The sequence below is a fragment of the Phaethon lepturus genome, unplaced genomic scaffold (assembly GCF_000687285.1).
Source record: "Phaethon lepturus isolate BGI_N335 unplaced genomic scaffold, ASM68728v1 scaffold3167, whole genome shotgun sequence".
NCBI lineage: Eukaryota > Metazoa > Chordata > Aves > Phaethontiformes > Phaethontidae > Phaethon > Phaethon lepturus.
This window is the reverse complement of record NW_010553842.1, coordinates 1-60,570: the sequence shown is the minus strand read 5'-3', so window position 1 is coordinate 60,570 and position 60,570 is coordinate 1. Positions and strand designations below refer to the sequence as shown.

Sequence of the window (60,570 nt, the reverse complement as noted above, 5' to 3'; positions counted from 1 at the left end):
AGCTGCCCTTTAAAGGGGGGCGGGGGGGGAAGGATTTTTCACGTTGAGCTGGTTTCCCTGCGGCAGGCTTCCAGCAGGAGAGCGAGCCAAGCCAAACAGACGGGCAAACCTGCCTGAGAAAGGGCAAAAATGCACGCTCGGAAGTGACAGCGAGACCACCCTTCGCCTCCCCGAACTTTTGACAGATGTCGGACGCCTTCGCGAGGTCCACGACATCTTCTCCAAACTTTAGTGAAAGTCAGACGGGGACTTTTTAACTTGTAGTGGCCTTGATTTTGGCGTATTGTCTTTTCATTGTGGTTTAACACGGAAAAAAAGCCTGAAGCGAAACACCTAAGCGTATTCTGCAGCGTTGCTGAGAACGGCTTTCCAGCATTTCCAAGGTGCAGACTCATGGTCTACTTAAAAGTGTGGCTGTGTTGGCAGCGTTAAAAAGCAGCAGATAAACGTAATGTATTACAGAAGTAGGTGAAACAGATTTACTTCAGCTGCCATGAGAATTGACTTTTCAAGCAAGTTGCTTACTGGAGGAGGGTATGTTGGAAGGTGATTGAAATGTATCAGGCCTGATGCAGTCTGAGAGGATGAAACAGAATAAGGATAAAAAAGAATAAGAAAGGCATGGTATGGGAGTTTAGCGAGGAGGCCGTAGTCACGTCTCTGGACCAGACTTGAGGGAAGAAATGCATCCATGAGAATAAATGTAGATCTGCTTTTCATCTTCTGACGAAGAGGTCAATTTGAGTAATTTCCTAGTAACTTGTTTTTTACAAATACAGTGATCTTGATGTTAAGGTGATGATAAAAAAACATCGATTTTGAGTCACAGCCACTTGTTCACTTGACTTTGTCTTCAGAGAATTTAACTTTTAGAAAACAGTGTAAAGAAGATACAATATCCTTAGAGTGATGAGACTTTGTAAGTCTGTCAGTTCAGTCTGTAGTGTCTTGAGGTGCTAGAAAAATGCTTCAGAAATAGCTATTTTTAACTTCGATTTTGATTGTATTCCTTTACCTTTTATTTATTTATTATATTCCATTTACCTTTATTTAAGGTTGTAACTTATATGAGTTTATAAGCTTTATCAGAGATGTCATATACCAATGGCGGAATTGATTCATGCCCTAGAAGTTGTGACAGCTGTGGCTGTGGCCTGGCTTTGTTCATTTGTGAAGGAGATACTTTTTTTTCTCTATGGACTTCCTTGGCATTCCTAGATAAACAAAGGCAGGTTTAGATTCGCAGAGTTTGAACGGATATGATTGAAGTCTTTCAAGAAAATTGAATAGTTTGTACTGATACCATTTCCTTCTATTGATACAGTCCATTACTTAAAACTTATCCCAGCAATACTTGTCTTTTTCAAAAAGTGAATTTGATTCTCATACAGATGTGGATTTTTTTTTTCAGTCTTTTCTGATTTCTGACACTCATTTTTTTTCCCAAGATTTCTGCTGCTCTGTAGTCTGAGTAGTGCATTTAAACTGACTAATAAGTCTTGGTTTGGTGTTTGGGGTGTTTTGTTGTTGTTGTTGTGTTTTTGTTTTAAATTCATCTTTTATGGATCCCTTAGAAGAATTCGTTGATGATCTGCTTTTGTGTATCACACAGTGAAAACTGTTGTCTTGGAGTATTCCTTTTGCTGAGTGCAATGCCTATTTATAGCCCTGGATAAAAGAACAGTGGAGTTTTAAAGCAAGGCAAAGTCAGATAGGGACTTATGAGATCCAGTCACTGATCTTAAACTACAATTTAAGTGCCAGTCTGCAAGGGGCAGTAACTGAGCATAGGCAAGGAAGGACCAGCTTGGAGAGTGGGCTGTTAGACCAAGGTAGGAGCTCAAAATGAAACACTAGTTCAGAAGAAAAGGAGGGAAGGGTGTTTCGGGCCTCATCCTCAGTGCCTTAGCTTCTGCCAGGTTGTGTCAAGTTAAACACAGTAAGACACAGTTTAAAAGAAATAGTCTGGATGTAAGGAAATAGCTAGGAATATCCTTTCCATCCCCCAAATGTGGACATACATGCTTCATTACAGCTGCAGGAAGGAAGCTGTGGAGAGGGATTAGAACTGAGGTTGTGCATTCTTGCTCCTGTACTATTTCTGTACTGCTGAGTTGAAGGTTACTGTAGTAAGACAGTGTAGCGTATACTTAAGAGAAGTTGCTACAGAAAAAAAAAATTAGAGAAGCAGGTGCTCAGGTGAACTATAGGAGTGAGAGAAGAATAGATCAGAATATCACAAAATAAACTGAAAAATTAAGGTGGAGGACACTATTTTCCTCCTACCTTGCATGTACATGAAGAAAAACAGGGGAAAAGATGGAGCTGATGTACAGAAGGGTAATGCTGGCTTCAAGCTTGTGTGGAGAAGGAGCAGCAAGCAGTTCTTTGTGGAGCTGTCATGAGTAGGAAGAAGATTGATGCAGGAGTATACCAGATTGACATGACTACTTCTAGTCCCCAGTCTTAAAGAGTTTGAGGGTAAAAATGTAACATAAACAGCTTTGCCATTTGTCTAACAGCAAAAAGCAAAACTGAAATCCTTTGTGTATACAAGCTGTAAATCAAACTCGTGGGGAACAGTGATATTGCTGTACACTCTCTCTGTGCTAGAGAAACAGAACTTGCGGAAAGTATCGGGTATCTGAACAAACATGAGTGCAAAGAAAACTGTATGTGGACCAGCCAAAAAAATGTAAACATCAAATTCAGACTAAACACTGATATGTGACTTTTTTTTTTCCCCTTGTTGTCTAGTTGGGTCCTGGGTGCCCATGTGTTGCTGAGGAATGAGTAAGACTGAGAAGACTGTAAAATTTTTTTGTACTTTTTTTTTTTTTTCCACTTAGGAAATCTGTGAACCCATAGCAAAAGAATGACATGGCAGGAAAAAAATTCTTCGTTCATTCTCAAAAAGCTTCTTGCCATTTAGGAGGGGCAAAAATAGCGCTTTTTTTTTTTTTTTTTTGCAAAAAAACTTTTTTGCAAAAGTTTCTTTTGCAAATACATATGATTTTCAGGCTTTTTGTAGGCTCATTTTTTCCTAGTATAATTATCACATTCTCTATTGCCATATGGATTGAGGACAACTTTTCAGTTTATATTTGAGCATATTCAGTTTTTGTTTTGGGGTTTGTTTTTTTGTTTGATTTGAGGGAGGAGGGGGCAGAGAACACAACAGCCTTCTGGGTTTCAAGTTGAAGAAAACTATAGTAATGCCGTAAAGCCTTGTGGTCAGTATTATGTTTTGAAGACAAATGCCGAACATCAGCATGCCCTTTTACCTCAGAACTGTTTTGTGTTTGTTCCTTTATTTATACTCATTTATATTTATTTGTATTAAAAAAAATCCTCATTTTATACAACAGCAATTTTTTTAAATCAGTTTTTATTATGACTGGAAACCTGTTGAGACTATTTTGATAGTTCTCTTATCAGCTCACCTGCTCACAAGATTGGTGCAATTAGAGCAAGGTTGGTATTTAGGCTAGCTTCAATCCTTAACTGTAACTTCTGAAGTTACACTTTAGTGCTGGATCTGGGAGAAATTTCTATTTAAACATCTAAGATCTAATACCAGATAGGTCAGTGAAAATGTGGAATGTTCTTTTTTCTAAAGGTTGAAATATTCTCTACTAACATTCTAGAAACTAAGATAGTTACTGAGTATAAATGATAGCCAAAATAATCACAAAAGAGTTGAAGGGAGGTGTTGTCATTAGAACAGTGCACTGGGATGCTGGCATTTTGGTTCCGTTTTTGTCATTTTGTCTAATTTCAGCCAAGTAGCTCTTAGCTTTTTACCAGTATCTAAAATGGCAATCCAGGCTGCTCATATGAGCATCAAAAGCAGACTAGACTAGAAGGTGGTTTGGGAGAAAGCTTATATGTTCACAATAACATTATAAAAAAACTCTTCACATATACTGCTTGTTTGTCATATCCTGCTGTCAGAATTAATATAAAGCATGCTATCCTTTATTTTAATGCTAATGTTTTGACTGACTTAAATCAAAATGGGAGCCAGAAAGAATGACCTCAATCAAACTGAACGCACTCTAGCAGCTGAAGCAGCACATCAAACTCATGAACAGTGTGAGGACAGCACAGTGAATAAAAATTGACCATACCGTCTCACTGGTTTCTGGTTAGGTTTGCGCTATGTCTTTACTCTTGTGAATGATAAATATTAATGATGTGCTTGGATTGAAAGGTCTCATGCTTGCCTGCAGAATCTTTGGGCTAAATTAAATATAGGGAAAACTTGTCATGCATGAACAGGAAGTTGAGACCCCATGTTGTCCATGACCACCAGTGTAATCTCAAAGTGGTTGCTGTTCCCTCCTCTACATCTCTTTCTCCCTCACCAGTGTCCAGTTGTATTGCACGTGTGAGGCAGATGTAGGTACCCGCACCTGTAGAGGTCGATTGAAGGGTAGTGTGCTGCCGTTCAGGGCCTTGGGTTGTAAACTCTTGAAGGAACTTGCTATGTATTTGTATAGTGCCTAGCATGATGAAGCCCCTCCAAAGCTTGCAGAAGTCTATACGCGTTATTTTAAATAATGCTGTCAGTTGTGATTTTTGTGATTGATTGCTAGTATTGCAATATGGGTTACTTTGAGTCATTTGGATATATTTGTGCATGTTAAAATTTCAGCTGTTAGCAGTAAAGCTTGGATATTTGCTCTGTGTCAGTTTATTTAAAACCTACCTGGTTTTGCTCTGCTTAAAGCGATACGTGTTATGATTCCATGGTGTGATTTACTAAGTTTGTAAGTATAAAGGATCTTTCAGACTGTAGACTTGGTAACTGACCTAGGAGTTTGACAGTGAATGCTGAATGTTGTGGTTCATGCATAACCAGCAGTAAAAGTTGTTTGACTGAAGCACAGGCTGGAACCAGTTTGGTTTGTTCTTGTGTTTGTGGGTTCAGCAAGAATAAAAGTCAATAAAGACCTGTTTTATTTCTCTTTCTGGTAACTGCTATCTAGTGTGGTGCCTCTGACTTTGTCAGTCTATGGCATGAATTTACCTGAGTGTAACAGCACCTGTGAGAATGTGTCTTTTTTTCTATAAAAGACAGCATTTGAAGTAAATCTGCACTGTCCATGGTAATTAGCAGGGCTACACAGAACTGGACTGGGTAATACCTTGAGCAGCCTGCTCTAACTGGACCCATTGTGATCAGGCGGATGGGCTGGAGGCCCCTTCAGCCTGCGTTATCCTGTAGTCCCAGAAGGTGAGCGCGCCAGGTGCTTCTTATGGAAGCAACTGATTCAATCCATTCACCTGTGGTAGTCACCAAATTTGAGTTTCAACTACAGTTACTTTTAAAATCCTTTTTGTTTTTTCTAAAAATTTGCATTAATATTTCAGCATTTTTAATTATTACTACCAAGATAGAAGATGCAGAATTTCTTCCTGCATAGGGAGTATATTAGTGCTTTGCTGGAATGGCCTTTATTTTGTGATTGACTTGTTTGGCGTTAGTAATCTAGCTTGTGAATTTGGAAATAGGAACATAGTTCAATTTAGTTTGCTCACTGTGACCCACGTTTCTTATATGGAGGAATTGTTAACGAACAGTCCAGATATGGAGGCAGTAATTCTTGCCGCCACCTTCCCCTTATCCATTTAGTAAGGCTTGTAAACTGAAAATGTAGATGCCTGATTTAGGAAACCAAAGGTACCAATAACCATGAGACTTAAAGGGGAAGTATATCTTTCTAGTTATAAACACAGGCAAAGAATAATCCTGTGTCAGATGTGGGTTTGTTAGAGGCAGCTGGTAACATCTTAACATGGGGTACAGGAATGTTTTCCAAACTGTCTACATGGAATAATGAGTGATTTACTGACTGTAGCAAGGATGTGAAGCAGCATCTTCATGTAACACTTTTTAAAATCTGTTCTTAACATTTTCTGATAAGCAGGCTTGGATAACTTGTGCTCTGGACTATTACAGGGACTAAACCAGCATTGTGCACACTCGTGCATGTGCTCTCTCCCTTTTTTTAAAAACCTTGGATGTAATGGGGAAATGGCAAAGAGCTGAAGGATTGCAATGTAATTCCACTCCCTGAAGAAAAAATTGAGGAGTTTTTTTTTTGAGGTTCTCCTGCTACACTTAGCAAATCTATCTTTGCTAAGACTATCATAGAAGCATTTTTAATATCTTTCCTCCTACTGCCTGGCATGCATAGAAGTAGAGAACCATCTGAGAATAACTGGAGTTTTACTGTAGTTATTGAACTGGTTTTAAGGACACCGGAATGAAATTTAATAGAAGGAGGAGTGCAGGAGGTGAAACTATGTACCTGTCAGCTCCTTCTGTCTATGTACTGCATGAAGTTACAAAATCCTATTTAATAGAACTGTTGAGCTGACTCTAATACAGCATGCTTAGGTTTTTAAAGTTATTTGATCAATGTATCCATTAACTATTCTTCATAAAGCAATCTGTCTTAACAATGATGTCTTAAGGCTTGTCTGGGGGTTTTTTCAGTTGAACACCTAGATCTATGTTGGACCGTACAGATTTGATGTAATAGAATATGCAGACTTTTAGAAGTTACTTAAACCTAAAAAAATCCCAAATAAGCCTCAGTTACAGAGTTTTTTAAAGTTAAGTCAGGAAGTACAGCTAATAGTGGTGTTAAACAGATTATCATCACTCCCTCAAATGGTGATTTAGAATAGGAGACAAAGTTGTAGACAAGCATGGTACTGATTTAAATAATTTGAAACACTTGTTTTCAATAAACCTCTTATGTACCCATTGTTCATCAACTTGAGTTTTTAGATCCATGGATCTGAAGAAGAATGGAGTCCTTGTAGAGGAGGGTGGTAGTGAAGAAAAAAAAATGGCTGAGAAAAGTTCTCAAAGAGGAGGTTTTTAAAGAGGGAATTTTAGCTTTTGAAAACAGAAAGCTTTCTCATTTTCTTACAGGCGTACGCTGTGGGAAACATCTCAAGGTAGTTTCCTCAGTGTGAAAGTGGATGGCTTCAGCATATTTTGATGTGACTGGCTTACGAAATTTCTTTATTTTTGTAATAGATAAGCTGCACACTAAAAGTGTCTGGCTCAGATTGAAGATGATAGAAGATACTGATCTTGAGATCAAGTAAAGAAATCAGCTATTTTTCATGACAGTCTTCATGACGGTTTTGGGGTCCCCCATTTGAGATATTGATATAGTATGTTAACTTAATTTAAAAACTGGTTATCTGAAGCTTGTAAATAAATATGAAACCATCTAGCAATACAGAAAAAGTCTTACAGAATCAGTAATTTACACTAAAATACTGTACAAATATTTGCAAGTGGAATTTGTAGATAATGATAAAAACTATCCAGGCAAGTAGATAAACTGCAGGGTGTTTGGTTTTGGTTTATTCCCAGCAGTGGTTTATGTTCTACCTTGGAGGCTGGTTACAAGTAGTTTCTGCTGGCTCTATTCTGGGACCTGTCCTGCTTAATATCTTTTGTCACCCATCTGGAGTTGGAGTGTACCAAACCTGGGGAGCAGTCAGTACGCTCAAGGGCAGGGCTGCATTTCAGAGGCAGCTAAACAGGACAGAGCAATGGACTGACAGACTGTCATGAAATCCAAAAGGACAAATGGAAAGACCGTCTCATGGAACAGAATAATGACTTGCAGGGGATACAAGCTGGAAATGGCTATATATGAGTCAGCAGTGTACCCTGGCAGCATACAGGAGTGTAGGCACTAAACTGAACAAAGTGATTATTCCTGTTTACTCAGCACTTAATAGACCACACCTAAACCACTGCATCCAGTTTTGCTCTCTACCGTCCCACTGGAAGGCCGCAAAGATGGTCAGTGGGCACATGACCTATGAAGAGAGGCTGAGGGATGCAAGACTGCATGGGCATGAGGCTTTGGAAGGACCTCGTGGCAGCCTGCCAATATCAAAAGTAGAGGTTATGAAGAAAGTGGAGCGAGACTCCTCACAAAGATGTGTGTCAGAAGCCTGAGAGACAGTTGTCATAAAGTGAAAGAGAGAAAGTTTGTTTTGTACCAGGAGGTGCTGGTCTGTGATGATCTGAGTAAGAAAGTCACTCAGACACTGTAAAATATCATTGAAAATGTTGTTAGAGCTAACGGTGTAAAGGGAGAAGAGTATAGATAATCTTGTGTTTGGTTTGATGCTGGGAACACTGAGTTGTGCAGCATCAAACAGGCCTTCAGTCCATGTGCAACATCCTGTGCATACCCCATCCATAGAAAGGGTTACCCCATGTTGGTCCTTCGAGCTATTCTTGGATTTCCTTACAAGAAAACAACTCTATTCATAATTTCTACTGTGAAGCAGAAAGGTTGTGCACATGAGAACTTCTAGCTGCACTTTTAGATAAAAGCAAGGCCACCCAGGTGGCGTAACTGCCGGTACCAAAGCGGGAGCTGCCTGCAGGCTTCTCTGTCGGAGTGAGCTGGCTGAGCTCATCCTGCAGCCAGAGGGTATGTGCAGCACAGCACGGGCCTGAAAGCCAGCCTGTGCATGCAGCACAGCACAGGCATGGGCCTACTCTGGTTAGCGCTTGCGTGGATCACTGACTTCCTGATGTATTATGGTCTTCTGGTCAGAATTGCTGCAATGTCCTGGCTTGACATAGTAAGACCATATTTCACCATGAGGACAGTCAGGCATTGAAACAGGTTCCTTAGGTTGTGGAATCTCTGACCTTGGAAGTTTTTGAGGCTCAGCTAAATGGGAGCCTAAGCAACATCGTGCGAATTCAGCATTCACCATGCTTCAGCAGAAGGTTGAGCTGGATGACATCTTAAGGTCCATTCTGCACTGAATTGCGCTGTCTCTGTTTTGGGTCTCCCTCGTGATCTTAAAAACTTGTTTGGAAGTTGTGATAGCTTTGTCAGAACTGATGGGAATATCCATAAGACAGGAGAATTCTGGGTTTCCATGTAACTCCATAGTAAAATCAGTGCTATGGGAGTAGTAATGTAGTTAGAAGCAGAGTTGTATTGGATCCAGGAAGTTTCACGTGTCGCAGGATCACTAAAGAAATGCAATCATAGAATAAAAAAAGACCCTGTCAGCCATTCCTTGTTTCTGTAGTCATGCATCACATAGGCTTTATCTGTCCCCTCGTTTTCATTTTTTCTCTTGAAACATTTGTTTTAACAGGAGTATCTGTATTGCATCCTTCATGCGAAGGATAATATAGCCATTAGGTTCTATCTTTGCTAGCTGCTGGTAATACGACAATAAATTGCATTGTGGTTGACATTTTAATATACAAGATGTATTAAAGTAATACTTAACAGTCTGTGCAACTCATATCTGAGGAATACTGAGAGATCTAGATACTGAATGTTGCCAAGTTTGTCTGTTCCTTTCTTACAGCAGGGGACATGGAGTACTTGGTTCTTACTGGAATCTGTCTCCTTCTTGTATGTTTGCTTTGGTGTTCTGGACCTGTGTGTAACTTCTGTCTGTGGAGTCAGCAATGGGCAGCCTAGAGGTATCAGAAATGACTGTTATCTAGTGAGACCTTCCATTTAATTGTGGTTTAAAAGTACTTGTATTGTGGGGAAAAAATTTCGCATGCTGAAGGGCCATTTAAATCTGGCAAAGGTGTGCATATTTAATTGAGACTTGGTGCTAGGCATGTCAAAATAGAAATGAGGTATTTTTGAGTGAAGGTAATTAATTGTTTTCTTAGTTAAGGGGCAGCTTAGTGATGTGGGGTAGTTGCAGTCTTTAAAGTAAAATTAGATGTCTCTTCAAAACATGTTCTGTAACTAAGACAAAAGGTTTGAATTTATTGGGTGAAACTGTGATCTGTGTTGCATAGAGTGTCAGCCTAGGACATCATAACAGTTTCTGAAAGAGTCTGACCAGAAGAGATTGTTTATTTACTTCTGAGGGGTAACTGCTTCCAAGGTATTTGGGTAGGTGAATTGAATTTGTGCCATTAAACATACTTAAGTATTTCATTTCCATATGCCTACTTGCACCTTTAATTTATTAGTGTTTCGGACTTTTTTCCCCAAAACTGTAGGTCTCCTGTTCTGTTTCATTCTTCTTGCTCTATATTTTCTCTTCTTTCAAAACTTGCTGCAGTTGTTCTTCTCCACCCATTTCTTTTCTGGCTTTATCAGACACTGTGGCCAGCTTTTTCCTGCTCGCCTGTGTTTCCACATGGCGAGTCAACAGACTGCTTTGCTAAACCATCGACAGGTAGCATTAGTGCCACATCGTTAACACTAGGTCTTTAACATTAGGCTTTTCCTACCTTTTCTTGACCTTCGATTGTTGTATTTATAGGCTTTGTGCGGTAGATGATTAAGCGTTATCTTGCTGCTCTTTTACTTGTCCTCCAGGCTTAATAGCCGTTTCCAGTGGTCATTTGAGTAACAGTTGCCACCGGAGCACAGAGAGGGTGGAGATACTGTGCTCCTCCCTCCCAATGATTCTTCTCTCCAGCTGTAATTAAGTCTTAAACAAATTGCAAGTGTTACACAGCAAAATCTAAATTAACGTGTTGTCCAAGTTCCCTTGTTGTTCTATAAATTTATGCGGTTCCACCCTGATAAGTGACTAAAAAAACAGGGGGAGGATCAGGGCAGAGAGCAGAACTCTGTCCCTCAGTAGGGCACTGTTGCTGTGTCCTAACATGGATTGAGTGATACAAAGCATCCTCTGTAGTAGGTGGCAAGTTAGGAGTAGGGAGTGAAGACTGAGCAGTGTCCACAGAGCGTAAGCTGTAGCTCTTACCTGATTGCATTCATGTTGCCAGCAAGACATTTAGATATTGGGAGGCATCTGTCTGGTGCTGTCTTCTTCCTGTTCTGTGGCGTTTTTTGGAAACTCTGAAAATCCCATCCTCCTTCCTCTTTTCTACAGTGTACAGAACAATTCTTGATCTCTGTGTAGGTTTATTAAGGTCATTAATCAGCCTGGATGTACCTTTTGGTCTTTGTACTGTGTTGGCACAGTCCATTCTTTTGAGTAAGTGGGTTTCGTGGGTCTGTTCAGTGGCTAATTTCATAAGAGTGCAAGTTTGGAAGGCTGATGTTAATGGTAATAGTTACAGTTATCGTCAGTTAATGCATTGTTGTCTTGAGGCTGCAGAACCTATGAACTGACTGTTGTTTCATGTAAACTACATGCTAAATGTTTCTATATATTGAAAAGGTTAGAATTCCAGTAAAATCATGTTACCTGTACACACATCAGTTTGCAGTGCTACATGAGTGGTAAAACTTATTGCCACAATTAGAAGTTTCTAATCTAAAATTTGAGAATTGAAGTATGATGAAGATTTAAGAATAGTTTGGAGGGGCTGCTGCTTTCCCCCTCTCATTGCAGGACAGGTTATCTTGTTTTTGAGGCTAGTTCAAATTAATTTTATGTCTGCACAAACTCACTAACAACAACCTTAGAGGCATAACCTAATTTAGCATGTTGAAATTTAAAAGTATTTAATATCACCATCATTAGAGAGAGTAAACCAGCATAATTTGTATGGCCCAAAGCCAGAAAAAATGATGCTATTTGTAGATGTTAGGTTTCTCTTTAACTTTTAAATTTTTACCTCTCCTTAAATGATTTATGAGAAGTTTCCATGAGTGTCAGAAGTATTGTTCTCTTTGGCTTAAAAATGTGCACTAAAGTCTTTCTCCAGATGAGAATATTGTTTCTCCTGTCTTTTTTTTTTAATTTGTTTAAAAAATATGTCATCTCATTCATAATCCTCTGTAAAATCTTCATGAAAAAAACAGAATTGGATACTATTTCCTGAGAAGCATTTTGGAGCCAGTTAAGTGCCTTTTGGAGGATCAAAATAAATTATTGAAATATTTAAAAGTAAAACACCAACTTAAAGCAAATGTTTTTAATAGGTATTTTAAAGCGTCTAGCAACTTTTAAAGTAGTATTTGATTCATTTTTTTTAAAGTGAACTTCTATGACATTTATTTCTATCCCCTGAAATACACCATTTCGATCTATGGCAGATAACCTTTTTAAACTCCTATTTTAATCTGATTTTTTTATAATAAAAATTGCTCTAGCTGAAGTGGATGAAAATGCAAATTTCTGTAAGGTGGAAATACAGGCTGAGTACAGAATAAGCATCTGAGAATAAAGGTGTTTGAAAAGAATCACACATTATTTTCTGTCCATCTAAAATCATCTAAAGTAATTTTCTTAGAAAAATAACTAAAAGCAGACTGCTAGGTGTAGTACGTGTTACTTTCAGTGAGCTTTTTTGTTTCTATAGTTTTATTGCAAGGATATATCTATTACACAACACATCCAATCAGCGCAAACTCCGTAAAAGAAACCTTCAAGCACTTGCACCATCTTCTGAAGTGAGAAACAAATGTCATGAGTCAGATGTGTGAACTGTGTCTTTAGGACGGAGACCCGCTTTCTTCCTTTCTCAGACTAAGTGGTGGCTTCACTGTCTGACTGGGGCTTGTGTTCTGAATCAGAATTGTGCTGTCACTTTCTGTTTTGTGGCTGGCTTTAAAAACTGAATTATCACTGAATTCCTAAAAATCTTAATTGGCCTTAACTAAGGGAAAAGCGATGAGTGGATGAATGCAATGTGACAGCTCTCCTTACTAGGAAAGGCCCTTAGTGTGTGAAGAAACTTGTCTTGTATCTGACGTGAGAAATGACACGTGAGTAAGTTAGCGAAAGATTATCTGCAGACTTAGTTGGATAGCAATGTATACACGCAAATCTGTGCTGTTGTGAGCAGTAAAATACAAATTATTTGACCTTTTGGGTGCTCAGGTATTCCAGTGCAAGTGATCTACTGTCTCCATTTAGCTTGTAGTAACTTGGCAATAGGTTGGTGCATATGAACTTACTTGAGTATGTGTTGTATAAAGTCATAATTTTTTTAGAATTTGTAGTACAAAATGAGGTTTTTAATGAAAATTCTATCTAGTTATTTAGCTTAATATATTGCTTTTTCGTTTCACATGATGATTAAAGTGCATTAGCTAGGAATGTTTCTATTTCAACTCTAGTATGTAAACAGAAGATAAAGAATTGGCAAGCTGGCTTTTTGAGGCATGGTAATTAGGCATTTTAATAAAGAAAAAAGAATGAATATGTTTCTATGTAAAAAGACTTCAAAGTGAGTTATTTTTGCATGTGATCTTTACTACTTTGTGTGTCTTTACTGTCTTGGCTGTGATGGCTCATCCTGAGGTCGGTTGGAAATACTGTTTGTTTCCCTTTGTTATGGACTACTGGAAAAGAAAAAAAGTGAATTGGCTATGTAAGTGCAAGAAGATTTAGCTGGAAAGGCAGCCTGCTGGCTGGTGGTTCTCTCTTGGAGCCTCTTGCCTGAGATTTACTGTCTCTTAAGGAATGATTTTTTACATTGCCAGTGAACAGTCACCTGTTGGGATGTAGGCAGAATTTCAGTCTGCTAGCTACAACTCTCCTATCTTAGAGAACAGGCCTTTCTTTAAACAGCTTTTATTGTGTTGAACACTGAACTGGGACATGTTTCTTGAGGCTCACCAGACTTTTGTATTCTTGAAGCCAATAAAAAAGGTTGCTTGCATTATAGCATAATACTGTTTTTCTTTTGCTGTGTGGTACTTATTTTTTTACATCGTAATTTTCCTTTCATAATGTTATTTTATCATTCTATATCCACCTACCTGTATGTCACATGCTGCTTAATTTTCCACTGTTCAGGATGACTGAAATTGTGTGGTTGTGCGTAAGCAGTTAATTCATAGGCAAAGCTTTGAAACCAACTTGTCCAGTTTTAGTTGTGCTGCTTAACCGGTAGTGATACAAATGCTGTAATTACAATTACATAGACAGAAGTGAATTACATTTAGCACATTGTAATTGGCTCATGTGGTTATAGTTACCTTAAAGTGAGCTTAGTCATTAAGACAAAGGGTTAGAAGCTGGACTTCTAAAAAAACTTAGTGTAAATTACAAGACATTTAAATAGTCAATCTGGACCTATTTTAGTAAGTTGGGACACTATTTCCAGAATTTGGAGGAAATTCATAGACTAAATGATACTGGATTCTGTAAATACAGCTTATAAGAAAATTGGTTTAGACAAGAGTTAATGGAGAAAACAGTTCTTACAATCATGTAAGAGGGTATATAATGATGATTAACATAAAAATAAATGACAGCACTGTATTATGGAGTAGGTGTTCCAGAACTACATAACATTTCAGAGTAGTGTTTTTATAAGCATATATGTCAGAATATGTGTACCTGAAAGAAGAATGAAGTGAAGAAAGTGACAGTGGCTAAATGAAAGAAAAATTTGCAAAGCCACCTTAAGAATCAGATCTCAGTCAGAGTATGCCTCATAACCTGTAAACCATGGAGAATTTTTTTTTTTTTGCACAGCAAGAATCTTGGTGTATTTAGTGGTCTCGCATTACATGCAAATGTATTCTATTATGTGCAATTCAGGGATATCTGAAGACTACTGTTGGCTAAAGTGATTTTGATATTAAGTTCCAGTTTACTTTGGAGAAGTGTAGGATTTTAAAATTTTCTTCATGTTACTTGTTGCTTCATAGGTCTGTACTTGTCTTATTTTAAGCTAAAGTATAAAAGGCTTGGACCAGAGACAATTAAAATAGGAATGTGTTTGAGCAAAATTTGGCTACTAGCTGTATAAACTTGTGAGAAGATGCTGCTTAAGCTTTGAGGAATTTAAGTGAGTGCAGTATCTTTTTAGGCCATTGTTGTTTCCATTTTTATTACTTAAGTGTTTACCATCAGGCATTGTGAATGCTGTTGATAAGGGCAGGGGAAAGCATTTTGAAATTTACTGGCAATAACGACTAGATAGTGTTTTTGCTGTTCCAGAAAGCTGTGGTTTGGGGGGCAGCAGTTATGGCTCTGGTGGTGGTGGGGTTTTTTTTGCGATTTTTTTTTTTTTTTTTTTTAAAGAGTTTGGAAAAGCTTAGAAAATGCCCTCTGGAGAAAAAGGTGTTTTGAAGCAAGTGGGAAGACCTACATTCATAGGCTTTTTCTGATTATCTTTTATGGGCTTTTCATAGAAAAGGCACCTTAAGCAAAGAGGTTGCATTTTAAATGGTGTAAATTGAAAACAAACAGAAAATGAAACACACTATTTTTAGCATCTGCTGTTGCTTATATCACTTCTTTTAATAGTGACCTACTGTCTGAAAAGAGGAAAGCAGGATATGCAAGCTAGAAGCTGGAAAAATTTCACCCTGAAATCACTTAATGTCCTAGTAGTGAGAGTGGCTGAAATTGTCGTGGATTCTCATGAATCTGATAAATTTGCTTCTTGCAGGTGCTTGAAAGGATAGAGGTTTTCTGCTGAAAGGGATCTGTGTATACCTCTTAGAAGAAAATACTCTATTGAGCATAGGTGAGGAGGAAAGGAGACTGAGTCTTCTGGTCTTGAGATCTGTGGGTATGAATCTTCATCCTTTTCCTTCTTTGGGCTATGAACATGCTAGTAACATTTAAAGTTTGACTAATAACTATTATAATGAGCCTTCAGGGCTTCAATTGCCTGTAAGGTCAGGAAGAAATTATTTTCCTAATGTGTAATTTGGCTTCTTGGCTGCTGATTTGTGCAGTGGCAGATCACGCTGTGACAGCTGAAATGCTTCCTACCCCAAATGTTATGTTGTGCCCCTCTTGTAGCAGTTGCCAGTCATGTGTCAGAGGTGACCGAAATGGCATGGTCAGCAGTTCTTAATTTGTTGCAGTTTACTATTCCAGAGTATTAAAGTATTGGCTACAGCATTAGACTGACAATGGAGCATGATGGTATCAGCCTGGACTTTGGAAAGAAGTTTTTCCAGGAGAAATTGTTAGTGACTTCGCAGAAACAGTCATCTTCCTCTGTAGCATGGGGAATGGTTCACCTAATAAAGCATGTCCAAGTGATCTCATACTTAATTGCTTGCAGAGTCTTTTGGCATTGGTAATAACCTATTCTCTATTGGTGACATACATATTTTGTGTAAAAGGGCAGAAAAGACACTTGTTGGACTTGCACTGGCAAGAAGTTTGTGAACTTGCTTAGCTCAGGTAGTACAAGTGCAAATGGTGAGCCACAGCTGCTAATTCTGGAATGGGCAAGTACTCGGAAGCATTCTGCTCTTCGGGTCACTTTGAAGAAGACTTTTGTCCTCTCTGTGGTCCATATTGGGCAGTGTGAGAGCTGCTCTTACAGGGATTTGGATGATTCTTTATGACTCGTCAGTGGAGCTTTTTTAAAATGTAATTGGCTTTGCCTCATTTGAATGAGGTGACTGGTTGCTTCATCCCAAATTGAGTCTGAGAAGTCAGTTGCAAAAACAAGCTTTTGTCTCACAAAGATGTAGGTATTTACTTGTCATTTCCTTGCTTTGATGAAATAACCGATAAAGTAGAAACAAAGGCTTGAGAGCTAGTCTAAAACAAAGTAAAAGGTATCACCACAGAAGCTTCATCACAGTCTTGAGTTGAGATGCGACTGCTGCGAAATGGCCAGCAGCCAAGCTTTGCAGTGCATCTGACTTCACCTGGCACTAACTGTCATCTGCTCTCTGAAGACATTTCTTAAATGATATAATGATGAATGGCACTTCTATTTAACAGTGTCATCCGCTCAAAATGTCTGTAACATCTGTTGCTTTGTTCGTAAGTTTCCACAAAGATGAAATAACTGAAGAGTGGCTGAGGAAGTGTTTGGGGTTTACAGAAGGGCTGCCTGCATTCAAGCTGCTTGGGTAGAAAGCTTTGGCTAGTTTCTCTGAGCTTCTGTGTGTGTTAACCTTGTGGAAGAATCATTGCTACTTTCTCCTCTTTGTACCTACAGTATATCATATTAAAACAGGGAAAAAAAGCTTCAGGAAAATACTGAGAACTTGTGATTTGCTGAAATACCCTCTTATGATTTACTGGTGGTTGACAGATTGTGAATATATAAAGCTGTTTTCTAATGATTTTTTTTGTTTGTGCGTGATGTCATAGTCAAGTTCTGTGTATTTGTTTCCAAAGCAGAGAGCTAGAAAACGAGAGAATCACAAAAAGCCCAACCTCAGAGGTGCAGTTGCTTGTGACTATTAGGAAAGTATGTTCATATTGATAAATTCTTTTATGAAATTGTGATTGTTAAACTTGCAATAATTTGAATACCTGGGAAAACATAATTTCATTCTGGATTTCTCCCTAAGTTAAAGACTGAGACTTTCCCCTCCATATCAGCTAATCTGTAATTTGGGGGTTTTTGCACAGAGGATGGTCATGACATTTCTATGAAATTGTGACTAGCTGTCATACTTCACTTTTTAACTTAACATGTCAAAGCTTCATTTTCTTACATCTTGTGCTGCAATTCACTTACAGATTTTTTTTTTTGAGTGGTTTTAAAGACAAAATTAAACAGTGACTTGAATGTCTTACATCTGTATTGCCAGTTAAATTGACAAGAATCCACTCGTTCTTTGTTTCTAGAATTAAACTTTAAACTGATTGACCTACTCCAGTAATTTAAGTTTCAAAAGCCTAAATCTTCATAATCTGTAGGACTTGATCTAGTAACAGATGTTTAAATGCTTTTTTTTAATCTCTTGCCCTATGTTCTGTATAATGTGTCAGTATAAATGATTGACCAAGCCCTCAATTCTTGGATTAAGGATGACTTTTGTTTGTTATTACCTTAATGAATTCCAAGATAAATAGACCACTAAGATATTGCTGACATGACTGACTAGTACCGCTCATGTGACTGTTACTATTGCAGGACATGCATATTGTTTATAATCAGAGGTCCTCCATTATAATCTGATACACACAAACCCCCCCGCCCCCCGGTGATTTTCACTCTTCCACATAAAATGGGCTGCTTTCTCAGCCGATGTTGCTAAACGTTAGAACTCTGAGGTATGGTAGCTTGGAAAGTAATTGTATAAAATTTTGCTGTTTGGGGTTTTTGCATACCAAAAGAGACTTTTGGAGGTAACATAAAGCAAAAATTGCTGCTATCAACTTTTACTGTTGGTCATATGAAAGCAAGGTAGTGGAGTTTTTACCTTTTAGGAGAAGGTATCAAAATATGGGGGGAGTTAGGGATGCAGAATGGGATGTGCGAACAGTGACATATTAAGTAGCAGATTGAATTTTGTGTGCTAAGCTGAGGTGTCAACTAAAGCAGACAGTGAGGAAATGTCACTTTTTCTTTTAAAACATCATAGAGACAAGTGGCGATGTTGATGACCTTATAATAATTGTTCTTGTTAGAACACTGACCTTCAGACTGGGAGATGAAGGTTTAAATCTGCTTTTTCAGACTGGGATTCAAGTTCTATCTTCCAGAAGCACACATGAAACTTCTGTGTGCTGGGAAATCTTTACTTCTTCCTGTTGAAGTTGTTCCTCTTTGCGGAAAGAGGGGTGTGTTACCACTCTCTCAACTTTATCTAGCTGACCAGTAAAGGCAGCCATGGAAAAAGGTCTTAATGTAGGGGAGGAGTTAATTATATGTGGGTTTTTTTAATAACAATTTTCTGGTTTGAGGTTGTTACTGTATTTTATCCTGAAGACCTGCTTTTTTGTGTGTATGAATAGTCTTTTGGGGAGTAAAATTTAGACCTCTTTGAACTTTTCTCTCCTCTTTAACTCATGTTCATTCTTGTAGATTATTATATTTTACAGGAAGGGCAATGCCCTTTTTTCTTTGTCTTTAAAAGAAAGTAGCATTCCCTACATTTTGAAAGGAATTGAGTAACAATTGCCTGACCAAACATTTAGAGGAAATGAGTGGAGGAGGAATGCTTAATTTGAGGATCCTATATGTGACTGAGGCATGAACTTTTCATCAAGTTTAGTCATATGGTGCAAACACTTCTAAACTGTTTCAAATTTTATTATGTTACTGTCAAGATGGAGAGAATTGTTGCCATGCTGAGGATTAGGGAACAGTGTGAACAAGGCTTTCCAGATGCACAGTTAAGATTTTATGTTTATAAATGAAACTGAAATTCTGTTTGTAAGTGTTGGAATTCTTTGTCGACTTAGATGTATTAAACTCAGTTGTTTAGGTACCAAATCAGCCGTATTGGTTGAAGTACTGAGTTAGCTTGGTATAGACAGTCTTTTTAGGAAACCTAGAACAAGTTGTTCACTTTGGAGTTAAACATTTTCATGCCGGGAGACTGATCTGTGAAGTGTGGTACTTATTAATATGAACATCTTGGAATTGGAGCTCTCAGAGGAGAATTAGTATCACAGATTTGTGTTTAGTATTTTGTTACTCTTGCATTGTTGTTCTGGTTTGTCATAGCTCTATCTACAAAACGAGGTAGAGCAGATTTTAGATGTTTAAGTTGCTCTTTTTAGTTTAATAACAAAATGTTTTTCTGGTAAGTTACTTAGCTTTTTGGTTTGTTTTTTTTTTTTTCACAGCTTTCATCCAGTCAGATGGCATAATAGAAATGCTGCGTTTCGATGAAGGAGACCTATTGCAGGTATGTAGTCTGAGTAAATCATCTGAACTAGCAGTGTATCTTTTTGATAGCTGCTTTTTGAAACTCATGGGTGAGTTGATTTTTGAAAATAAGCTTTAAGTCCAAAAAACTTTTCGATCTTACACTTTGGTGTGTCCTGAGGTTCTGGTTCCCTGAGCTTTTGTGTTGGGAAACTGGGGAGTTTACCACAGGTTCTGTCTGGCCAGTTTGTCCAGGGTTTTTTTTCCTCAGAAAAAGTGAGGAATGCTTTGTGTTTAAGACTCATCTTGATGTGGAGTTGGGATGCAATTGTATAGCACAACTAGAGGAACTGGGAAGTGTTGTAGGATTCCCAAATGTAAAGGCAGCTCTTGGGACCAATTTGCCACTGGGTTTAAAGAAAGTTCAAATTAGTGCAGTGAGGTAATTGGTGTTGCAAATACAGATGTTTCAGGTAAAATGCTGCCACTCGTCAGCTTTCTTTTGGCATGAGTCAAAAGGATGAAAAGTTAACTTGAAAGAATACGTACTCATATTTTGAGATGATGGTACTAGTCAGGATGAAATACATAGCAACATGGCTTGCTACATTAGAGCTACGTAGTTCTGAAGTTCTATTGACTAGAATTTCATACAGATGTATTTTGTGAATTGTATTTATGTTGAAGATATCTTTTGTTAAAATTCCTTGATGTTAGTCCTCGTAGTTGAGAGGGAGGAGAGGAGAAAGAAAGCAGCAATTAATTATTTAAATTATTAGAACACATGGCATGTGATTGTGTTTAACTTCATTAGTTACCAGTGCAGTGCTTGATTTACAGTTCCTACCTCCCATTTAGATTAGAAGACTCAACAAATGTAAAAGCTGTATAGTTCTGGGCTTGTGATAATATTTGTTTCAGATTTATGAAGGTATGTTTTCTTTTTCCCCCACCTACCTAACTTATTTGAGTTTTTTGCTTGGTTATTTGTTTTTTTTTCTTTCTTCCGCTTGGTCCTTAATGTAAATCAAGAATAACTTATTATAGATTTTAAGATTATAATGTAGAAGGGTAAGATCCTTCAAAATGATCTAAACTGGTGGCAGGAAAGGTTGCACTTAAAAACAAACAACCCAACACCACCACTACCCCAAAAAAACCCCCAAAACACAAACCACCAAACAAGCAAACAAAAAAGCCCCAGATTCCTCATTAACCAGTTGTTTAGATGCAATGTGCTAAACACATGCTCATAATAGATATCTATGTAGGCTTATTTTTGGACATATAGAGTAGAATGGTGGAAGGTTTTCCATATAGTGGTCACAGTCTCAATTATTGCAGTCTTTGACTCACAGTGTTTCTTTAATTTGGATGGAGATACTACATGTAAATATAAATATACGAGAAAAAAATCACTAGGCTTAGTTTCTTTTCTTTTACATGCTCTGTTAGAATATATTTTGTTCAACACTTTTTGTTGAACATACATTTTGTTCAAAGAGTCGTTTAATAAAAATGACAGACAAGTGTTGGCCCAATTTTTAAGATAAAAATGATGTGGTTGAATTCACTTACCTACATTTTGGGTGTTTTTTTCCCCCCAGGATTCTTTTTTTTAAAAAACTAATTAAAATTAATCTCACAAATCTGAAATTATCGTTCTTATTTAATTTAGCACTGTATTAATCGCTATAGTTTTCAGGACAAGAAAGTAATGGTGCTGCTGTGAACCACCTCAATAATTCATAGAAAGATGGAGAAGTAAAACAGATTGTTAATCATTCCAACTTTATTGCAAGATGCAACAGAGAGAGGAAAATTAGTTTAAGTATTGTGGTGGGACAAAGTCAAGCAATTCTGGATGTTGCGCTGTAAACTTTGCAGAGCTTTGGATTGCATTTGTCTGCCACTTATCGTAATACGCTGCTGAATATTTCATTTAAAACAAAGCAAGAGACAAAATTTCTAATAAATGGTTTATATGTTTTTTTTTATTATAGTTGTGGCTTGTAAGCCAAACTTGCCTACGTAAGTGAAACCAGTTCCTTTTAATCAAAGTGATACAGCATGTTTTCTGTAGGTTTTCTGTAGTTTTCTGTAAAAACAATTTATTTGTTTTTTTCCTGTAGATTTTAATATGATGACCTCTTGTGACTACTTAGTGCAATTTAAAAGTAAAACCAAAGCAAATACGTTGTTATAAAAACAGATTTACATCTTGTGAACAGCAGTTACTAAAGTTTTAAAGCTATTGTAATGTCTTTGAATGTTTCTCTTTCAGACTTTCTGTAAGTTTTCACAATTATTTGTTGATTGTAGGTCATCCTTCATTACAGCACAAATACGATGATGTAGTAACTCAGTATCATCTAATTTTTTTTTAAATATAAGAAATAACCAATTCAGTGCATAATGTGACTAATTATCTTAGTCACGCCTGTATCAGGAATAGTGTGGCCAGCAGGAGTAGGGAAGTGATTGTGCCCCTGTACTTGGCACTGGTGAGGCCACACCTTGAATCCTGTGTTCAGTTTTGGGCCCCTCACTGCAAGAAGGACATTGAGGTGCTGGAGCGTGTCCAGAGAAGGGCAACGAAGCTGGTGAGGGGTCTGGAGCACAAGTCTTCTGAGGAGCGGCTGAGGGAACTGGGGTTGTTTAGTCTGGAGAAGAGGAGGCTGAGGGGAGACCTTATCGCTCTCTACAACTACCTGAAAGGGGCTTGTGGCGACGAGGGTGTTGGCCTCTTCTCCCAAGTAACTAGCGATAGGACAAGAGGAAATGGCTTCAAGTTGCGCCAGGGGAGGTTTAGATTGGATATTAGGAAAAATTTCTTCACTGAGAGGGTGGTCAGGCATTGGAACAGGCTGCCCAGGGAGGTGGTGGAGTCGCCATCTCTGGAAGTGTTCAAGAAACGTGTGGATGTGGCGCTTCAGGACATGGTCTAGGGGACATGGTGGCGCTGGATTAATGGTTGGACTTGATGATCTTGAAGGTCCTTTCCAACCTAGTGTTTCTGTGATTCTGTGATTCTGTAATAATCATTGAAGTATCAAAGCTATCTCCAGTCTTGGTTTATTCCCCCCCTCCTCAAGGAATTTGATACCTTTACAGTAGGAAGCAAGCCCTTTTCAGTTGCTTTCCAAGTAAGGCAAATCAAATGCAGACTCTTACATAACTTGATCAGTGTGGATTCCTGCCACCTCCCTCCAGTTAGAGTATATCCTCTTGATACTGTTTTTTGTACTTATTTGGACTACATATTGTTGGTGAAATACTCCTTAAGTGTTTCAATCATAATTTAGGACTTCTGTAGTTAAAAAAAAAAAAAAGTATTGGAAAAATTAATTTGACCAGATTGTCTTAAAACAGTTATTTATGGAAAGAGCATAAATCTCATCATAAAATTTTAGTAAAAAACCCTTGCATTTAGTAAAACTAAACTGGCAATGTAAATTTCATTAGTTCATGCTAGTGGATAACAGTAGTAGAGACTGTACATTTTGGGTGTGGACTTCCAGTATGTGGATTAGAAAGTGCTACACCATGTAGCTTTGCCTGGTGTTTTAACAGAGCAAAAGTGAGAATTTTTTTCTTTAGCATACATATATTTAGATTAGAAGTTTATATCTGAACAAATTTATGCTACTTCTGTCCATGGTTTAAATTACAATGAGAGAATTTCCTAATTCTGTCTATTCTTCATGAGTCCCTTGAGGACTCAACAACTTTTTGAACTCTTAAAACAATTTATTTAGATCCTGCACATAGGGTAAGAATTGTATTAATGTAAACTGTTCATTGCTCAATGCAATGTAGTGTTTGGTTTTTTTTTCTTCAATAGCAGGCAGTTTGCAGATGTCTCTATAATTGGTTGGCACTTGTTGTGGTTTAGCCCCAGCCAGCAACTAAGCCCCATGCAGCCGCTTGCTCACTCCCCCACAGTGGGACAGGGGAGAGAATTAGAAGAGTAAAAGTGAGGAAATTCATGGTTTGAGATAAAGACAGTTTAATAGGTAAAGCAAAAGCCACATATGCAAGCAAAGCAAAACAAGGAATTCATTTACCACTCCCCATGGGCAGGCAGGTGTTCAGCCATCTCCAGGGAAGCAGGGCTCCATCAGGCGTAATGGTTTCTTGGGAAGACACACGTCATCACTCTGAACATCCCTCCACCCCTTTCTTCTTCTTCGTCCCAGCTTTACATACTGAGCATGATGTCATATGGTATGGAATATCTCTTTGGCCAGCCTGGGTCAGCTGTCCCAACTGTGTCCCCTCCCAGCTCCCCGTGCGCCCCCAGCCTTCTTGCTAGCAGGCCAGCACGAGAAGCTGGACTGTCCTTGACTACTTAGCAAGAACTCAAAACATCAGCACATTATCAACATTTTTCTCATCCCAAATCCAAAACGTAGCCTCACAGTAGCTTCTGTGAAGAAAACTAACTCTACCCTGGCTGAAACCAGGACAGCACTTCACAGAGTAATAGATCTGTTTGGTTGGAAGGGACCTCAGGACATCACCCAGTACTTTCTTCAGGTAGTGTTGTGTGTAGATGGATTACTCTTGGCAGAGACTTGACTCTTCTGCTCTTAAAAACCTCTAGAGAAGTAACTTTCACAGGTTTCCTCTAAGTACTTATTTGTTTCATGCCTAAGCTGGTTTTGCTGCATCTTTCCTCTCCAATATATATTCAGGTTTTTGTCTTAGGTTTTTTTTTGATGTCTTTATAATGATAATTTTGTACTAAAAGAGACCTATAGCTTCTTTGTGCAAATTTTTAAAAACACCCTGTAACATTCTTTACTGGATTTTTGTCTGTCTACACACTACTTAAAGCATAGCATTTAATTAGGACATTAGTGCTCTGAGGCTTTGAGAAAGGACAGAGTAGTTGTTTCCCTGTGTAATAACAGTTGTTTTAGTAATTCGAAGAGAGTTGTAAATTTTTGACAGCATTTTGTTTGCTCATATGCTTAGTATTTCACTGTGCTCTCCAGACACATTGTTTTCATTAGTGTACTACTGCCTAGTCAGTTATTCCCAGTTTTTAGATTTGAGCTCTTCTTCAGCTGAACTTCGCTTTGTCAGTATCAGGCCATCTCCTCCATGTGTCCTGATTATTTGAACCCTTGTCCAGACCTGACAGATGCTTCAAGTCCCTGTCGATGATGTCATCTGCAAATATTAGGAGTGCTGAAATAAACTACAACTGTTAATTTTAATAAATTATTCTTTCATGTTAAGCCAACATACTGTCTCACTCTTTGAGGACTGTATCCTGAAAAGTGAACAGTAAAGTAAAATTTATTTTTCACAGCAAAGTTTTCATTTGCTTTTAGTTCATAAAGAACTGTTTCCCAGGTCATTCTCTTTATTGTGAGAGCTCTTGCCTTAGGTATCTAATGTTTTCCTGCACAATGTAGGTGTGGCCACCATTTTCCAGAGTGAGTGATCTTCTATTCAGACTACATGTTTGGAAAGTACTTCTGCTTATCTAGTAGTATTTTTAAAGTAGCATATTCTTACAATGAAAAAGGAAAATGGTAAGACTCTTCAGTCAAATTCTCTTAAGATGAATCACTACACTTACCCTTACTGCAATAATCTTGTGTATGAAATGCTTTTTTACAGTGAACTCCTAGAAATTATTTTACTGATACTTACTGGTTTGTACAATAGCTAAAACAGGGGGAAAAGAAAACCTCTGTGGTTATATATACGTAATACATATTTTTGTTCATAAACTGCTAGTCACAAAAGCTGCTAATGAGAATTACTATGGTCCTGAATGTGAAATAGGCAGAACCTTAACATGCCTTGTGGTGGCTTTGCAACAAGGAAGCTGCAGGACTGAGTTACGTGCATGGGAATCAGCAATGTTGATCTCTTACTGGAGGAATTTTAGTGTTTTCTGCATGATTTATACTTCATTCCATGTGGCATGGTAAAGAAGTATCTTAATAGAAGTGGCAACCATTCGGCTCTGGTGTATCAGCAATAGCATTTTCAGCATGTAAAGTTTAAATGTATTTTTTTATTACCTCAAATTTTCATATTGTATGTTGACTTTTAAAAGGGTGTTGATATGATCTCCATTAATATCCATATAGCCAAACTGCTAAAATACAGACTGCATAAGGCTGTAATAAAGTCTCTAATAAAGTGGCTGGACCATTGACCTCGATGGGTGTACTCTACAGTACAAAGTTCAGCTGGCAGTCAGTTACCCATACTGGAGCTTGATACTGAGGACAAGACTGCTTAATGTTTTCATTAGCAGCCTGGATGATAGTATAGAGAGTACTCTCAGCAAGTTTATGGACACTACCAAATTGGGGAAAGTAGTTGGTACAGTGGAAGGGAAGGCTGCTATTCAGAGGGACTTTGGCAGGCTGACAGGAACCTCATGACATTCAGCTAAGGCAAATGCAAGTCCTGCACCTGGAGGAAGATAACCCTGTGTAACAGGACAGAGTTGGCAGTGACTGGCTAGACAGCAGCACTGTAGAAAAGACCTGGGGGGTCCTGGTAGACAACCAGTTAGCTGTGGGCCCTTGTAGCAAAGAAGGCTGCCAGCCTACTGAACTGTATGAACAAATAAGGAGCCAGAAGATAAGGGGCCCCCACCCCAGCAATTGTCGAACTGCATCTGTGCTGTACTGTGTCCAATCTGGGCTACCCCAGTACAAGGAAGGCACTGACATACTGGAGTAAGCACAGCAGAGGGGTACCAGGATGATCAGGGGGATGGAATACTGCTGAGTAGTGCAGTTGATATGCCTGAGGGACAGGATGTCATCCAGAGGGACCCGGACGAGCTTGAGAAGTGGGCTCCTGTGAACCTCATGAGGTTCAACAAGGCCAAGTGCAGGGTCCTGCACCTGGGTTGGAGCAACCCCCAGTATCAATGCAGGCTGGGGGATGAAGGGGTCGAGAGCAGCCCTACCAAGAAGGACTTGATACTGCTGGATGAAAAGCTGGACATGAGCTGGCTATGTGCGCTTATAGTCCAGAAGGTGAACCGTATCCTGGGCTGCATCCAAAGCAATGCAGTCAGCAGGTCAAGGGAGGTGATTCTGCCCCTCTAATCTGCTCTGGTAAGACCCCACCTGGAGTCCTGCAACCAACTCTGGAGCCCTCAGCACAGGAAAGACATGGACCTGTTGGAGCGGGTCCAGAGGAGGACCACCAAAATGATCAGAGGGCTGGAACACCTCTCCTGTGAGGACAGGCTGAGAGAGTTGGGGTTGTTCAGCCTGGAGAAGAGGAGGCTCCAGGGAGATCTTCTTGTAGCCTTCCAATATTGAAAGGGGCCTATAAGGAAGATGGGGACAAACTTTTTAACAGGGCCTGTTGTGATAGGACAAGAGGTAATGGTTTTAAACTGAAAGAGTGCAGATTCAGACTAGATATAAAAAAGAAATTTTTGACAATGAGGGTGGTGAAACGCTGGTCCAGGTTACCCAGAGAGGTGGTAGATGCCCCATCCCTGGCAGCATTCCAGGTCAGGTTGGATGGGGCTCTGAGCAGCCTGACCTAGTTGAAGTTGTCCCTGCTCACTGCAGGGGAGCTGGACTAGATGACCTTTAAAGGCCCCTTCCAACCCAAAGATTCTGTGATTCTAAGATGTGTTTCTTCAGCCTTTAGAAGAGAAGACCCAGGGGAAAACTAATTGCTGTGGGCAGTGTAGAGTTCACAAGAGCCAGATTTTTCATTGTGTACACTGGAAGGTTGAGAGGCTTTGGAAACAAATTTCAGCATGGGACATTCCAAACACATGTGAGTAACACCCAGTTACTCACAGAAGTTGCAGAATTTCTGTCTTTGGAGATATGCAGAACTCAGTGGCTCAAAGCTGTGAGTGACCTGCACTAACTAGACCTCCCCTGAGCAAGGTTTGACTAGACGGCCTCTAGAGCTTCTTTCCAATGTGTGTGATTTTATGAAAAAATAAAAGTCATCTCATTTCATGGCAGTTGCTTATGAGCAGCTGAAGTCCTGCTGCTGCTAAGAAAAAATTGCAGTGTCTTCTTGTACAGAAAGAATTGCCATCCCCAGGCTTTAGTTTAAAAGTCATTAATTGATGCCCAGGAGTAAGTGTTGCAAAGCCAATGTCAATAGCATGTGTTGCATCAGCTGAAGTCAACTGATGTTTTTGTTTCCTTATGTGAGTTTGAGTCGTGAAAGAGCATGGTAAGAATGAGTCAGTTCAGTCCACCTTCAGCTACCTTCCAGATTACAGCATTCATTTTTTCATTACCTTAAGCAAGATATTCATCATTAATTATGTTTCTTTTAATTATGCTACTTATTATCATAGAGCTCATGGATGCAGCAATGAAGATTTAAGCTGCCACCTACGTATCAGTTTTGTAGCTGTCTCTCAACATTTAGTTGCAAGCAGCACATTGCTTTTCCACAAGAAGGAACCAGCCTTACTATAAAATAACAATATATAAAATGTTCATACAGAATTAAAATAGAAAGAGTCTTTTAAGTTAGTGTGGATACTCCTGTGCAGGAATACAGAAAGCTTAGGTTGTTGAGAATTTTTGTAACATTAGAGAAATGTATTTGGTGTCCAGAAACCTCAGGTCTTGATTAAGAGGGCCTCCCTGCCCCCTGCCGTGCCACCCCCCTGCCTTGTTTAAGACTTTAGGGCTTTAATTCAGTTGCTTAAACATAGGTAACCAGTGCTATTTGAGGTGCCCTGGGATGTCCTGGACACCTACATGAACCTGACAGATATGGCACAAGGCATAGGAGAAGCTGAGTGCCCTTCTGGATGTCAGTCTGAGACCAGGCAGGTTGCCCTAGGACATTAATCTCAAGTGGCAGTAGATGCCTATGTTTAGATGACTGAATGTAGTGCTAGGTAATATGACCTCTTACCAAGAAGTGAAGAATAGCTATTATAACAAACTGGTGAGACATTAAAATTAACCTTGTTGTTGTTGGTTGGTTGGTTGTGGTTTTGGTCGGATTTTTTGTTCTTGTTTTCTGGCTAAAGCTAGCAACCCATGGGTATGTCTTTAGAGACAGCTTTCAGACTGTAAGGTCTGCTTTTTGATTCTTCATGTGCACAAGATTGGTGTCTGGTATCATTCCACAGTTGTACTGAGTCTGTAAGGTGTGCTTTCAGGTACAGATTATCTGTGAAATCTTTCTTGAGGAGATGAGCCTCTGGAGAGAAATTGTTCTAAGTCTTGAAACTGGTATTGGCTGACTGCCTTCAAATTTTCTAACTCACTGCGTGCAAGTTGTCTCAAGGTCTTTATCCTGAAATACCTTTGGTTTATAGTTTAATCCTTCTAGGGTTATAGATAAGATCAATCAATGCATGCAACTGTTAGTAGCAACAGCCTAAATGCATATACGATCTTTAAATTAAAACAAAACAAAACAAAAATGTCATATATCTCCGATACTTGAAAACAGCCTTTTGGATGGAAGGATTATAAACTCCCAGTACTGGTAAAAGGGATGACTTTTCTCTCTCCTGCTTCTCTTTTACACTCAGTTATATATTTCTACTGTTTTCTGTTGTGCTGACCTTAGTTTTTGTTGTTGGGTAGTCAGTTGGATCAGGAAACTAATCCAATTGAATTTTTTTTCCCCTATAACTTAGCTTATTATGTCTCTTAAAATATTAATAGTGTGCACATGCTGCCTTCTTCCTGATCTATATATTGCAAGGTAGTATTTTGTTTTTTGTAATACTTCTCCTGTACAGATAAGACTTAATAATTTTCCTATAAATCATATTTTGCTAATGCTGCTCTATTACAGATGTATCCTTTATAGGAGAAAAGAATAAACTGTATTTATTAAAAGAGCACAATTTTATTTCTCTTTACCTGATAAACTGTCAGTATTCAACAAAACTCACACTTTAAATAGTGGATTGATCTGGTCCATGGTTTTAGTTCTTGGCATTTATGTTTGACATTTTTGTGGTGCAGTCACATAGGGGAAAATAGCATGTCAGACTTCAGTAATTTTACTTGAAGATGAAATAAAAAAAAATTTAGAATATGTAACTGAACACATTTGTATGTTTTTGTTTACTGCACGACTCTAAAGATTGACATGTAATAAAAATGAGTTGTAATTATAGAAACTGCCACATGAGATTTATTTTTGGTTTAGTTCCATGATGAGCTGCTGAAGTTGGTATGCTATTTCTTTGCTCTTGATTGACCCTGATTTAAAGAAAAAGCAAAAAGAAACAAAAACCCTAAAAAAAAAAACCCAATCCAAAACAAAAAAATGCACAACAAAATACCCACAAAAACCCCCAAACAAACCAAAAAGCAAACAGTCCCCTGCTCAAAACACAAAAAGTGTCACTGAAATGAATTTGTCTTTTTGCTTGTATTTAACAGACATCTGAAACCCAAACCCAGGCTTTTCCTTATATGCGTGAATCTTTGATGGATTTTTGCTCTTATGTAGATTACAGATGTATGATGTTCTATCAAAGTGATTTGTGATTTTAAACTTTATGTACAGATATTAGACTGATGTTTTCATAGCAAATTTGTAATTTCAGAACATAGGAGGGAAAACTAGAGTGTACGATCAGCCAGAGAATTTAACTCCCAACAGTTAACTACAACCATGGCTACGCAGTAGTTCAGATATTGTCAGTTAGGTGTATTCCATTTGTTTCTGTATTTTTCTGGAGTTAAATTTGATCTCCACTGCCCTCTTCCTAAAAGTTGGTCTTGGTGGGGTCTTAGGCTAGGACTAATATTAGTCGTATTGACTGCCAGTTACAATGCTTAAGAGAATAGATAACAAACAACTTTCTCTACTGAATAATTTAAAACTTAATAGAACGTGCTCTGTTGTTAGAGCCAAAGCCAGTTGTCAAGGATGGGCAGTGTTGGTAATGACTATTTTGGTTGCCCTGTCATAGGATCTGAATCTGTTAGCTCCATCATCTGACTGCTAGGTAACTGCTGGCAATTTAATTAAGTGCTTTAGTTTTGTTTCTTTAGAAACATCAATTACTGAAAGGAAGGCTGTATTTAATTTTAGTGAATAATGCACTTGCAAGGACTCTGGTAAGTAGTACAGGGTGTTTATACATCAGTTAACTTCATAGAGTAAGTTTGGTTGTTGTTGTGGTTTTAATCCCAGCTGGCAGCTCAGTCCCACCTAGCCACTCGCTCCCCCACTGGGATCAGGGAGAGAACTGGAAGGGTAAAAGTGAGAAAACTCGTGGGTTGAGATAAAGACAGTTCAATAGGTAAAGCAAAAGCTCTGTGCACAAGCAAAGCAAAATAAGGAGTTCATTCGCTACTTCCCATGGGCAGACAGGTGTTGGTTGAGCCATCCCCAGGAAAGCAGGGCTCCACATGCAATGGTTACTTGGGAACACAAATGCCATCACTCCGAAAGTCCCCCTTTTCTCCTTTTTCCCCCAGGTTTTAGTGCTGAGCACGATGTCATATGATATGGGATATCCCTCTGATCAGCTGTCCTGGCTGTGCCCCCTCCCAACTTGTTGGGACGGTGAGGTGATGTGGGAAACAGAAAAGGCCTTGATGCTGTGCGAGGACTGCTCAGCAATAATGAAAACATTCCTGTATATCAGCACAGTTTGCAGCACAAATCCAAAACACAACCCCATACTAGCTACTATGGAGAAAATTAACTCTCTCCCAGCATAAACTAGTACAGTTGTATAACAGTATTTCACAGGAACGCTGTCTCAGCAGTTTTTGGTTGTCTCCCTCCAGCAGGCAGGAAAGTCAGTGGTGTGAATGCACAGCATGGAAGAATGGAACTGGCAAAATCAGGAGAAGAATGGCTTTAAATGACTGTGCTGTAGTAAAAAAGAGCGGGATATATGCAGTTGTTTGGCAGGGAGGAATAGCAGATGATTTCAGTTAGAGAAAACACTTAAAATGGATTTGGGTCATTTTTGGGTACATCTGCATGACTGATTGTATTGCATAGATCTTCAGATCCAAAACTTCTTCATTATCAACACTTGGAGTGTACCACTTGCACGTTTCTGATCTATGTAGCAGAAAGCTCAAATTCTGAGATTTATTGAACAGTTTGTCTGTTAGCCTAGATCAGTGGGAGCTGGCTGTGGTGAACATCAGCATGCCTCTTGGCTGCAGTCAAGTAACTTGGACTCTTTAGTCCTTATAGGCAAGCACTAGTCTGTTATCTACTGAGTATGCTGCGCAGCATCTCTTGCAGAGCCCTCAGCCAGGTGTAGTCTGATGTGCTTTTAAAGAGAACAGGTACATCTGCAAGCTGTAGGCAACAGTTACATAGTTTAAATTAGAAAAAAAAATTGGAAAGGCAGACAGTGACTCATGGTTGTCAGATTTATGATAGAAAAGTAGATAATAATAATAATATGTAATTATAAGTAGCTGTTTGAAGCTTATTAAAACTTTTTAAAATACTCAAGCAATACGTATTTTCTGCAGAGCTTATAAAATCATGCTATTGTGAACTAGAAGAAATCACTGGCTTAATGTTTTGAACAAATGCTTATATGAAGTGTTAAACTAGCTTTTGACAGCACAAGTCCTTTTTGGATGGAGAGAAAATATTTTCAGCTGATTCACTTTGATTCAGTTTCTTATCTATTTTTTAAGTTGAGAAAAAATTAATGGGTAGCAGTTTAAAACTGGAAGGTTTGCTCTCACCTTTCCAGTTTGAGGAAAAAATAAGGTATGGAAGGCAGAGGTCTTTTTCCTGTTTTAAATTCTTTAGATTTTGGAGCTAATTAATTAACTTTTTAGGCAGTACTTCCTAGGAAGTTTTAAATACAAAATGTTTTGTATCTTAAGCATTCATCAATTAACTAAATTGATTTTAGATTTCTGCTTTCTTCTTTTTAATTGAATTTCTCTTGCTATTCTGAAACAATTCACTACAGATTGTAAGTACTTGCTTACATCTTACTGGAAATAGAACATGCAGGGTGACATCAGAAATTAAGAAGCTGAAATAAAAGCTTATCAGTATGTGAGTAGTATACTTCAGCTAGGAAAACTTAATGGAAGGAGTTGCAAGGCAGTGTATTTTAATGAAAAAATAAGAAATGCCCTGTTTTCCTAATTATGTTACAAATATAATACCTAAGTTTAAATGAAAGCTTGTTGAGTTTAAATGAATATTTGCTGATTTTTAAATTATAACAAAATTGGCAATATAAAACAACTTATCTTGTCTCATAGCATTCTGTTCAGTGAGGAAAAACTGCACTGATCATGCTGTACTGCAAAGCGTAATTTCATGTGAACCCCTTCTTCCTGCAGCATCCCTTTAGAAAGGCAGTCTGCCTCTCTATTTCAGAGGTTTTAAAACAAAAAAGCTAATTGATGCTCTGCCTAGACGTCTAAAATTACAAATAAATCCTCAAGTTACAAACAGATTAGCTTTGTTTTACAATGGTAAATAATACATTTCCAGCTTTCTTTAGTTTGCTACAAATTGCAGGGTCATTAAAACAAATAGCTTTGTTTTAAATCTGAAACACTACTTAGATTTGCAGTCCAGCATTGATCCTGGGCATGAATCAAACATTAGTGTTTGTGGACTAAGTGGTTTAATAGCAGTAATTATAAAATTTCAAAGAAGTGTCTCCAAAAAGCAAAATAAAATACAGATTCTTTTGTTAGAGGATTTTTTTCAGTAAATTTTAAAACTATTTTAAGAAAAAAAATACCTTTATCTTAGGAAAAACAAGAAGAGAAAGTTTAATGTGTAGTTTAAATAGAAGTCAGTGAAGTGCCCAGCCAAGGGACTTGATTTTAGTTCTGAAATGTGATATGAAAAATTTGCATTCCCCTTGCAAACAAATCACATCCTTATACTTGACGGGAACTGTGTCAGATGAGCTAAGGTGCACCATAGGCTTTATCAGACCTGTAAGCTCTCTTCCCACTCCCAGAAGATTATTCATCTTGGCCATGAAATGCCTTTAAGAGAAGGACTGAAATCCTCAATTTCATCCCCAAATACTATGAGAAGACAGAAGTTTTCCATGCGCAGCCTTTAAAACCAGTTGGTGTTTCTTAGACAAGGGTAAACTAGTTGGAATTTCCTAGACAACCTAACCTCCTTGTTTTCAGGTAATTAACTGTGGTGTCCAGCAGTGGTAGTAAAGGTATGAATAATAGAGGCTAGATCATTAGCAGGGAAGGAGATGAAGTTTCCTAATCAAATGGAGATTATAGCGTTCTTTGTTTTCTAGTTTCTTAAATTATACCTGTGAGATAATTGCTTGACTGTTATTTTATTTTTATATGCTTTTTTTGGTAATTTGTTTCTTACATGTACGCTAGGTTTTTCTTTTGCTCCCTACATTGTTATAATTTCCTGGACTTTTTTCCTCCTGTTAATAATCTTTAAGTTGCTCCTTATCTTACAGTTCGTAGGAGTTCCTACCACTGACCTGACTTCAGTTCTTGTCCAGAGCCAAACAGGCTTTTGGTAGAGTCTTAATTTCTATAAGTAATTAATTGGAAAAAGCTAATTTGCATTTTCTACTCCAGATCAGTACTTCTCCTTTTTTCTTTCAAGTTCCAATCTACTAACTTGTTACAGTTGCTGGGGTTCTTTTTCCCCCCACAGGAAATATAATGCTGTCAGTGTCTTAAATTTAAAATTATTTGTTTCTTTTACAGACTGAGACAACTATAGGCCTCAGTTCTTACCAACAGAAAAGGTAAGCATGACTTTCTAAAAGTTTAATAAAGCCATCCTATTGTGAGATTTGTGCTATTCTTCATAAGAATAATAAAGTTTTACTGTAAACAAGATTAAATACAAATTGTGTAATTTTTCAATTATTTGTCTCGTACAGAGGAAATTTAAACTCAAACATAAAACAATTTTTAATATTGGACAGCTAAATCACTTCATGTATGAAATAAGAAATGGAATTCTTTAATTCACTTTGTAGTGTATACCACAGAGTAATTCTGTGTAAACAAAGAGGGGGTAAACTGAGACTCTGCTTGTAGATTTTTTTTTTTTTTAATAATTTTACTGAAGTTTTGTTGAGAAAGGAATGGGTTTGTTTACCTGCTTGTGTCCTTTTGAAGAAAAACTTTATCATGTTATTCTCAATAGATTCTTCCCTGTCCATATGTCCCGTCGTCCTGTCCCATCCTGTCCCCAAAGAAGTAATTTATTACCAAAGGACTTTGTATGTGTAGTATCTGAGGAGGAAAAGAAGTGGCCTCTGTTTTTTTTTTTTCCTCTGGTCCCTGTTTTTTCTCTGGAGATTCCTCAAATATTCCTGTGTATTTAATGAGTACATTGAACAGTAATAATTAAGCTTGTTTCTTATACCATAGCATTCAACAAACTGTCATGTAAAGCATAGTTTATGATGGGTAAATACAGATAGATTTTTTTCATGGACTGTTTCCATTTCCTTCTCAGGAAATTTAGTATAAGGATTATTTTTTTATTTCAGATAAACATATGAAAAGTTCTTGTTTTACTATGCATATAATTGCTTCAACTTGGGCTTAAGAGCATTATGTTTGCAACAAGTTTTGAAAAAATCTTTGAAAAAAAGCAGTGTTTTTCGTGTTACACTTAAAAGCCGTGATCCTATTTGTATCACTTGCCATCAGTCTCTGCTGCCTTCTGATTAGATACAGACCTAAATCTTGCAACGTAAATCTCCTGAATTGTATGAAAATACTGTAGACTTTGGCTTAACTACTACTAGGTTTCTAAATACACTTGGAATTCAGGGTTTCAGGGGGAAAGAGTGAACATGAACGTACTGAAGAACCTTGTGAGGATGTGGCAGGTCCTTCACTCCAGGTGAAATTAAAACATAAATTCACATTATCTTTATTGTGATAATGTAAAAGAGAAGAGTTAATACTATGTGTTGAAACAAGGCAGTTGCTTTATATTTTGACCTGAAGCTTGAGGCAATTTGTGTATTATGGTAATGTGAATTTTGTCAAACTTGTATTACACAAACTTCTCATTTGCTTTTTAATTAAAAAAGTTGAGCTTAGTCATTCTGCATAAAACTTGAAACTTTGTGATGCTGTACCTTCCCTGAATCTGTCTTCTTTCCCCTTCCCCAGCAATGGAGGCTTCTCTCTGCCCTTCAGGACTTCTGCCCATTTATTTCTCATCTATGAAGTCTCTCAAATTAAACTTTGCCCCTGATGCTTTTACTAAACTATGTTTTCTACTTGCCTGTTAAGAGTGGATTAAGCAAGTAGAATATGCATTTCACTAAACTGCTCCTATAAATACTCACTTCCAAAGATTTATTCAGTACTGGTTTCTCTGTTAACCACTTACACTACATATACACCTCTGGGTTTGTAACTGTACTGTAATAGGAGAAAGAATTACCACCTGTGAAGTTACCATGCATTAAGACTTACTTGAATTTAACTTTCCTGATTGTTGTAAACATACAAATTGTAACATTTTGGTCATGATAAAATAAAAATAGTTTTTTAAAGATCAAATTAAAATTATGCACTTTAAATAATTTGTTTACTAGGGGGTTTCCTCATTTTGCTATCTTAAACTGCTTGTGTGAAGCCCTGTGCTCGTTGCTATGTAGTGGACTCAGACTTTGCACAACAGTGAAAGAATCTCTTAAAATTTGTTATTGAACTTCTCATGTTCAAAGACAAATAAGACGATCCTTAATGCTTCCGGAAGAACATGATCAATTCAAATAGGTTATGGAGCAGTATAACTAATACTAACTTCCAAAACTTCCATTTCTGTAAGCCAAGTAACTTATGCTAAGTGATCATTGTGTTCTTCCCTGTCATGGTTTGTAATATTAAATCAACTGGACTCTGGTCATTCATAACTCTCAAACAACACGAGTGGTTTAAGAAGCTAGGAAGTACCCCAGTTGTTATTTACCTGTCCTTCCTGCCAGGGCTCTCTCTCTGGTGACAGAGGAAGTGAACATTTGTGCTTGTGGCTCAGCTGCTGCAGTTCATGGTCCAGTGACTTATTTAACCCTGCCAGCAATGATGGGTTTGTACATAGATTGTGAACTGGAGCTGTTGTGCTGTGGGTATTTGTTGCATTCTTCCACGAGCTGTTAGGGGATTGCAAAATGGTGGGGGACACAGCTGCGGACAAGAACTTAAAACAGCTGTAGCTATATGCTGCAGGATGTCAGGCAGATTGCAACTATGAAAACATTAATTTAGGAATCGCAGTTTAACTCTGAGAACCATGATTAGTGTATTTTATATCTTGGGTAGAGTCAGACTTTATGGAGGTAGTTTAAATGGAATAGTATCTTGTTTAAATCATTGACTCTCAATGGCAGAAAGGAGGTGCCTTTATTGGGACCTAGAGATTATGAGCAATTTTTTTTGTCTCCGTCCCCCGTCCCCCCTTACTGGTTTTACATGGATCTTTCTTTCAAGTATTTTTCTCGGTGATTTTTTTTCAGTGGCGTTGCTAAAAACTCTAGGTTTCTGATCCACATGCTTCACTTCTCTAGATGACTTGTCTTTCATTGTACTTACTAGAGATTCTGATATCTCCTGCTTGGTATAGCTTGCAGGTATTTCTGCCCTATCTAGACAGTTTATTCAGTTCTTTGATCTGCTTTTTAACACTAATTGGGAGGAGGGAAATGAACTAGCCATTTAATTTGTTTTGTTCTTGCCCATGGTCAGGTTACAGTTCAAGTTTCTCCCTGTTCTTTCCCCACCCTTTCCCCAGACAACCCCCTCAGGAAATGTTAGCTTTGAAGTTTAACATCTGATATCATGAGTATGTTTTCCTGATACAGGGTTAATGTTGGCATAACTGAGCCAACCACTAGCTGGGTGTAGTTTGTGAAAAACTTTTGTTGCTAGTCTTTTTATTCATCTGCACTTACAGCAGTGGCTACTGCCAGATACCAAAATGGCCAAATGTTCTGTGGGAGTTCACTTTCTCACTGGGGCTGTGTTTAATACCCATATTTCTAAAACAATTTTAACTATAAAAATTGAAATACATTTTCTGATATATGCAGCTCAACCTTATTTTTAGATATTGACAATTCATGGATGCACTCAGGGAAATATGACTAGTTACTTATTTTTTAGCCAAAAATGGTCTGTCTTTGAGGTGGCTCTTTCAAGGACATTCTGGTACAAAAAGTACCCACTGTGAGGTATTTGCCTATTTGTCATTTAAAAAATTCACGTGGTTATTTTTGGACACACGTTCATTTTATTTGTGGTAATAGAAATAACAAAGTAGTGGCTTTCTAAGAGTTTGTGTTGCTAAATAAAATAATGAGATCTCTTGCTATTTGACAGTTTAATGCCGTCGTCTATTTCTTGACAATTTATGGTACAGGAGAGGAAATGAAACTCTTTAAACAACTGGTAAAGTAATGTGGGAAAAATAGATGTAGAGTAATGCTTAGATTTGAATTTTCCACAGTAGCAATTAAAGATGGTACAGATAAGACTCCACAGAGCACATACCTCCTCCAGAAATCCTAGAATCAGCTAGAAAGGTAAAGTGAGGATAAAGAGTAACAGTTACTACCCAACTTTGCAGAAATCTTTAAACACTATATTTGACAAGCATTTTCTTCATCTCCAAATGCAAAGATGTGCATTTATTTATTTATTTAAAATTATGAGTGCCTAGTACTCTGTAATAAATGGCAAAATATTATAGAATTGCTGCAGAGTATCCTCAGAAGAAAATTGTGTCTCAGCACAGATGGATATCCATGTCACCTACAGTCTTTCCAGGCATTGATATTTTGACCATCTTTATAACTGTATCTGGACTAACCTTACTTGAGACATGAAGTTGCACTTCAGTGAATTGCATCTGGTTGTAGGTAGTTTCTGGGTAGTAGCACTACAGTAGTTATTTTAGTAGTTGAGGTAAATGCCCTCTCACTTGGATGACAGAGTAGGTGGTCCGGCGAGGATAATGATTGTATCAGGGAATGTGTGTAGTTCACTCTTGAGTCTCATTTTTAAAATCAAAATTCTTGAAGAACAGGAAGAAGTGTTGGGACCATCTTAAATCATTTTCAGGAACTAGTAATTCCTGAAACTACTTAGGTTCAGATGGCTCCTGGCCAATTCTTGGTCTGCTGGAGCTTGTTGGCAGATGTCCTCTCTCATTCAGCTTCATCTTTTCCTTTTTGTGTTGTTCTTCTTGACTTTGAAGGTTAGGAAACTTGGAGGGGTAGGGAGAGAAAAATGTTTAAATTCTGATATAAGACTAGGAGCCATAGCTCTACACATGTAGAATAGTAATTAAGTTAAATGTCATTATGCTGTAAAGTTGCCCTACCCATGGGTGTATCCAGCCTTCAGTAGGCAAGTGCCCAGCAAAGCAGACATTATAATGATTTTGTAAGTCTGCTGCAAGTTGACTCATGTTGGGCCTTTCAGTAGGCAAAGTTTGGGAATTCCAATATTGCTTGTTCCCATTTGAATCGTATTACAGTTGTTACTTTTATTATAATAGTTGGCATTCATTATGATGTAGCTGCCTGTACCAAACTTTAGCCATTTAAAGACTGTGCTGTGTAAATGGCTATCCAGGATAATATAGCTATATAGTCTGAGAAAATGTTGCTTAAACTTCTCATGTATATGGAGAATCATGTATGTCCTGATTGTTCAAGTTAGGTCAAGTTACTCTTGACTGCATTTTCAATGCATTTGAAATAAAGATCTTCATTATAGCTTCTGTAAATATTTATGAAAACTTTTGTATAAAAGGAATTGATATGTCCTTTTACTAATAATTACCAACAAAAAAGAGGTGCTGGCTGACTGCTCAAAGTTTTAAAGTTGGAAAAAATTGACAGAACTATTTTAAAAATCATTATTGAAGAAGAGCAGTTTCTGTTTAGTGTTATCTTGACAATGGAGGTACATGAGCTTTTTGTCCTTTTCAGGATAAAAATGCACTAAATGTGTTTTGTTTTGTTTTTTTTTAAATTGGACCATCAACTTATTTTATCCTTTCAAAATATCACTGTTAGTATAATTTTCCAACTTTATTCTTTTATGTCTAGTGTCTCTCTAAACTTCATTTTGTTGAGCACTTATTCCACAAGGCTTGATTTTAGCCTGAGAAGGTATACCCAAGCTCTCTCATTTGACAACTGTAATGAGTCAGAGCAGTACTTAATAGTAGCAAGAATTGTAATGTACTGTAGATCTTTATACAGTTCTTCCTATTAGTGTCTTACCTTTACTTCTATTGTTTTGTGATGCATATGTGTGTGTATATATACATGCATTGAGTGCAAACTAAAGCTGACTGTACTATGCCTACTGTTGCCCCAATAATGTTTTACTTTCATTATGTGGATAAAGCTATTTTTAACGACTAGGCTTTAAGTAGTATTGAAGATGCTTTGACATCCAAACTTAGAGAGCTGTAAATCGATCAACATGAATAGATTTCTCTATTAGACATATATTATACTTGAAGTGTGAAGATTCAGTTGTAGAGTACTAGAGTGAGTGATTGAGATGTATTTTTATAAAAAAAGCTGTTGATTTGTTATACTGTTGTCATTGCCTAAATCTGTGCTGTTAGAGAATACAGTTATGATTTCATACCCTATTTGTAAATTATTACTCCTGTAAAGAGCTTCTTTGTTGAAATGGTTCAGGAATGTGGTAAGATACCTGAGTTTGATCAATAATTAGTTTCCCTGGAAGTACTGAGTTCAAGGCCTCAGCTCTCATAAGGTGAGCCACATGGACCTGTCTGAGGACATCTTCCATCTCCTGGGTTCTTCCTCTCTTGAGGCATAACTGGGTGCTTCTGCTGCCCTGGCTGGGTTTGTAGAGCAGCTCTGTGTCTTTGGGCATCTAGGATTGTTTTATGCAAAGTCAGAAAACAAAGATCTAAAACAGGAGTGCTATTTTAATATCAGTAACAAAAGCATTTAAATTAAAACCATTGGTCTTGAGCCATTCTTTAGCCTTTCCTGTTTATTTCTTTTACGTTATTGTTCCCCTGTTTTATGTTTTACTGTATAAATATGATTTTTACTGAGCCCAAAATAAAGTGTTAGTGAATTACAGAGTTACTTCAGTGTGGTCACAATCACATCATTCTGAATAAGAAAATGTTTCAGTCAATGCAACTTTTTTTTTTCTTTGTAACTTATATTGTGGATTGTTGATTGTGCTCTATATAACTGTACTGGTAAAATAAGCAATAGTAGAGAATGTTTCCAGATACTTTGTGATCTTCATTGCTGGATTGGTTGAGTGGTATTTAGGTTTTAGTCTTCATCTACCAGCATTCTCCTGAAGAGTTCCCAGTGGGACGTTAGTATAGGCAAAGCTAAGGAATGTTTCTAGAGCAGAGTCATTGTCTTCTGGAGATTATGAGCCTTTAACAGTATAGACACGGACTGTTTTCTCCCATGTGGCCTCAATACCATCAAATGGGTCTGAGATTGTTTATGTACTAGTGTAGTTGTAGTTAGAGAAACTCATGATGTGTATGTAAATGACTGTTAGACCTTGAGGAAGGTGTTTGGATATTGCTATGAAAGATAATACCTGTTTAGCTCACTATTTCACTTAGCCATCATTATATAGAGGGAAACTAATACTTCAATTATATTCATTTCCAAGATTTATACTCTTGCATAATCTTTCTTGGAGACACCACATAATCATGTAAGCGGCTGGTAAAATTACGGTATTCTGACTGGACTAGTTTGTCAGACTGTTTCTTCTTTGGAATTAGTTGCTCTATTATTAATATTAATGAACATTTTGCTAAGAAAGGGCAATTTGAGATGGGAAGGAAGCAAAAATATATCATTTAACAGTATCTTTTACAGCATTTTAATTTTTCTTGCAGTGTATCCCTATATCGGGGAAATTGCCGACCTCTCCGGTTTGAGCCACCAATGCTGGATTTCCATGAACAGTAAGTTGAAAAGTCTTCTCATCTGTTTAGTTAGACAAATAGAAAAAAACATCTCAAGAGCATTTAAAACTGATGGAGGAGGTTGTATACATAAATTAAATTGATAGATTGCCCATAAGTGTAGCTGACCTATGTGTGGCAGAGAGCTGGTGTACTCAGTCTTAAATACCATGTAGCGACCTGTCAGCAGCCATGGTTTTGGTAGTGTAGGTACTTGACTTACTTTTTAAGTACTTGTACAACTTCTCTGCACAGTGGAAACAGTTCTAAGTCTAGAACTTAATGTACTGAGGTGAGGTTACCTTTCTGCTTGTACATAACCCATGTCAGAGAGCATCTACTCTAGTGTGTCCATTTTACAAATGCTTTGGTGGCAAAAAAACTTTGTCGGTACATCAGTAGATGTAGAGAACAGTAGTTCTCTATTAGAACAGTAGTGTGGAGTTGTGAAAATACAGCTTCAAGGACAACAAACAGCCTCCAGGAACTTAGCTCCATGCTCCACCCTGCAGCTGCTGTTTCGATTCTCAGTGACTGAAGGTAATGGTTTACAGCAGACTTACCTGTGGCTTCTCTAAAAGACAAAAGAAGGGGAGGAGGAAGGACACTTAATTTCAACAATGTACCTGTTTGTAACAGGTTCTTCTGAGAACGACTTCAGTCTTTAGTTTCTCTTACCAGTAACTGGTTACTGTGTATAGGTAGCTACAATCATTCTTCTTATTAACAGTCAAGATCCGTTCTGGAGTTGGTGTACATGGATGCTGCCTCTGTGCATGATTGATGCTTTGACACAGTGTAAACTGCAGTGAGGGCATTTCAAACATTTTGTTAACAGTTCAGCCTGGAAGGAGGAGAACGGCCCAGGTGTGCCTTAGCATGGTATTGCTTCTCCCACCCTCAGGCAGCACTGCTGATCGATGAAAGGCTGCTTTATTTATAGATAAACCACAGATTATTAATAAAAAATATAGTACCCCTGGTCTGTAGGAAAGACCATTGTACAGTGTGGTGACTACAGAGATGTGCAAGGAAGCTTCAGTATATTGGCATGGTGTATACTTCTGTTTCTGAAAGAAGAGAGGATTTAACTGTGTATTGTTTGCACAGAGTAGTTTTCCAGAAATAATCTTTATACAAAAATCCCAAACATAATGCCACTAAATAGCAAAACTATATGAAAACGCCTCATTTTATGAAATTTATTTGTGCTCAGTCTAACAAAATTGTAACTTTTACTTCTGAGTAAAGACATAGTAAATCACTCTGTCCCTTATTCCTTCAAAATTTCAGAATCTCTAGCTTTTGATGTTGTGTGTTTTTGTTGTTTGGTTTTTTTTTTTGTAATAATGAATGTAATAATGTAATGATGAATTTACCTGTTGTAGTTTAGGTCATAATCTCAGGCAGAAATTGTCTTTTGATTTATTAAAACTTCAGTAAAATGTCAAAAACAGTTTTAGAAAAGGTTTAGATATGAACCCCTAAAGTTCAGTTTCAAATCTGTACTTAGGCATTTAAAGAGAATCAACTCCGAGAAATGCTGAGTAACTCAACCTTATGGTGGGAACAAAACTGCATGTGCCAAGCACCTTGGAAGTCAAATAATGCAGATTTAAGCTTTTAGCTTGTTTGCATTTCAAAGAGACAGGGTTTTCACATTCAAATTCTGACCTTTCTTTCTTTGATAATAATGGATTTTAGGAAAGGCATAAAATGCATATTTAGTTTCTGAACAAGTATTGTACCTAAACAGTGTTTTGTTAATAGGTAGCATGTAGCATTTAGTAGAGCAAGCTTGTTCAAAGTTCGTATTTATACTGAGCTATCATCATGTATCATTCCTAGGCTAAAGAAAGTTGCAATATTTAATTTCAGTTGCAAGCTAACCTGTTCTTCCTGTGAAATTTTTGGTCTGCCAAGAGTGTTTGGCTTTAATCAGGTGTTTCAAAAACATTCCAACTTAAGCAGGAATAATATTTATTAAAAGTTATTTTATCTAGGGATCTCACAAAATCAAAATCAGTATTAAGTTGATAAATGGGTGCTGTAGACACACTTCCTGTGTCCTACATGGAGATGAGATTACAATGGCCTTACACTTCTGATTTATAACAGTTCGGGCTTTTTTTTAATGCTGCTTTAATATAAAATAAACAATACCATATCCTACCACTTTGAACGCAGTCCAGGTAATCTCACATTTATCAAAGGACATATATGCTGTATGTTAGCATATGCAAATCTTTAGCTCACTTGAAGAGATCCCAAAAGTTCTCCGTATACATTAAGCCTCTGGGAGTGGGGTGGAACTGAGGCAGGTTCTTCCGTATCACTGCTCCAGGAAACTGCTTGGACTAAGTGGAACACTCATTTGGTTATTTAATGTGAAAGCCGCCTCCTTGTTGTTTCTGAAGCAATACCAGTCTTCCTCTGGAACCAATTCTGCAGCATGTTGGATATTGGAGATTCAGGGTTTTAAAGAAAACAAACAAGAAAAAAAACCTCCACCTGCAACCAACTCCACAACTAGTGACCTTTATTCTTAGCTGCTTTCTGTTCCTTGTACTCTCTCTTAATCTGTTACTCTCCCCTGTTGTAATGGGAATGAAATAATTCAGATGTTCTAAGGTGCAAGCACTAACCATTATGTCGTCTTCCATAGCTTTGGGAGTTGGTTGCTCAGAGGCTATTTTGGCAGAACAGGCATTACCTATATGGCTGGCTTTGAGACGTTTCTTCATATTAAAGCTCTTGCAGGTGGCCCATCTGGGTGAAGACTGAAGAATACTGTTGTGAGGCAGTTTATATTCAGTTCTTGCACCTGGTTTGTGGGGGAACTTGAATCTTCATAGATCTTGATACATTGCCGTCATCTGTGTTAATTCAACTCTGACTATATCAAAAGTAAAGTTTGTAAGTTCTTCACAATTAAATTTTTGGTAGAAGTAACATTTGGTAACAGAGCATTTGCGTACAGAGTATTTTAGGAAAGTAACACAATGTAAGCTAGAACTAGTTACCATCAAAATTTTAAAATGTGGGATTATTTTAAAGATGAAGTTGATATCTTGCCTCTGCCTCATGGAAGTGATTGGTAACGTACGAAATGATACTTTTAGCAAAAGTAGTAGTTTAATCCTTCATCAACATGTGCTTCTGTGGTGAATGGAGGTTCTTGCTTGAGTAGATTTGAGCAAAGTCCCATTCCCTAGACAGAGTTTTCTTGTTGGTAGGACAGTATTCTGAAAATCTATCTTTTGGTTTTCTGTTGATAAACGATCTTGCTTTGCATTTCCCTTGAAATGTTTTCCTTAGGGGTTTTTTTTTTTAGTGTTTTCATGTTTCTTGTTTCTGAGCTCTGGTATTTGGCAGGATATTCTGTGAAAGCTTAAGCTGGCCTTGAAAGCAATTGCTTGGTAATGTTGAAATATTTGAGAGCACCTTGCAGGTCTTGAGACCTTATGTTACTTGCAAGAACAGAAGAGGATGGGAAGTTTACCAAATTGGTCTATTTTCTTCAAGAACTCTAATATTTTAACAGTAAATAATGGAGAATTTTAGCAACTAGAGAGTTTATCCAAATCGCTAGTTTTCTTATATTTTAAACAAGTACAAATGGTGAAAGGACCTATAAGGTACCTATAATGTGCAGCCAAATGTTTACACAGTACATTTGATACACTTTTAATGTGTGAGTGTTTGAGATGGTTGGAATTTTGAAAAAAAGTTGCAAAATGAAATTTTGATTTCCCTTGGAGTTTAAGTATAAGAAAATATTGAGAGTAAATTGACATTTAGTCCAGATCGACCTCTGTTTGTGTATCATACTAGGCTGCAAAATGCTAATAAAGCAAAATAGTTTATTACAGTCTTAGCTTCATTGAAATCGCAGTTGGTGACACGATTGTATAAGACTACGACTGATGTTTTGTATATGGGGTTTTGCTAATTGTTTGGAAAAGGTATGATTTGTTGTATGGGGTCTAAGTTAGATTCCTAACATAAAATGGGGTGTTTGCTCCATTTATGTTACATGTTTTTGTCAAGTGTAATATAAAAGTTCTTGGTTTGTTAAAAGCCAGTGAAATCTGGAAGCTAAGAAACAATTGGTCTATAGGCTAATGCATATAGAAAAAATATTCTTTTGCTTTTCCAAGTTAATGAGACACATTTGCATTCTCAAACTTAGGTGCTTCAGTTACTTCAACTTTGGTTAAATAAGCAACTTGCCTGTGTCGTTCAACCTGTGATACATACAGTTTCATGTGAAGCAGGAAGAATGCTCTAGTCACTAATTCTCTAGTCTTGTACATCATGCAGGCTGCCTTCACATAAGGAACGAGCATGTTCTTCACAATGGGGTAAAAAAGGCATTCCCTTTCAGTCTCTAGAGGTAACCTTGTACAACCAGCTCGCTTCATTTCATTAAAAGTAGCTGGATACATTACAAGTCAACACCCAAGTTCTTATTGTTGGAGCTCACTATCTCTGACCTTCTGACTGGAGAACCATCTGCATTGGTTCAGGAAGTTCCCAGCCTGCATATATTTAGAGGCTAGGAGGGTTTTCTGGGTACCTGGCTTTGTATGCTTTCCACGTTATTACACTTTCGCTTTCTAGGCATCTGCTATTCACTTCTTTCTGACTCAGGATACTGATTTAGCCCACGTGAAACTTCTGATATGCTGTGTGACAACTGGTCTTACAATTGTTTCAGCAGTTGCCAAAGATGCTAAAAGAAAAAAATACTTCAGGGGAAACATACTTGTTAAACTCTCAAATTAATAAGGAATTTACCTGAATTAAATCTTGAGTATATTTACCTATATTCCCAGCATTCCAAAATCTAAGTGGGAAGGTTTTGGTTGACTTCCAGTCTCATTAGAAAGAATAGGAGATGGAAGAGGAAGAATGTATCTGCTGAATTTATATCCTTTGCTTTTCAGTAATGGATTTGTGTCAGTTTTTGTAAATCAAGCAAGCATTTTATAGAGGTGTCTAAACTATATGCAGTAAGAAAAAATGTAGTTACTCTTTTTAAAAGAGCATTTCCTCAATCCATATTTGTTTCACAGGGAGTAGCTAGGTATGTTTGCAAGTTAAGTTTGAGCCAATCACTCAAGGACTCATCTCCCCAATTTTTTGCAGGAGCTGGTTTCGTTTGTTAAGAGAATCTACCTCTTGACCTCTAGAGCAGCAATGAATTCCATTACAAAGATATGTGTACAATACACTGCAGATACTAACTCAGACTTTGGAAAGAACTGAGTTGCAGCAGTAAAGTATGTGAACACAGGCTTCTTTACCCCTTTGAGCAGGCACTCACCCCTGTTAATTGCCATCTACTCAGCTAGGTTGTGGTATCTGTTTTATATCAGTGTAGGTGGACCTAGCATTATGCAGAGACAAAAGATTATGAGCAAAAGTCTTACGTGCTTTGAGAGGTCATGTTTGCCTGAAGGTGTGTGTCTGTACCAGCTTCTTGCAATGAAAAGTGCTTGCTGTGTCTGCTCCAGGAAATTCTGTTGTAAAATTTAGCACCAGGTAAGACTGTACTTGTGCAGATCATTGTGGCTTCATAATTCACAGCCTGGAGAGCACCCCTTCTGTGATTATTGCTTGGCATGTAGGTCCATTAAATGTGTCTGGTGCACGCTGTTTTGCCTGGCTTTTAGATAGCAGAAGAAACAAGTGAGGTTTCTATTTCTGTAGATTGGCTAACATCGAGCTTCAAGAATATAAGGAAAGCTGTGTCTGAGTAAAACATAATATTGGACTCATTGTTTCAAAATCAGAATGGTCAACAAAATAATAAAATAAAACATAGTCCTAGCAACAGAATTCCTTTTTAGTGACTTCTGCCTTTATCACCTATAATTATACCGTGGTGGTTTCATCTGGAATCTGAAGTTAGTGAACTGTGATGTCTGTCATGGCTGCTTCCCTACTAGTTGTTTTTATAGGCTTTAGTCTCTCAAATATACTGTCTTATGTTCCCCTCTTTTCAGAACTGGAAAAGCATGAAGCCTTAAAAGATTGTTAATATGTGAAACATTTCCTGGGATAATGAGTTTTACTTCCAAACTACCTTTCTGACAGGAACAGGCTGGCACTTCAGTCTTACCAGTTCATTCCACAGTTTTCTTGGCTTTGTGGTGTTTCACATGTTGTGCATCATAAAAAGTGTCACTTAAGTCAATGCTGATCTTAGGTTATCAGTACACAGCTGGTTCTCTGTAAAGATCACAGGTGATATGCTAGTCATGTCATTTGCTCACATGTAATACAGTGCTTACATCTACCTCATCTTCTCGTGCTTCCTGCTCTTGTGGTTGGCAGGAACTGTTCTGCTTGATTTTTGGTTTTGGCTCTTAAGCTCCTCTTGTGAAGACCTGTTGGAGTGCATTGTAATGGAGGAGGAGGATGGTTTCCCCTTCTTGGGGAGCTATGAACATGCTCTGGGGAAGAGAAGTATCCAGAAACTGCACTGTGGCAAGCAAGAGATGCATCAAGGTGCTGGCAGTATGTCTTCCACTGAGGAAAATGAGAAATGACAGTGAGAACTAGGGAACAGATAGCTGATCCTCAGGAGAGACTGAAAGAGCTTTCTTCAGTGTTGGAGGAGTTGGACTACTTTATTTCCTTTTTTGTGTGTTGATAGAATCAGAAAGTACTTGTTTAAGGCATGACCACTTTCTCTAAGCAATGAATTCACTGTGAAACTGCTGACTGTTATAAAACCTTGCTTATGCCTTTCACGGTTACCAAGCAGGTAAAATACTCAAGCCCATCTGTACTGATGTCAGTGAAGGAGTGTTTGAAGCAGTAAGTTCAGAACTCAGGGGATGCTGGGTAACTGCGTCAGCAGACATTTTCCTCGCTTGTTGTTTTGTGGGTGTTTTGTTTGGGTTCTTTTTTCTTGCTGTGGTTGGGGTAGAGATGGAGAACATTGGAGGGCTGGCGCTCATTCAGATTCCTCTGGTCTGATAAGCTTTTTCCCTAGCAAATGGAGAACAGGTGTATAGGTTTGATTCCATTGATCAGCAATGTAACAGTTACAGCAGTTAATGCAAACCACCACAGCTGATAAACCATTTCCCTTTCTAATCTCCCCATGTATACTGGCACCAGATAAGAGTACTTTTACATTATGGCTGAACCTGGATGTTAGGTTTTGTATGGCTTTTAAAAGGTGAGGAGAGAAATTGTTGTCTTAATTTCTAATTCAGTTAGAGAAGTCAAAATGAGATTTTTTTTGACAGTGAAAGAAGGATCAAGAAAAGTGTTTGCTGATGGAGACATGAAATTAAGACTTGGTAAGATGAGTGAAGAGATTTACAGTAGTAGAGTGCAGATATATTCCACTGTTGGTGATGATGCAGTTTATTGAAGGTTAATAGTTATATCTTTGAATTGCTATCAGAGTCTTTAGCATCTATCTGTTTAGCCCATGTTTCATAAGTAGGAGGTTCTGTCTGTTACCATAATCACTCTGTACATTGTGGTATAGTTTGATTACTGTCACTAAATCCTTCATTCAGTGCAACGTTTGATTTACAGCAAACTTATGTTGCTTTATCTATTGAGACACACCCACACCCAGGTTGAAATACTCTGCAACTACAATAGTGCTTATTAATTTGGCCTGTTGAAGTTAACTGAAGATGGCAGAACAACTGCCTGTTATTGGTCATCGTAGCTTCAGGTACTACAAATAGTAGTTCTTACCGATAGTTTTGTGGTCCTTGCAATGTTTGGAGCAGGTGATATGGGAGGGAGGGCTATATGGAATTCGTGTAGTGTGAAAGTTAACCATTTTGAATTCCAAAATTTAACTTGGAGCAAATTGTGATATACACGCGTTATTAGTGTTTTGGTGCTGATGCTTAACACCTGTGTGTTAAAAGGCATGAAAATAATTCTGAAAAATAAGTGGTGAAACAAAAGCATTTATTGTTATATCAGCTGTTAAGCAAAATAAAACAAGCCTAAAGCTTGTGTGGAATAATGTGTTAGCATGTCTTGTTACTGAAAAAGTGTGCTGTTTAACTGTTTGACTTCTGTGTTTCAGAATTCTTATATTTTTCCTTAAGGTTTGAATTCAAATGCAATATACAAATAAAATAGTTGTTGCTGCACATGTCTGTGTACTTAATTCTGTAGAGTATATTAGAAAATATAATACCAGAAAAAATCCGGGTTCTGGGTAAGACTACTTACGTTGTACCTGGAAAAAAAATGTGCTTAGACTTTTGTCTAGAGTGTGTTCTGTTTATTTTAAGTTGCTGTGCGCAGCCTCTCTTAAGATAATTATTTAGAGGTTCTAGCACAGGAATAGATAATTTTGCCTCTTCTGAAGTAAAAAACCTGAAAATTAGAATTTCATTTTGGATAGGTGTCATTTTAGAGGATGATACAATATTAAGTAAGCCTTCAGGAAAAGTAATCAAAATAATGGAAAAGATGTCAACTGAGTAATTCTTCAAGGTAGAATTTACAGATGTTACTTGAAAAAAACATTTAATACAACATTCTATCATTGCCAGTGTTCATCAATGCTGTGTTCCTATCTGGTGTAATGGGACAAAGCCCAATGCTCTATTTACTACAAGTCTAATGCTTTAAAAATATTCTCTCTTGACAGGCCAGTCGGAATGCCAAAAATGGAAAAAGTTTACCTACATAACCCTAGCTCAGAAGAAACAATTACATTAGTATCAATATCTGCTACAACATCACATTTTCATGCATCATTCTTTCAGAATAGGGTAAGTTATTCTGCTTTCTCAAAATGAGGTTTTCCATCCCCCTACCCACCCCAAATGGGAGCTTGATTTCCCTCCCTTCTTCAAACGAGCTACTTATTGCAATAAATATACCTAAAAGTATTAAGACACTGCAGTTCTTGATCTCATGTCAGTTACCCAAAAATTTGAACTTATCACAGAAACACACACAAACCCTACTAGAAGAGAAGGAACGAAATACTGCATAGGAGTTCTGACTATGTTGGAAGCGTGTAGTGTAACTGATGGTTTAACAGCAGATCTCCATTGTGGCTGAAGTGACTAAGTGTACATTGCCTCATAGCACTTACAGGAGCAGGCTGTTCTTACATTTTTTTCTGAAAATTGTAAGTCTGGTGAAGTGGTGTTAGTGTGAAGCAGTTGCTCTGATACACTTATAACTACCACGGTCATGTTACAGGAATTTGCAAGTTAAAAAGCACGGTGTCAGCAGGGTTAATTCTTAACCACATTACTGTCAGATACAGTCGTCCGGTTTCAGTTTTGTCTGCAGAGCCTGTGGCTTAGCAGGGGCCATGTAAACACTAAAAACTTCAAAACACCTGTCCATAAGGAACCTTTCTCACGGAGGTCTTGTAGTAATTACCTTTCTCCAATGTTCTGTAAACTGTCAGTCCAAAATATTTCTATGATAAGCTGAACTATAAGTTCAGACTTCAACATAAAAATTTAAATAAAAATGATCCTGCACTAGGTAATAGTTGCAAAATACTGGTATTTTTATTATTTTATTACACATTTTTATTTGTCTAAAAATTCTATTCTTTTTTCCCAAATCTGCAGTAGACTTTCGAACTTCAGTTTTGCATAAGGGACACACAGATATCATAGAATCATAGAACAGTTTGGGTTGGAAGGGTTCTTTTAAAGGTCATCTAGTCCAGCCCCCCTGCAATAAGACATCTTCAACTACATCAGGTTGCTCAGAGCCCCGTCCAACCTGACCTTGAATGTTGCCAGGGATGGGGCATCTACCACCTCTCTGGGCAACCTGGGCCAGCGTTTCACCACCCTCGTTGTCAAAAATGTCTTCCTTATATCTAGTCTGAATCTACCCTCTTTTAGTTTAAAACCATTACCCCTTGTCCTGTTGCAGCAGGCCCTGCTAAAAAGTCTGTCCTCATCTTTCTTAGAAGCCCCCTTTAGGTACTGAAAGGCTGCAAGAAGGGCTCCCTGGAGCCTTCTATTCTCCAGGCTGAACAACCCCAACTCTCTCAGCCTGTCCTCACAGGAGAGGTGTTTCATCCCTCTGATCATTTTTGTGAAGTCAAAAATTTGAGAAGTTAAAAGGCATGGTGTCATAGATCTTCCATAGCATAAAAACTATTGTTCATCTTCTGGGTGGAATGTCTTCAGTAAACAGGTTAGCTTATTCTTCTGATTGCTTGCTTTTATTTTTTCCAGAAAATTCTTCCAGGAGGGAATACGTCCTTTGATGTAGTTTTCCTCGCAAGAGTAGTGGGAAACGTAGAGAATACTTTATTTATTAACACTTCTAATCATGGGATATTCACTTATCAGGTAAGATAACCCTCTCAGAAAAAGTTGTGAAGTGTGCATCAGCCAGAACAGTATCTATTATGGCATGCTTAACCATCCAAGGATATTTGCATCAGAGTTTGGGTTTTTTAATCAGCCCAGTTGAAGAAGTTTCCATCCCTGCTGCTTGTTCTAACACAGAGGTATACCATTGTAAATATCTGTAGGGCAGTACTGTAAGGCAGATCGATTAAATTATGTGGGGTTTAAAATCCTCCCAACAACTTTTTTGGCTGTGTTATTTTAGTGGCTCACTGCTGTGATCTAGCTCATTCTTTAGCTCTGTACTCATCTGATCCAGTGACAAGACAATGTTATTCATTAAACTGGCAAAAAATTACTCACTTGAGATTCAGAAAGAGAAACCAGACACATGAGAGAGTCTGAAAAGTGAGAGAAATCCTCTTGTTGAAAGACTCTTACCATGGCAGTGTTTTGAAAACAAGAAGAAAAATGCTTCCCATATGTTCCATAATGGGTTGATGAAAGGATATTTCACATCTTTTTAACCTTTAGCTGGTTATCTAGCGTTTCAGAGTATCAGAAAAGAAGATGGTACTTTGACTTCCTGTGTTATGTCAGTGTAAGTAAGTAGTAGCTATGAGAAATACCCTTTTAGCTGCAAACTAAACCAGTTTATTTCAGTGATTTAGCATGGTATTGGTTTTAAATGTTGAGTTAGAAGTATACTATAAGATTAATTGAAAAGAGTACTTTGTTGATTACTAAAATTGGCACACACGTTAGGCTCTGCAACAATTGCATACAGCTACTTAAGCTTGTTTTTCTGAACCAGGTGTTTGGCATTGGAGTACCGAACCCCTATCGATTGCGCCCATTTATTGGGGCACGAGTTCCTGTAAATAGCAGTTTTTCTCCTATAATAAATATACATAACCCTCACAGTGAACCTTTGCAGGTAAGCCTAAAAGAAAACCATTAAATGCTCATTTATGTTTATGATATTAAACTGAAGTTTTATTTTGGTACTTCTTAATACTCTGTTTGAACTTGAAAGCTATTTGAAGCCAAGTGTTTCACATTTATATAATTTTTTTCTGTTTAAAAGCAAATCAGTTGTTCTAGAAATTGTAGATCATGCTCACACATCTCCTAATTTGCTAAATTGAGGTTTTACTATGAAATTTCCATTTTTAAAATGGTTATCATTACTGCAAAATAAAGAATTAAACTTAACTGGTAATTAAGAAAAGTACTGAAGAAAACAAAAGTAAAATGGATCTTGTGCTTTTAATCCAGGCGTGCCTCTTAGCTTCCTTCTGCTTGTTCTGCACAGCGTGAGGTGTCCTTAACAATACATAAGGTGTATTCTAGTATGTAACGTTGGCAAGCATTCTTATCTTAAGGCAGGATTGATGTCTGTACCTAACCAAACAAGTAAATTAATATTCCACTGATAAACATGATCTGATTCTGTTAAGTAAATGATCTACAAACTGTGAAATGCTACTGAAAGCACATAAAGTATAGCACTAGCAGATGGCTATATCATCATTAAAAGTGAATTTGTAAGATACTCCAGTGGTCAAATAGTTGCTAACCCATGCCATTGCATGTTAATAATACCTGATAACTAAACCAGCATCCCTTTCAAGTTGAGTGCTAACATTTTCCTGTTATCCACCTCAGGTGGTAGAAATGTATTCCAGTGGAGGTGATCTCCATTTAGAACTTCCAACAGGTCAGCAAGGAGGTACAAGGAAGCTATGGGTGAGTAGTCATGTCTTGCAGCATTCGTTGTACTTGTTTAGGGCGGTTTTATTTTTATATGATTTTAGGTTTTGTTTTGGTTTTTTTACCAACTTTGTTTCTTGTCGTGTAATCATTAAAAATACCCCATAAAAATTGAAACGATAACATGATCTGTTAATTGTATGGTAATAGCAATTGAAGGGAAGGTTTAATTAAAAGAAGCCATCTGTATTGAGCTGTGCTTTTGAAATGAGATGAACAAGATGATTCCCAGCAGAATGAGTTACACCTACCTGAACATTCAGGACAATGTAGTCCTCCTGATGTTGGATCTAACCTACAGGAAAAATATATGTTGGGTTTTTTTTCCTTTTAAAACTGAGAAAGTCCTTCCTGCAAATCGCTATGAGTGTATGCATGGGTTGAAAAAGTGGCTGAATGAAGTTAGGGAAGAAGAATCTGTTAAGAACTACTAGCTAAAACAGTAGTGTGTTTAGCTACAATAAATGCCTAGATCATGAATTGAGAGTGGCTGGAAGCTTCTGGAAAATATTCCTACATGCATGCCCTGCAGGTACTCTTTACTTTTTATGTCTGCTGCTGGAGATGGGGTAGTGGGTTGGATGGACTCGTGGTCTGGCCCATTAAATCTGTTTTGTTTGTGTTCTTCACTTAATGTAGTTTTGAAGTAATACATACCAATATCTTTAAGTGAAATAAATTTTTAGAAGCATCTTGAAGGGAAAGTATTAGATGCATGCTGTATGTTATACTGTTGAAAATGTCCAACTAGATGCAAAACCTATTTTCCTCTTTAATTAGAATCAGTCCTTTTTTTGATGACTGTTTTTTGTCTGGGAGGGACTTTAAAGTCATGGGGCTCCAAAACTTGTCTCTTGCTTAAGTGCATCATTACAGTCACTGACAGTTACATTTGTAATGCGTAAAGCCAGAATATTTCCAAGTGAGCTAAGGAGGAGGATCACAAAACTTAATTCCTGGCTTTTCTGGAGAAAGTCCATGAGAATGGCAGTATCTTAGTTTTAGATAACATAGTTGCAAAGAAGTGAGTGTGATCACAAGCATTTTAAAAAGTGCAGTGGAAGGAGTAAACAGATGCTGAGGGGTTAGATGGAAACATAAAAATGAATTTTAAAAAATGAAGGTAATAATGCTTTGAGACAGTTTTAGTCGAATGGCATTGCTTCTAAAGATAGCCCCTTCCTTGTCAAAAGAACTCAAGGGAAATGTTGAATTCTGTAGCTGTTAGTAGGTATATAACAAACATGTTAGAGCTACAAACAAAAGAATAGAAGATTTTAAAATGTCTGGTTTATTTCTGGTTCTGCTTCTTGAGCATGTAGATTTTCAGAGGTTGCCAGTTAATGATCATATGCATGTGAAAGCTTCCATGTATTGCATGGAAAGGCAGTTAGGTTAATACTAGTCAGCATTAATCCTCTTGTTTTTCATATCAGCCATTGGTATTTCAAAACAATAAGGCAACTAGGAGAAATTAAACCGTGGGAGGAAACACCCAGATATATCATTATATTGGCTATGTCAAGAGCTGTCCTGCAGTTAGAAAAAGCTGCAAAGTAGATGAAATTATAGGAAATATAGTGATGATACTTTGATATATGGGTGTACATCATTGTCTAAAATAGTTTTGGTGCAAAATGTTTGGATGATTGGATGAAGTAGTCTGCATATGCAGGAGTATTTTTGTAATCACTGTTCAAAGTTACTTCAGGTATCTGAGAAACCTTGGTTCCCTGGTTACACATATGGAAGAGTCAAATCACATCCTTTGAAACATTAATGAATGGCTGCATTCTGTTAGGTCTGTGAATAAGTGCAAAAACAGAACTTGAAAGCTGCTTAGTTAGGGACTCACCAAGTAGTAGCAGTTGAAACTAGTTACTTTGATATTCAACAGTTTTCAAATAATACATCTACGGTCATTGTATCATGGAAAATATGGTTTGACCACCATAATGGCTTGGTATACGTTTGTACTACAGAAAACACAAGAGAGATGTATAAGACAATCAGCACCTATAAGGGTTATGTCCTGTCCAGTTTCCTTCATCAAAAACACAAAAGAAGCTGTCAACTGAAACATCAATCGATGCAAGGACATCTCATCAAAAATTCCTACTTTGTGCCATATTTATTTGCGTTTAAAGTGGAAGAAGCTCCAAATTTCAAATCTGTGTTTTCATCTGCTGTAGCGGTTGTTAGAAAGCTGAGACCTTTGTGTTGGGGGGGGGGGGGGGGGGGGAAGGATGAAAAATCCAGTTCCGCAGCAGTTAGTTATGTTAGTAGCAATGTTAGTATTTCAGCTATGGTTCTGAAGCTTGTGCTGCAGTCTTGTGGTACAGTTGTATCCAGGAAATACAGAAAGACTTGTCTTTGAAACCGTGAATGCAGATGGTGAAATAGGCTTGGGACAGAACCTAGAACACATTTTGACTTTTTGCTGTAAATTGCTTGGTGACTAATAAACCTGTAGTTCCACAGCCTTCTGGTTACTTGCAGTTCTGCACTACTTCAGTTTGTGTTTAGCACTGAAACTGTATGCCTTGTGTCTGCTTTGGAGAAAAAACAATTAGAATATGCAAAACCAATGTTTAATGTTACTGCACTGAATAACATTTTTATGAATAGATTTTGGTTTTTGGTAAATGCCTTTTTGCCACAATTTTAATACATAAAACTTAATCAAATGGATATGAAAGTCCTCTAGCATATACCTATTTTTAATCGATGTCATATTAGATGATTACAATTACCCTTACTAAATTTAATGGTAATTTTAATAACATGCAGCCTATCTCTTACTGCTATTGAAGGTTTTTCTTTTAATACAATTATATTCAATGCTTCTAGTGTAATTTTTTTTGGTGTGGCAGCTTTTTTTGTAATTACTGCACTCTTATAGGTGTTTGATTATTTATCAGGAAATACCTCCATATGAAACAAAAGGAGTGATGAGAGCCAGCTTTTCTTCAAGAGAAGCAGATAATCATACAGCCTTCATTAGAATAAAAACAAATGCCTCGGACAACACAGAATTTATTATTCTCCCTGTTGAAGTAGAAGTTACAACAGGTTTGTAGAAAACTGGTTGGTTTTTTGTTGCTTTTTGTGCATTGTTTTTAGTTATTCAGCTTAATTAACTTTTAGTGTACTAAGAAAATGGTAACTTTTCTTTTTTTTTTTCTTTTTCTTTTTTTTTTTTTTTCCTTAAAGCACCAGGAATCTATTCATCAACAGAAATGCTAGATTTTGGTACACTACGAACGCAAGGTAAACAATACTTCAGGTTTCAAAAGTATTTATAAGGAGTAGGGTACGGAGGGGAAAGCACAGTTATCTTTGTACTATTCAGGGTTGCTTGTGGAATGATGCTTTTTAAAAGCTAGAGTTTCAAAAGCAGGATAACAATGTGTTAGGACAGTGCACAAATGTATTCACCTGCAAGTATACTTGAGATGTGTACAAGCGAACAGTAGTTTGCACATCCAGTTTAAGTCTAGTAATAACATCAGTCTTACACAGTCGCACATGGCTTAATCTGAAGACCATTATCAGTTTACTTAAATTTGTGACCTTGTTTTGAAAGATTGCTTTACATCTGTGTAAGTTTTAATAATTTTCAGAGGGAATAGTGAAAATGTGCAAACTTAATAAAATTTGTTACTTATGATCTTTTTTCAAGTGTCACACATTTGTGCCTAACATTTTACATCTTAAATTAATATTATTTAGTGCAATAAAAAAAACCAACATGGCAGAAAGTAGTAAAACTGAAGGTATCTTTTGAAACTGTACTGAAGAAAAACAGTGTATATCTTCTTTCAACTAGAAAAGGTAGCTTCTGAAGTATTTTTCCTTGCAACTTACTTAATATGTAAAAGTTCTAAATTAAAATTAGTTTCTGTTGGATATTGGTGCATCTGGCAAAATCATTCATTCTATGAACAGATTTGTTCATAAACATTCTATGTTTAGCCTGTTCATTTCTTAATGTGTTAGAAATATGAATGGTTAGCTGAAGCATGCAATATCTACTAATACACAAAAATGCTGTTTTTAAGTGTGTCAGGTTCTTGGGACTATCTATGTTGACTGGCTGTACTGTCATGTTAGTCTTAACTTTTTAACACTGAACAACAGTGGATTTATATGAGAAACCAGCTAGTGCAGATGACTTTGCATAAGGTTCTTATGTTAAAATAGCCTAATAGCCAGGTATGTTTTTGTTCTTTAACAGATCTGCCAAAAATTTTAAATCTGCATTTATTAAATTCAGGAACAAAAGATGTGCCAATTACAGTAAGTTTTATTTCCTTTCAATTTGAAACTTTCTACTTCGATTTACTTTCTCTCATAAAAATTGATCATTCACAGGTTCACCATGTAGTGTTCAGAATTAGAAGCTAGCTGATGTGCGACTGAAAATGTAACTTACTAGCAAGACAAATAATCTATATGCATGGTAAAATTCATTTGATTCATAGCCTTTTTTGAACGGCTGCTTCAGCATTTATAGGCTGTGCCTGCAATATCTGAGCCCCTGGAAGCTTTTATACTTGAGAACATTAACTCCTGTTCAGTGAATGAGAGATTAATGCAGAGTCTGTGGGATTCTTTGTCCTCATCACACACTCCATGAGTGTGTATAAAGTGGTTGCCCAGTGTAATCTTTTAAGATGAGCAAAGAGTAGTGTTCAAGAGCAGACTGTAAAATGACCCTTATTTTCTTGAGGTTATCTGCTTTGTAGCTTGAAATAAGGAAAAAGCTGCAAACACTATAGAGCACTTTCCAGTGAGATCACTGCAGCTGCACATAAAGCGCAGCCAGCTTGAGAATTCTAGGTTTTGCATTTCCTATTTTCTATTTTTATTACAGAATTTTGGCTGCAGTCTGGTAGTCTGCCTTTGTTCATTCATACCTTTTTCCTGTGTAATTTTTCTCATTGCCCAGTATTTTTCTCACTTCTTCCTTCTCCCCTTCCTGTCTTCCTTGTTTTCCAGATTTAGTTGTATAGCTAGCTATACCTTGTCCCAGTGCACTTCAAAAAGTGTTGAAAAGAAACCAGAGGAGCCAGAAGAATGACTGAAGGATTGGCAAAGGTTTCTTACTGAGCTCTTGGAGAGCATTTCTGTATTTTTAAAGCTTATAGCTCTAACTATAGGGAATAGTATTTTAATACTAGAGGTCTAACAAAAATGTAAAATAAGATACTGGAAACTGAGTCTAGATGAAGTTAGAGTAGAAACAGGACACATTTTTAGTAGTGAGGATAACTTTCCACTGTGACAGTAGTCTATTGTGATGCTTGCTAAGTTGTTCACTAATAATATTCAAGTTGAGAGAAATTTGCAGTGTAGTGCGAACTGAACTTAATTCATCGAAGTCCTAATGCTTATAGCATTAATCAAATCAGATGATCCTCTAAGGTCTCTCATGGCCTTTTAAGCTATGAACCAGCTTCCATTGGAGAGCTTTTATTTAAAAAAGGCCTATATATAATTTTTCCAATCAGAGGGTTGGAAAATTTATGAAACTATCTTTTCCAGCTATGTCTGCTCTCTTATATCATGTCCATCTTCTTAGATTTGTGAGGTTTTTGGCATGGGGATGTTTTTTTGTGTTTGTGGGATTTTTTTTATAATTTATTTTATTTTTGAAGTGTGTAATATACTTCTTGAGAGCAATGCAAATAACCATGTATTCAAACCATCAGTGTCACTTCTAATATCTGATAATGTACGGTAGTAATTCATACTCCTCCATTAAAAAAAAACCCTGCCTTTTTTTTTTAAGCTATGGTCTTTGGACCATAGAATGTAGACCATAGACTGTGTATGCAAGCAGTAAATTTGGTGGTTTTAAATCTTTTAGGTGTCACTTTTGCAATGACAAAGTTAGCACATCAGTTCAGATACGATGTATTTTTCAGTGTGTCACATATGGCACATCAAGTCAAGTGTTCATTTCATTAAGGCACAGTTTTGTTGTGAAGTTTGTAACCTTTCTAGCGTTTGAAGCACTGTATGAATTTTGCTGCTGTTCCAGTCAAGGAATTTCAAAGTGGTAAGGAACCTGGTGAATAGCTTACTTGTAGGAAAGCTTGAGAAATGGATTTCTGACCCTTTAGAGCTAGGGTTTAAAAGCAGTGAGACAGAGCTCTGTGACAAATTTCATCTTAATGTCAGAAGGAAAGGCCAAGGCTATATTTAGCATATGTTTAAGCTGGGTGCTGGAGGAACTAAATATCTTCAGGTCAATCCGTGTATGAGACCTCTAATACTGTGGCCAGAGTTGTAGTAGTTCTGCCTTTAAGTACTTGGTCATGCTGTGGTCCAGCAAACTGGTTGGGGAGAGTAAGAGCTCTTGCCTTTCTTTTTTGTATTCTAAAACTCTTTATAAAAACTCTTTATAAATAACTCATTTATAAATAACTCTTTATAAAAACTTCCTTAACTATATTTTATGGGGTTTTCTCCATTATTAGGGAGAACCGTGTTTATTTCATGACTGGATGAACTGTTGTCATGCTGCAAAAATTAATCCACGCTGTCAAAAATCAGTTAGATGTAGACTGTTGAACACTTTTTTTATCCCTCTCTAGGATGAAGAATTTGTGTTTACTTAAGGCAGTTTAAGACCATTTGATTGCTAAAAGTGTATGCACACTTTAAAATTTGAGTTCCTGATCATGTGTGATTTGTAAAGAACCAGGAAGTTCAAGAGAGTGCTATATTGAAGCTGAGTTCTATCAGTTTGAAAATAAAAGTGTTTGTATAAGAAAGTATTTACCTCTGTCACAGTTCATATACTTCATAGTAGGTTTTTACTCTTATCAACCTGCAAGAATGAATTTACTTCTGAGTTACGTTTTTATTCTGCACATTTGAGTGCACATATCTCAAAGTTATCAAGGGAAAGTTACCTTAAAGAATTAAAATCTAATAGTTTATTCCATGACTGTTCTGGATGGTACTTTACGGTGAAAATGAACTTTAGTTAGTTAGTTGTGTCCCTCTTTAAACTGAAGGCCAAGTTAAACTGACACAAGTTAAACTGCACCGCGGCAGCTACGACGTAGTTGCCAT

General features: G+C 37.4%; 1 protein-coding gene across 1 annotated transcript; it reads left to right on the top strand.

The window, feature by feature from the left end:
* Positions 1 to 7,837: 7,837 nt before the first annotated feature.
* On the top strand, positions 7,838 to 57,783 carry LOC104624299 (transmembrane protein 131-like; the record flags this gene model as incomplete). The annotated part of the gene is made up of 11 exons (XM_010291636.1): positions 7,838 to 7,982; positions 19,426 to 19,487; positions 34,114 to 34,154; positions 41,312 to 41,380; positions 50,028 to 50,151; positions 51,595 to 51,711; positions 52,526 to 52,648; positions 53,380 to 53,460; positions 56,406 to 56,556; positions 56,698 to 56,754; positions 57,722 to 57,783. Coding segments are annotated over exons 1-11 (1,032 nt in total), but the record flags the coding sequence as incomplete, so codon positions are not given.
* Positions 57,784 to 60,570: the final 2,787 nt, after the last annotated feature.